This window comes from Magnolia sinica, chromosome 10 (assembly GCF_029962835.1).
Source record: "Magnolia sinica isolate HGM2019 chromosome 10, MsV1, whole genome shotgun sequence".
NCBI lineage: Eukaryota > Viridiplantae > Streptophyta > Magnoliopsida > Magnoliales > Magnoliaceae > Magnolia > Magnolia sinica.
Genome location: NC_080582.1, coordinates 75225293 through 75297381, shown reverse-complemented (window position 1 = coordinate 75297381; position 72089 = coordinate 75225293). Strand labels below are relative to the sequence as shown.

The 72089-nt window shown below is 40.4% G+C and overlaps 4 protein-coding genes and 2 long non-coding RNA genes across 6 annotated transcripts; 2 read left to right on the top strand and 4 right to left on the bottom strand.

The window, feature by feature from the left end:
* Positions 1-7256: 7256 nt before the first annotated feature.
* On the top strand, positions 7257-11845 carry LOC131217020 (phospholipase D alpha 1-like). Its single transcript, XM_058211702.1, has 2 exons — positions 7257-9090; positions 11077-11845. The coding sequence occupies exons 1-2, from the start codon at positions 7833-7835 to the stop codon at positions 11526-11528; spliced, it is 1710 nt and encodes a 569-aa protein (XP_058067685.1). The 5' UTR covers positions 7257-7832; the 3' UTR covers positions 11529-11845.
* Positions 11846-23419: 11574 nt separating this feature from the next.
* LOC131217019 (pentatricopeptide repeat-containing protein At1g80880, mitochondrial) lies at positions 23420-27569 on the top strand. Its single transcript, XM_058211701.1, has 2 exons — positions 23420-24033; positions 25795-27569. The coding sequence occupies exons 1-2, from the start codon at positions 23459-23461 to the stop codon at positions 26876-26878; spliced, it is 1659 nt and encodes a 552-aa protein (XP_058067684.1). The 5' UTR covers positions 23420-23458; the 3' UTR covers positions 26879-27569.
* Positions 27570-34483: 6914 nt separating this feature from the next.
* Positions 34484-36968, bottom strand: LOC131217018 (uncharacterized). The gene is made up of 4 exons (XR_009157157.1): positions 36712-36968; positions 35477-35593; positions 35219-35404; positions 34484-35151 (listed from the first exon to the last, which is right to left on the bottom strand). It is a non-coding gene; the product is annotated as an uncharacterized LOC131217018 (long non-coding RNA).
* Positions 36969-37196: 228 nt separating this feature from the next.
* Positions 37197-39436, bottom strand: LOC131217017 (pentatricopeptide repeat-containing protein At3g25210, mitochondrial). The gene is made up of 2 exons (XM_058211700.1): positions 38159-39436; positions 37197-38095 (listed from the first exon to the last, which is right to left on the bottom strand). Exon 1 carries the CDS (start codon positions 39419-39421, stop codon positions 38237-38239), a length of 1185 nt encoding a protein of 394 aa, XP_058067683.1. The 5' UTR covers positions 39422-39436; the 3' UTR covers positions 37197-38095; positions 38159-38236.
* Positions 39437-47752: 8316 nt separating this feature from the next.
* LOC131217016 (early nodulin-like protein 13) lies at positions 47753-49255 on the bottom strand. Its single transcript, XM_058211699.1, has 2 exons — positions 49000-49255; positions 47753-48311 (listed from the first exon to the last, which is right to left on the bottom strand). Exons 1-2 carry the CDS (start codon positions 49181-49183, stop codon positions 47950-47952), a joined length of 546 nt encoding a protein of 181 aa, XP_058067682.1. The 5' UTR covers positions 49184-49255; the 3' UTR covers positions 47753-47949.
* Positions 49256-63881: 14626 nt separating this feature from the next.
* On the bottom strand, positions 63882-64229 carry LOC131257542 (uncharacterized). The gene is made up of 2 exons (XR_009177487.1): positions 64108-64229; positions 63882-63995 (listed from the first exon to the last, which is right to left on the bottom strand). It is a non-coding gene; the product is annotated as an uncharacterized LOC131257542 (long non-coding RNA).
* Positions 64230-72089: the final 7860 nt, after the last annotated feature.

The following is a 72089-nucleotide window of genomic DNA, read 5'->3' as shown; positions in this document are numbered from 1 at the left end:
GTGATCACATGCTAGTGTCGTATGTGGTGAACCTTAACATGCAACGTTTCTATTTCTAACTTTTCACTTAATCGGAAGATCCGATCCGTTCAAATAGTGGGACATCCCATAATAAAGACCCCCAGAAAAAATTCCATACAATAGTCGGGCTACTCACGTGCATTGAGTTTGAGTTGGACCATTGCCTGTCCATTCATCTCAAACTTGTGTAAACTGCCTGATGAATGGACCATCCTGGTTTTCTCCGCAGCGGATCTTCGGTACCTGTCCCACCATTTTCACGGCTCAGCTGTTATAAACAAGCCTTGCATTCTAAATAACGATCTTGCCACTGAATTTGGTTAGACACCTACCGTGGTTAACCACTTTAAAGTTCTCTCAGCCATTGATTTCATTTACTAAGGGGGAATGATATTCCACCACCGGTTTTCATGATTTGTATGTAACATCCACTCCGTCCATCAGTTTCTATCCACAATTCTAAGTCAGTTGGATACAAAGACAGATCAAAAACTCAGGTAGGCCACAGCACAGGGAACAAATGGGGATGAGATATCCACCACAGGTTTGTTTATTAGACCACCATGGTTCTTGTCTTTCATCTACCCCGTTAATCACGTGTAACTCACCCGGATAAATGGAGACAAAAAAAATCATCCTGACCCAAAAATCAGGCGGGCCACACCGCATGATCTTAGAGATTTTAGGAACAATTCTACACTATTTACATTCGTGGCCCATAAAATTTTTTCATCAAGTTGATCTTTCTTACATATGGATCAAATAAGATATCTCACCTGATGGACAGAGTGGATCTACATACAAACACGGTGGCCCCACATGACTTGAAATGCAGTGGAATCTGAGGAAGAAATGAAAATTGATAAGATACAGCGGTTGTATGGTAAGTTATGATACAGACATATTTCTCCAGCCAACATGTCATATATGTAGATGATCACATCCGTTAAAAATGTCCGCCACCTTATGATGATGAAGATTTTGTATGAAAATCAGGCTGATTTACTCAGTCGGTGGGCCAAACCAGTTCATTAAATTATGTACATACGATTTCCATTGATATTGACACCCTGGCCCAATATATGTGTGGATAGGAGTGATTTTCATCATAGACGATGAAAACGATGTGGAAAACATATGTAACACTTTAGCAGGAAAAGATGGCCGTATCATAACTAACGATACAAACGCTGTATCTAATCATTTCTCAAAATGATATATGTATACAGAAAAACTTAAGATGCTCCAGCAGATTACCATCTATATGCTCGCACACCCAATCCAAGCCGTTAATTCAATGGACCCCACTATGTATGGTCCATAACCCAGCTCAAATTGAAGGATCGCTATCAGTTTCAAATTGGTGGACAAAAAATGGACGGCCAAGATGAAAAGTCATCTAGTAGCAAAATTTGGACAGTTTACACGTACGTCACTCAATGACTATAATAATTCAAGCTAAACTGTCCAAATGCTCATCAAATGTACATATAGGTCCTGTTCCTAACCCCAAGATCAGATCGTTGGGCGATCTTAACCGCCGATTCATGGACATTTTTTTTTATTGAATTTGGACGGTTGACTAGTTTTCATATTCGTCCAGTGACGATTACAATTGAGTATGGATTCTTTATTGTTAACCTTCTCAAGTGGGGCCCACGACTTGAACGGTTTAGTTTGAGTTATTTTTATGCTGCATGTGTAGGAACCATGAAACACTGGCAGAGTATGAAAGCATTTTTCTACCTCTATTAATACGCTACGAGGTGTGAAAATGATAGAAAGAAGGGAAGAGAAGTCAGCATAGAAAAGGCATGGGAGAAAAGGAGGCCCAGCAATTCATCCATGGCTGCCTCAATGCAACCATCTTCCAGGCAACCCATCTGCACCATTCCATCCTTGGCTGTGCTCTTCAGGTTCTCTCTCTCTCTCTCTCTCTCTCTCTCTCTCTCTCTCAAAAACCACCTTCTCCACATTCAACCTATAAAACCCAAGTCCCAAAATTAACTCTCTCTCTCTCTCTCTCTCTCTCTCTCTCTCTCAAAAACCACCTGGTCCACATTCATCCTATAAAACCCAAGTCCCAAAATGATCTCTCTCTCTCCCTTGACTTCTCCTAATCTAGTGAAAACGAGCTCTTTGGGCCCCACCATGATGTCTTCATGACATCCATTCCGATCATCATGCACGTCATCCTTCATTTTTCTATGATCCCATAAATCAGGAAAATAAATGAATCATATGGGCCATAAAAGCAAGAACAGTTGATATGGGAAGGCCGTGCCCTCTCAAGTGCTCCCTATGTTGTGACCAAACGGAGAAATGGATTTGCATGAATTTTGGAACCGTGAGCTCCAACAAAATGAGCTCCTTCTCCCCTACTTTTATTCCAAACAACCCTTAATACTAATTATTGCAGTCTACCGCATCCGTTAACGTAAACAGCGGAGAACGTATTTCAATGATTCCTGATGCCCAAACGGCGCTCGTCGGACCATGCGTAGGCATGAATTTACATAGAGGCACGTGGGGGATAACGTGCATGAGATCTACACCGTCCAGTAGGTGGCTACTTCATGTTCGCCGTTAAACCAAAAACCATGTGGGCCACACCTTAGGGACGGGTTGGGATGGGACGACCACCGTTAGTTGAGTGTGGATCCCAAAGTTGCTTATATATACCATCCAATCCGTTCATATGATGAGAATCATTGGGATGAATAGAATTTTAAAAAAAATCATGCCATTACGAAACTCAGGTGGGCCACACAACATGAATTTGGGGGTTTTAGTCATGATTTATACTATCTTGCATGGCGAGGCTCACATGAGTTTTGGATCGATGTGATGTTCGGCTTGAGGGCAAAAAATCATGTGGCACACCTGATAGACGGTTTGGATCTAATGCATATGAGATAGTTAGCCCCACGGAAACGGCAAGCATACCCTTGTATACCTGAACACGGATTGCGCCGGTAGCAACTTACTACTGGACGGGGAGTGTAGGTCCCACCATGGTGTATGTGTTTTATCCATGATGGCCATCCATTTTCAAGCTCATTTTAATGCCGAACCCAAAAATGAGGCTGATCCACACCACAGGAAACAGTGGTGATTGAACACACCGTTAAAAACTTCTTCAGGCCATAAAAGTTTTGGATCAATATTTGTTTTATCACTTCATCCGGTTCTTTGTGACCTGATCAACAGTTTAGATCGCAAATAAAAATTACAGTGGACTTTAGGAATTTTTTTAATGGTGGCATTCAATCACCACTATTCTCCAATGATGTGCTCCACTTGAGATTTGGAACTTCCTCATTTTTTGGTTCAATCCTTAAATTAATGATCCAAAATAGATGGATGGCGTAGCTAACACACTATTTTGGGGCCACGAGGCATCCACGTCCCGTACATACTCGCGTATTCCGTGCGGATTGGCTACTGACATGTTGAGTAGAGAGCCGGCTACTTGAGTGACGTCACCAAGTTATGTGGCCCCACCATGATGTATGTTTGTATCCATTTTGTCCATCCATTTGGAAAGATTATTTCAAGGTAACATCTAAAGAGTGAGTCACATCCAAAGCTCAAGTGAACGCCGCAACAAAAAATAGTGAGGAGAGTTACACCACCATTAAAAACTTCCGAAGGCCATGAAAGTTTTCGATCATGCTGGTATTTGTGTTACCCTTCTTTAATGTTTTTTTTAACTTTTGAAAACGTTAGATTTGAAAAAAAACGTCATATTAGACATTACGAAGGTTTCAACGGTAGGCATCAATCTTCCCGTTCTCTGTGATAGGTTCACCGCAGCTTTAGATCTGCCTCGTTGTCATGCGTTACAATAATATCACCAAATGAATGTACGTTATAGATACAATACTGAGGCCACGCATCTGGATGACGTTACTTTCGTAGCAAGTCAACCTGTCAGTATCGAACCTGCGTCCGCCATATTCATGGCGCTGGGAGAGAGAGAGAGAGAGAGAGATCTGCTGAGCGTCGAGTTGTAAGAACAGTTCTAAGGGGGAATGGATTGGCTACTCCCCTGACACCGGCCATTGGCCGGTGGTTGGTACTCTACGGGGTCACTATGATGTATGTGTACCATCCATGCCATCCATCTATTTTTATATATCATTTCATGATATGAAAAAAAAAAATATGAAAAAAAAAAATGAAGTATACCCTAATCTTATGGAAACCATATTGAATGAATTTTGACTATTAAAAAAGTTTTAAGGGCCATAAAAGTTTTGGAATAAGTCAGGTTTTTATGACTAAATTAACAAATTGGATGTCAAATAAACAGTACAGTAGGCCTTCGGAGGATTTTAATTGTGGATATCTATTCATTATTTTTGTCCTATGGTGTGGCCCATGTAAGATTTTTATCCTTATCATTTTTTTTATAAAGCCCTAAAATAATGTGAAAATAGATGAATGGAATAGATGAAACACGTGCATCATGGTGGGGTCCACAGAGCACCAACCACCAATGGGGCTAGTGTCAGGGGAGTAGCCAATCCATCTCTATTTGAAGGAGATCAAAGTAACATGGCCCTACAGTGATTTATTTATTATATCTATACTCTTTATATATTTTTAGATATCAATTTAGAGCATTATACAAGAAATGAATCATATCCAAGAATCATCTGGTCCACACCAAAAATTGCAGTGGAGGTAATGATTTTCACTATTAAATAATTGGTAGGGTCCACCTTAACATTTATTTTCCATCTAATTTGTTCATAAGGTCAAAAAGACTTTGATGAAGAAGAAAAACAAAAAATCATATTGATCCAAAACTTTCGTGACCCAAAAAGGATTTCAATGGTAGACATTGAATCTCCCACTGTGTTTTGCAGTGTGGTCCACTTGATAGTTATATCTGTCTTATTTTCCATCTCAAGCATTAAGATGAGCTCGCTGAATGGATGTACAGTTTAGGTATAACACATACCTCTTCATCGGAGCCACGGAACTTGCTGAGACTAATACAGCAGATATATAACTAGTGTGAGGTACACCAGCTAATCCGCTTCCTTTCCATGTGTTCTCGGGTTCCGTAGGTTCTAAACCACGTGGGATCCACCGTGATATATGTGTTTTAACCACGTGGATGACATCTTATTTTAGGCATCATCCCGTAAATAAAAAAGTATTCAAAGCTTAAGTGGACCACACCACGTGAAACAATGAAGCTCCTACGGTTGAAAACTTATTGCGGGCTCAGAAGTTTTGGGTCATTTTTATATTTTTGGTCCATTCAAGTTTATTTGACTTTATAAATAAGTTAGATGGCAAATAAACATCTTGATGGGCTATAATAAGGTCTCAACAGTGTGGTATGGTTCATTTAAGATTTGGATCTGGGTCGTTTTTGAAATCATACCCTGAAATTAGCTGGAAACATGAATGGACGGCGTGGATAAAACACATACATCATGGTCTCACAGACCTTTTGCAGTACCAACGACTAACACCAGTAACAAGCTCGGTACTGGACGGTCACTACCGAATCTGAGTACTTTTCCCGCGTGCTACTCTGCAAACTGCAACAGACGGACGGGGATTCCATGCGAAAAGCCTTTGGCAAGAAGTTCCTGCCACGGCAAGCTAGGTGGGCCCTCCGTGATTTTTATAGAAAATCCACTACGTTCATCAGTTTTGCAAGATTATTTTATGGGATGGTCCCAAAAATGATTTAAATTCAAAACTAAAGTGGGCCGTACGTTAGAAAAACGTGTGTAGGTAAATTCCTACCGTTGAAATCTCCCTAGTCCACCGTTATGTTTATATACCATCCGTACTGTTCAAAAGGCCATTCCTATTAGGATGGATTGAAAACATAAAAATTAGCCTGATTCAAAATTTCTGTGGCGCCACGCATGTTTCAACGGTTTAGACGTTACATCCAAACAGGCTGTCTTTAATTCTTTTTGCTCCTGTTGTACTTGAATCTGTTTAGAAATCCCAACTTGGACTTAATATTTACTCGGGCTTTGAGCTCTTGATGTGCTAGTTATTTTGAAATGGGCCATACGCTTTCGCCAAAACTCATTCCCTGCATATGTGGCATGTGCACGCATCAATCCGAACCATTCAAATGGGTTATCTTAGACTGGAATTTACATTGATCAGATGATCTTAACCATCTGATTTTTCTTGCCAAACTAGGACTAATTGGTGTTTTCTTTCCAGCCCTCAGTATCATCCTGTGAGTGCAAATTCCACATTGAGGCCCATGATTTGGATGGTTGAGATTGATTTTAACACAATTATACTTAATGGGTCCTAACAATCCTTTGCATATCCATATCCAATGAAATTGGCATTCAGATGACTGCCTGACCCATACTTGGAACTTCTGCCTGTGTTCAGCTAATAGAGTCTTTCTTCTTCATCCTCGTTGTAATTTATATTTCTTCACGAGTTTGTTGTGCTGGGAACCGTATAAGTATGAAAAAACAAATTAAGCAAAGTATTACCAATCACACAAAATTGCCTATTTGAACAAGCATCTAATTTACCCTACAAGCCCAAGCTATGCCCTTAAAATCTTTAAAAACAAATTAAAAAGCTTAGAACTCATCTTTTATTTTATTCCCAAATTTCTATTCCATCCAATAAAATATAATATGATATAGTATCACAATTGGAATAGAAAACAAATCCAAAACTCACATAATTCTATGTGTGCGCTCGATGCCGATGGCATCAATGATCTGTTAATATCATCAAACACCTTCGATGACATCGAATAAAATACCAAAACATTCTAGTAACAAAATATTGATTTTTCGAATTTTTCCGATGGCACGGGCATCTACTCGACATCCACTCAATGGCATCAACCGTACCTGTTCTTTAAAGATTATAGATAACAACAACATGTTGTCGTAGTTTGTTCTTTTAGAAGGCTGCATTCGAAATACAAGCCAATCGCAGTCTACATTCAACAAATTGCCATTTCCAATTAATCAAACAGAGCCGAATTCCAACTTGAATTTGGGTTTTGTCTGAAACCTGTGGAACCTCATTCTACATTGAGCAGAACGGAGAAATTCATTCAGACCAGCTCGAAAATAGCAAATGAACACAATAACCACCCCATGAGTATCAGTTTCAAACATGGCCTAATCCTCCCAACTGATTCTGATCAGGTTCTCGAGGACGTAGAGGAGGAGCTACACCTCAACATATTCCCCCACACCAAGCTCTATGCAACAATCGACATCGGAACTGCTCGAGTAGCAAGAACACGACAAATCGAATTCCATCCCAAAAACCCAATATGGAATGACAGTTTCCACATCTATTGCGCCCATACTTCATCAGAAGTCACAATCTCAATTAAAGATCAGTTCCCCGTAAGTGCTAATGTCATCGGCCGGGCCAAGATCCCAATCGCCCAAATCCTCACGGCTCACCCCATCGAAGGCTGGTTCGATCTCTTCAACAAAAAAGGGCAAAAACTCAAGAAAGCCCAAGTCCATATCCGTCTCCAATTCTTCGATGTGAGATCTGATCCATGCTGGAATTCAGGCATCAAAAGCCAGTTTTTCTCTGGAATTCCCATTTCTTACTTCCCTCAAAGAACAGGATGCAATGTCACTCTTTATCAGAACTCCCATCTATCAAATGATTTTTGCCCGAAAATCCATCTTTCAAATGATGAATTCTACCATCCTCCCAGGCTATGGGAAGATCTTTATAATGCAATCGTCGAAGCGAAGCATTTCATCTATGTGGCTGGCTGGTCTGTCAATGTAAATATCACTCTCATTCGCGATCCTGACCGTATGATCCAAGGAGCCGATAATGTAACGATTGGAGAGCTTCTGAAGAGAAAAGCAGATCAGGGTCTAACAGTTCTAGTCATGGTTTGGCAAGACCGGACTTCGATTTCTCTGCTCGGAAATGCAGGCCTGATGAAGACCCACGACGAGGAAACACGGAAATTCTTCCAGAACACAAAGGTGAAGTGCTTCGTCTGTCCTCGGAATCCCGACTCATCTCTCACCGCCGTTCAACGGATCGAGATTGGGGCAGAATTCACCCATCATCAGAAAACAATCACGCTCGATGGCCCACTTGCCGGAAACAGCTCTTCTAGCCGTCAGATCATCAGTTTCATCGGCGGGACTGATCTCACCGACGGTAGATACGATAATGAAAAACACCCAATTTTTAGAAATCTCAATACAGTCTATCTCAACGATTTTCAACAGAAAAACTTCCCACATGCCGATCTACGACATGGTGGCCCAAGAGAGCCATGGCACGATGCACATTCCAAGCTCGAAGGCTCTGCTGCTTGGGATGTCCTCTCAAATTTCGAACAGAGATGGATAAAACAAGCTCCCAAAGGATTTTCAGACCATTTATTAAAAATCCGTGAAGACCCAAAAACCTTCTCGATCCCATCAATCTCTGACTGTAAAGATTCTTGGAATGTGCAAGTTTTCCGATCGATCGACGACGCTTCGGTTGTGGGTTTTCCTTCCGACCCGTCGGAAGCAGCTAAAATGGGATTGATGAGTGGAAAAGATGTGACGATCGATCAAAGCATTCATGTGGGGTACATCGAAGCAATTCGAAGAGCGAAGAGATTCATCTACATTGAAAATCAGTACTTCTTTGGGAGCTGTCATGCATGGAGCGGAGATCAGGACTGTGGGTGTTTGAATTTAGTTCCGATCGAGATTGCAGTTAAGATCGCGAGTAAGATTAGAGAAGGAGAGAGGTTTGCTGTTTATGTTGTGACGCCGATGTGGCCGGAAGGAGAGCCGGAGGGCGACACGGTGCAGGCGATCTTGCATTGGAATCGGCGGACGATGGAGATGATGTATGGGATTATTGCAGATGCAATTCAAGATGTGGGGTTGAGAGGGAAGGTTTATCCAAGCGATTATTTGAATTTCTTCTGTCTTGGGAATCGAGAATTGGCCCGCGAAGGAGAGTATGTTGCTCCGGAGAGGCCGGAGATGGGGACGGATTATTGGAGGGCTCAGATTAACCGGCGATTTCTGATCTATGTCCATGCAAAGCTCATGATCGGTACGTAAACAAGAACTTCAGTAATTGAGATTTTTACTGCCATGTGCATCTTATTATAATGTGGACCGTTGATTTGGGTGGGCCATGTTCTGATCAGTGGCCTGGAAAGGGAAGAATAAAAGTCCAAAAATCAGCAGGGATCCATATTCAACTGGGAAACTGCTTGATTGGATTTTAAGAGTTGATCACTTGGGCCACTATCAATCACATGGTGGCCCACCTGAGCAACTGTGCTAATCACCACATGTCTGGCCAATACCTGTACGTCCATATTGCATTGATAGGATGTTAGTGGTTGCGATGGTCTTGAGGGTACATAGATCAAGCATTCAATGGTCAATCAACCATGTACAATCTGTGCAATTTAAAAATGAACGGCTCAGATTGGAGATTGAACTCATCATGGGCAACCCATGAATGACATGCTGATAAATGTACTTGATGAGGTGATGGCACACGTGCCAACAAAGTACACATGTGTAAGATCCAGGCCATTACATCGAGTGCTTGAATGGACTAGACTAAAATTCAGGGTGGCCCACTTAACATTCCGGCCATACATGTACGTTGAACGTTGATTGCTGGTGCTGGTATTTTTTGCTCTCTATTTTCTCACACAAGTGTGGCCTGCCTGATGAGTGGAGGTTTGGGCTTACTTCATGTGGGCTTGGAATGCAGGCCCATGGACTGGGTTGATATGGGCTTGAGTTGTGTAAGGCCCACATGACATATTTAGTTTTGTGGGGCTGGTCGCTAGAGCTGGGCACAAGATGACTTGACTCGGCAAACTCGACTCGTCCGGTTTATTCAGATCCGACTTGTTCAGAACCAAGTGGATGAGTCGATCCGAATTGAGTTGACTTCGTGCAATTTGAACTCAAACCGAGTTGATTTCGAGTCACCTAGTAACTTGAGTCGACTTGAACCAAAATCCAACTTGGTACTAACTCGACTTGATCTGAAACTTTGACTCGTACATATATATTAAAAAAATACTCGATCTATGTTCAGTATTTGAAATGGCATGTAGCTGATGGAGAGGCCGCAATTCTAGCGAGTGAATCTAGGCTACAATGATGATTTCAGCCCGTGAATACTTGTTGCTCCTGACTTGACTTGTGCTGACTTGACCCGTCTTGGTACTTGTGATCGGGTCGGATTCTATCTAGATTAGTTTGGGCCAAACCTAGACTTGGATTGGCCGGGCATGCTAGAGTCGGTACCAAATTGGTTCGAGTTTAGGTTAGGGTTGTTTCAAAACTGGATCGAGTCGGGTCAGCCTTAACTCAGTTTGACTTTTCCACGCCCAGATCTATTGGTTACTCTGCCCACAGCATGGATGGTGCATGGCCCAATCGCTCGTCCAGACTCTAGAGTTAATGGACCCTCAGATCCTTAATTTATAGTTGGGCCGGGCCTCAACAAGCCGTGGTAATCCTATATGCTTCCTTGTATGGGGAATGATCACATACTTTCGGATGTATACATTTGAATGTGGGACCCACAGTAATGTATGAATACCATCAGACCCGTCCATTAGATGCTCCACCCAATGTTAGGTCCAGATCCCAAAATCCAGCCTGCTCAATGACTCAAGTGGGTCACACTAAAGGAAATATGGAATGCAGGGTCAACCAAGTTGTCTATTTGTCATCCAACACAGCTATTATGTGTACCCCACTAGGATGAAGGGACACCAGAACTCCAACCACTCCATAAAGAAGTGAACATACAGATTTTCACCATGATTGTACATTGCTCCCTGTGGTGTGTCCCACCTGAATTCGAGATCAGGATAATTCTTGAGATTTACAATGAAAATGAGAGCCACACCACACAAACGATTTAGATTCCAGATGAACATAAAGGGTGGGCCCACACAGCTTGAAAATGTCATACACATGCGATAACCCCACCGAGTGTTCTATCTCAGATTATTTGAAATTCCTACCTAATTATCTTCTCTAATGGATTTTATTTCCCCAGTGGACGACGAGTACGTGATTATTGGGTCAGCGAACTTAAACCAGCGATCGCTCGATGGAGGTAGGGACACAGAGATCGCGCACGGTTCATACCAGCCCTGGCACACCAACGAAGCCGAAGGGCGGGCCCGCGGCCTTGTTTACGGCTACCGGATGTCATTGTGGTACGAGCATTTCATGAGCCACCACCCACACCTAATGCACATCTTTAGTGAGCCAGAGTCAGTCAAATGTGTGAAGATGGTGAAGAAAATTGCAGAGAGTTTGTGGGAGAAGTATGTAGCAGATGAGGTGGTAGATCTTCCTGGCCATCTTCTACCGTTCCCGGGGTGGGCGTGGGCCATGGAAGACGGTTCGCTATCGGAGCTTCCTGAAGATGGGCTTTTTCCAGACACCATGGCTAGTGTGAAAGGGAAGAGATCAGATGTCCTCCCCCCTATTCTCACTACCTAACTGTTATTTTAGTTACTTTTTCGCGGGTGAGGGTGTTCTTGTCATTATGAAATAAAAGGCAGTTATAGTTTGTTACAAGTTAGTATTGTTAGAGGAATAGTAAAAATGGTTGAGGGTATTTTGGGAATTCAAAAACTTTGTCTAGTGAACACCTCCCCACATTGGCCCCACCATCCAACCTGGCAAGTATGGGTGGGCCTGTATGCGTGGAGGACTTGGAACAAAAATAGGGATGATGAAGTCATCTGGTGGGCCAGGGGAGCTCGAGGAATGTGTGTTTAAAAAGGTTGTGAATGGTCCAACGGTCCATATTCAATGTATACATGTTGCACGTGTGATGAGTGGACCCACTTGACCTGCTGGCTGCTCGCGTGTGATGTACCATGTGTGAGACAAATTCTCTAGTTGGACTGTGTTTGTGTTGTGTGTATTGTTGGAATTGCAAACCAAAGCCCAACAATTAATTGTGACTGTTCATCTTCCAAAGCACAGCGACACTTCGCATGGAGATGCTTTTGGAAGATGAAAAGGTTGTGTAGTTTCTAAGAATATTTAACGTTGGAAGCTCCTAGTAGGGGCAGTTTTATCTTTTCACATTACATTCAAATGCCTATAAATTGGCATCTTGTGTATCCGGTTGAAGATAGCAAAGCAAACAAGTCAATAAGCTTTTAAGCAACCGTTGAGTAGAAAACTCTCTTCTCATTTTTTACTTGTCCAGTGAGTTCAAATCTAAGGCTTTGTAAAGTCAAGGAAATCTCTGGCTCATACAGCCATCAAACTAGTATCAGAACCTAGTTCATTTTCTATAAGAAGTTTTCAGTTTTTTTTAATAGCCAAGTACAGATTTCTCTAAAGAAAAATCTGTTTGAAAAAAACTCAGACTGCCAGTAGTTTTTCAGCATTAAAAAAAAAAAAAAACCCAAGTGTCCCGCAGTTTTTCAGTCAAGTACAGATTAATTTTTGGAGGAAAAAATCTGTTTAAGAAAAAAAATTGGGTTGCAGGGCCAAGTTTTTTAAGTTCCCTGGTTGAAGTTGCCAACAATTTTTTCTAGCCAAGAAAAGAAAATTTCCGTTAAAAAATTTTTTTTTAAAAAAAATCAAATTTCAGCATCTTTTTTTCAGCCAAGAAAAATCAGATTTCAAGAAAAAAACCTGTTCAAAAAAAATAAAGAAAATTCAGATTTTAGCAATTTTTCAGCAAAAATAAAAAATCAGATTTCAAAAGTTTTTTTTTCAGCTAAAAAAAAACCTGTTAAAAAAAAATCAGTTTTCAAAAGTTTTTCTAGCTAAGAAAAAATCTATTTTCTATTTCATCTCTCTCTCTCCTTCATTTTAAAAGAAAAAAAAATCAGTCATTCCTTCTTTAAAAAAAAAAAAAAAAAGATGGCCAGCTCAATCCAGCCATAGGTTTCTAAGTTGTCTAAAGACAACTATGAAAAGTGGTGCATCCAAATGAAGGCATTGTTCAGGTCGCAAGAACTATGGAAAATTGTCATCGATGAGTATGTAGAACCTACTATGGAGGAAGAAGCCGCCTTCACCAACGAAGAAAAAACCGCTTTAAAAAATCAAAGGAAGAAAGACAACAGACTTTGTTCCTCCTCTATCAAAAGTTGGATGAATCAACATTTGAAAAGATTGCCGAAGCGACATCAAGCAAGAAAGCTTGGGATACCCTTGACACCATCTTCAAGGGTGTTGATCGAGTGAAGCGGATTCGCCTTCAAACACTAAGAGCCAACTTCGAAGCAGCGCACATGAAGGAAGGTGAAAGTATCCCTGACTACTTCTCACGTCTAATTGTTATTATTAAAATTTAAAAAAAATAGTGAAAAAGTTGAAGACATACATGTTATGGAAAAGGCATTGCGATCTCTCACAACTAAATTTGAGCATGTGGTTGTGGCGATCGAAGAATAAAAGGACTTGGAAAAACTGTCCATTAAAGAACTGATGAGATCGTTGCAAGTACATGAACAACGAATGCAAAAGAATGCTGGTTCAACACTTGAACATGCCTTAGAGTCTAAGGTGACTATAAATGAACAAAAAAATGACCATACACAACGAGGGAGTCGTGGCACTAGCAATCGTGCAAGAGGCAGAGGGTGTGGATATCATCCATGCCATCAACAAAATCAACAAAATTTTACTAGTTTTCGTGGAAGAGAAAATGGTAGAGGCCGGTTCATACGTGGTTGTAGAAACATAAAGAACGTTCAATGCCACAATTGCAAGAAATTCAGCTATTATGCCTCTGAGTGTTGAAGTAAAGTGGATCAAGATGAACGATCCAACTATGCTGAAGCATCACACCATGAACAAGAAGACTCCATACTCCTCCTTGCATAAGAAAAGGCATATGAACGACCAGATGTGTGGTATCTTGACACTGGTGCAAGTAACCACATGAGTGGTAACAAAGAACTGTTCGTGGAACTCATAAAAGGAGTTCGTGGAACTCAAAGAAGGAATTCGTGGTGATGTGAGTTTTGGCGACTCATCAAAGATACTCATGATAGGTAAAGGAAAAGTTAAAATCTATTAGAAGAATGGTGAGCCAAATTACATCTCCAATGTGTATTACGTACCAAACATGAAAAATAACATCCTCAGTATCGGCCAACTCCTTGAGAAGGGGTATATCATACACATGGAGAACTATTCTCTCTCTATAAGAAATGCTCACAGAAGACTTGTGACCCAAGTCCAAATGGCGAAGAATCGCATGTTTCCGCTCCATATTAACACAAAGGTTGAGAAGTGTTTCTATGGACTTGTGAAGAATGATCCATGAAGATGTCATCTTTGCTTTGGGCATCTCCATTTTAGTGGCCTTAAACTCTTATCCTCATCAAGCATGGTGCATGACTTACCGGCTATTGAATCTCTAGAACATGTGTGTGAGGCGTGCATACTCAGCAAGCAACAAAGGAACTCCTTTCCAAGTGGAGTGTCTAGAAGAGTAAAGGAACCACTTCAGTTGGTTCACACTGATATTTGCGAATCACTTGAAACACCCTCTCTTGGAGGTAATAAATACTTTATTACCTTTATTGATGATTTCAGCAGAAGACTTTAGGTGTATTGCATTAAAGAAAAATCTTCCGCTTTCATTATCTTTAAAATTTTCAAAGCTCGTGTTGAAGTTGAAAGTGGTCACAAAATTAAAGTACTCAGATCTGACAGAGGTGGAGAGTACACCTCAAATACATTTCGAGATTTTTGCAGGGAACATGGCATTAAGCAACAACATACTGCAGCTTACACGCCACAACAGAATGGAATTGTGGAACGGAAAAACCGCACCATCCTCGACATGACGAGGACCATGCTGAAGGAGAAAGGCCTACCAAAGAGCTTCTGGGCAGAGGCAACTGCATGTACTGCCTACCTGCTCAATCGGTGTCCAACCAAGAGCGTCAGAAACATGACACCACAGGAGGCATAGAGTGGCTACAAACCGAGCGTGGCGCACCTAAGGATCTTTGGGTGTGTTACCTACGCTTAAGTTCCAGAAGCAAGAAGAAGGAAACTTGATGATCGGGGCGAAAAATGCATCTTCATCGGCTACAGTGAATGATCTAAAGCCTACAAGCTCTACAATCCACTAACCAATAAAGTAGTGGTGATAGATATATGGTCTTTAGTGAGGAAGAAGCTTGGAAATGGAACGATGAAGAATCGACCAAAGATATTCTAGTCGAAACAGAAGAACATGAAGAAAGGCATGACCGTCAAGAGCAAACGCCCGCAACACCTTCTTCGGCCGCATCATCAGTACACAGAAGTCCAGGAGTACATTCCATCACTCCTGAAAGTACTCCATCAAGTCAAAATTCGGCCAGCTCGTCCTCACCCATGGCACATATAAAAATGAAAAGCTTAAGCGACATCTATGAGCAAACTGAAGAGGTCAATCTTTTCTGCCTGTATGCAGATCATGAGCCTCTGACATTTCAGGAGGCCATAAAAGAAGAATGTTGGAGAATCGCTATGAAAGAAGAAATTCATGCCATTGAGAGAAATGACACATGGGAGCTGACTGCGCTTCCTAATGGCCAGAAAACTATTGGCGTCAAATGGGTGTACAAGATCAAGAGAAATGCTAATAGTGAGATCGATCGTTACAAGGCAAGGCTTGTAGCAAAGGGCTACAAATAGAAGTACGGGGTGGACTATGAAGAAGTCTTCGCTCCTATTGCTCGCCTTGACACTATGAGGATGATTATCTCCCTTGCAGCCCATCACAGTTGGATGATCTACCAACTGGATGTGAAATCTGCATTCCTGAATGGAATTCTGGAAGAAGAGGTCTATGTTGACCAACCTGAAGGCTTTGTTATACAAAGGGAGGAACACAAGGTGTATCAACTGAAGAAAGCCCTCTATAGGTTGAAGCAAGCTCCACGTGCTTAGAATGCATGTATTGACAACTATCTTCAAGAACGGCTTCGCCCAATGTCCATATGAGCATGCAGTTTACATCATGAAGAATGCTCATGGCGATATGCTTATAGCTTGCCTATATGTTGATGATTTGCTATTTACAGGAAACAGCTGACCAATGTTTGATGAATTCAAGAAGGCCATGTTTAAGAAGTTCGAGATGATCGACGGAGGTCCCATGTCCTTTTTTCTGGGCATTGAAGTGAAGCAACAACATGGTGATATGTATATATTTCAGAAGAAGTATACCAAAGAATTGCTTGAAAAGTTCAAGATGACCGATTATAATGCCGTAAACACGCCTGTAGCAACGAGCTTAAAATTGACAAAGGATGGAGAAGGAAGAAGCGTTGACTCGACTATGTTCAAGAGTCTAATTGAAAGCCTAAGGTACCTCACAATCACAAGGCTGGATATCATCTACAGTGTTGGGCTTCTAAGTAGGTACATGGAAGCACCAAAAGAATCACACTGGCTAGCCGCAAAAAGAATTTTGTATGGATACTTAGACAGTGATTGGGGAGATGACCAAGATGAAAGAAAGAGCACCACTGGCTATGTATTCTATCTCGGAATGACTTCTTTCACATGGAATTCAAAAAAGCAGAGTGTGGTCGCCTTGTCCACATGTGAAGCAGAGTACGTGGCAGTATCGTCCACTGTCTGTGAGAAAATTTGGTTGAGAAACCTACTAAAGGAGCTGAAGCATCTGCAGGAAGAATCCACAATCATATATGTGGATAACAAGTCGGCAATCGAGCTGGCTAAAAATTCAGTGCAGCATGGAAGAAGCAAACACATTGATACCTGATACCATTTTCTGAAAGATCATGTGAAGCAGAAAACAATGAAATTAGAGTATTGTCATACTATGGAACAGGGGCGGATATTTTCACAAAGGCATTACTGACAGATGCATTCAAACGACTAAGAATGATGCTCGGAATGAAGCCGATTTTGGTTTTAAGGGGAGTGTTGGAATTGCAAACCAAAGCCCAACAATTAACTGTGACTGTTCATCTTCCAAAGCACAATAACACTTCCCATGGATATGCTTTTGGAAGATGAAAAGTTTGTGTAATTTCTAGGAATATTTAATGTTGGAAGCTCTTAGTAGGGGCAGTTTTGTCTTTTCACATTACATTCAAATGCCTATAAATTGGCATCTTGTGTATCCGGTTGAAGATAACAAAGCAATCAAGTCAGTAAGCTTGTAAGCAACCGTTAGGTAGAAAAGTCTCTTCTCATTTTTTACGTGTCCAGTGACTTCAAATCTAAGGCTTTGTAAAGCCAAGGAAATCTCTGGCTTATACAGCCATCATGTATACCATTCAATTCATGCATCAAGTTGTCACTCTCACTGTGATGATAAGATGAAATATGTTAGAGCCATCCATGCAATAGGATAGTCCTTTGGACCACCATAACTTTAATAGGTCCCTGGATAAGAGAACCAGAAGCAAATCATTTTAAGGTATGAGTCCAATGGTCAAGTGGACCGCACCACACCATAGGAAGCAGTGGGGATAATGAAACTCACGGTTGAAATCTTCTAAGGGTCACCGTGATGTTTATTTTCCATCTAACTTGTTCCTAAGGTCATATAGACCTTGATAAAGGGAAAACATAAGTATCATATTGATTCAAAACTTATGCCGCTCACGATAAGTTTTTAATGGTGAGAGTATAATCCCCACTGTGTGGTCCACTTGAGCTTGAATTTGCCTCATTTTTGGGTTCATATTTCTAAAATGATCTAAAAAAATGGATGGACATGGAATGCGTAGATAACACAGTGGCCCCACAGAGCTCTGCTTGGACGAATTATCATCTAGGCGAGGGCCGAATGCAATACGCTTCCAGAGAATGGGAGGTTAAGCTCCTAAGAGGAGTGCATGTAATTGGATGCAAATGGGTTTACACTCTTAAGCATAATCTTGATGAATCTATGACTTAGTACATAGCCTCTCTTGTTGCAAAAGGACTTACTAAGAAGTCACATGAGTGGAATATCATGATATGTTTTCTTCTATTACTAAACTCAACTCAGTTCACGTGACCGCTTCCCTTGCTGTGCATAAATATTGGCTGCTTTATCAAGTAGACATTAAAGATGTGTTCCTTCATGATAATCTACTTGAAGAGATTGATTTACCTACTCCACCTTTCCAATTATGTTCTTTTGGATTTAAAGAAAAAATGTGTCATCTTAAGAAGGCTCTTTACAATATTAAACAAGACTCTTAAGCCTAATTTGAAAGGTTCAATTTTATTGTCCTCCAGATTGACTTTTAGAGGTACGCATTTGATTATTTCGTCTTAGTTAAGAATTAGGGTTCTAGTTGTATACGTTGATGATATTATTAGTAAGTGCGGAAGCGTGAGCCCTCAAGATCTGATAGTCTACACGATATGGAACCCTCATGAAGCCGAAAATTAACGCTTCAGATCCAGCGGCCCGCCTATTTACTACTGGAGTAGATGGGTCTATTCACCCCTCTGTTTCAACGGTATAGATGGCCCTGGATCACAATCTCTGGATTAGATCGTCCCAAGACAAGCTAAATGGACAACTTACTATGTATCACTATTCTTCTTTCTCTCTCGTTCTTATGAGAGAGCCTTATCCCTTTTATAGGAAAGGCTGGAGTTTGGATGAGACCAGATTATCCGGTCTTCTCCCCCATCCAAAATCAAATTCAATTTTAAATTTGAAAAACCAACTAACAAAAAAGAGGAGGCCGGAATAGGCCTAAATACATGGGACCCACCCACTAGTGATTGCTCACCAGCGGGCCCCACTGGCCTATGTCCAACAGATATCAGTTGTATATGTTGATGATATCGTGTTAGCAAGTAACAATACAAATGATATATTATTCATTAAAAAAATAAATTTTCTTGTTAGTTTGAGATTGAAGATTTGGGGCATTAGAGTACTTTCCAATTATGGAAATTGTTCAATTTGCCACGGACAATTTTCATCTATTAATGAAAATATGCCATTGATGTTTTGACCACTGTATGTATGTTAGGGTCTCACTTAATGGAAACACTAATCACCCAATCAAGATGCTAATTGAGGCAATTCATCGGCTGTTCATTAGATAGTCTTTTCTTCTCATTGATTTCGGGTTGTATCAATGTTTAGTGGGTAAATTCATCCATCTCTCCATCACTCAGCAAGACAATGCCTATGTTTTGAGCATTGTCAGCCAATTTATGCAGGATTCATGTTAGCATCATCTTGAAATCATTCATCACATACTTTCTTACATCAAGGTTGCCCCTGGAAAAAGACCTTCTGTATGCTAATCATAACCATCTCAACACTCAAGCATGTTATGATGTTGATTAAGCATGCTATTTTGTTGATCGTCATTCCATAACTGGATTATACATTTTTTTTGGAGGCAAGAGTAATTAATAAACAATTAGAGTAGCTTGATCTTCGAGTAGAGATGGAATATAGAGCTATAGGCAATTGTACTAGTGAAGTGACTTAGTTGTGCTCTTGTTTTGTTTATCTTTGTGTTCTTGTTACATTTGGCATACCATTCTTTTGTGACAACCAAGCTGTAATTCACACCTCTTGTAATTCGTTGTTCCACTAACACACCAAAATCATGAGGTTGATTGTCACTTTGTTTGTGAAAAGCTGGCCGCTAACGTCCTCGGTAGTCAGTACCCTTCATCTCACGTCTAAGAAGCATTTAGCTAATATCTTCATGAAGAGTGTCATATGGCCTTGTCTTTTAAATATTGTATCCAAGCTTAAAGCAGTTGACTTTCATGCTCTAACTTGAAGGAAAATATTAGAGTGATGTATCCATAAGGTAATCCACTAGACTACTATAACTATAACATATTTATAAATAAGAGAAAGCGAAGGAGAACCATAACCTTAATTTCTCAAAAAATACAAGGTAAATCAGGCCTACCAATCATCAAGTCAGTCACATTATAAAACAATAAACAATCACAAAAAGAAAAAAAAAAAACTCTGAATTCATGTGGCAACCCACTTGGTAAGTGAATCAGTGTGCTTTTTGGGTGTTCCACTTTTATGGTGGGTTGATCTCGCTAAGCAGGCAATACACACCACAATGGCCCAATGCAACAACTATAAATAACGTTGCATTCAAGTTTTGGGCTAAACCCTAGTTTGTAGCGCGGAGGATGCACTTTTACCCGACCTTATCCCCTACTTGGCAAAATGAGTACTAAAAGCCTAACTTAGATTTATTTTCATTGTGTCATCCCAAAAAGCATGCGTGACAAACTTTTTTTTTTTTAAACCCCTTTTGCAGAAGTATGCCCAAACAAATCCTAAATGAAATTGCACGATTATCCAACAGACATGCCGAAGCTTATAGAGTTTAGAATTATAGCTAAGTCCTAGGGGGAGGGGGGTGAATATGATCACTTAAAAATGTTTACTAATTAATGTAATTTAAGCCACAAGGCTAAATTGATGCAAGATCATAAACTATAAATAATATAACTAATTGAGCAAGTAGTTTATAAGGTGAGATATAAATTTCAATTGTGTGTGCATTAAATTAAGTACCTGGCATACATTCTATTTATGTGTTCATACAAATTAAACAAAACATTCATAAGCATAAATTTAATAGCATACACAAATAATCGCAAACACAATGATGTATAGTGGTTCGGCTAAATCCCTACTCCATTACTAGATGACAAACTCAAACTCAACTTTTTCGGATTTACTATCTCAGTGGTTTTTTATAGGTTCACCATTAACATTTACAATGGTTTTCTATAGTTTCACCACAAACCTTTGTGGTCTTATATAAGGACCTATTTACACTCCTGCTGAAGGTTCACACAAAGACTACATACGCTCTTACTGGAAACTCATACAGAGACTACGTACACTTCTATCGGAGGCTCACTCAGAGACTTACAAAGGATTCCTAGAGGCTAACAAATAACATTTATGTATACACTAACCGGTGGCTCATACAGAGACTACATAGGAGTTTGATCTGTATGAGCTTTAGAATGATGTCTAACAATGAACGGAGTTCCGTCTCATGACTACCATACTTTGATAGGTTCAACAATGCCTATTGGAAAGCTAGAATGAGGATATTCTTGAGATCCCTTGACCTTATGATTTGAAAAATTATAGAACAAGAATGGCATATGCTGTTGGAATAAATCCTGATAGAAAGTATTACCATCACCACTTATAAAGATAAATCTAAATAGAGTGTTGATGAAAGAGGTAGATATGACTATGATGTCAAAGCTCTCAATGCTATTTACTGTGTCATTTTCTCAGATGAATTTAAAAGAATTTGTACATATGAAACCGGGAAACAAGTGTAAGAAATTTTAGAAACTACGCATGAGGGAACAAGCACATTAAAGCGTTCAAAGCTTCATCTGTTGACCACTCAATTCAAAATATAAAAATAAAAGAGCATGAAACTTTCATTGGGTTATATTCAAAACTTAATAACATTTGTAAGTCCATGTGGGGTTTATGAGAACGAGTCCCCGAGAGCTACATTTGTAAGAAAATACTTAGGTCTCTACCGAAGAGATTCACCTCCAAAATAACTTCAATAGAAGAGTGTATGGATATTTAACATGAAAGTAAAAAAAAAAATTGTGGGTTCCCTATATACATTTGAACTACACTTTAAGACTTACTCTAAAAAGAAACACACTATCCTAAAGATTTCACATAAACATAAGAAAATTGAATCTAAAGAGAATAATGATGATGAAGATGAAGATGAATAAATGACGTAAATGACTAAAGAATTCATAAAGTTTTTCAAGAATAATAGAGGAAAAAGTTGTGACAAAAGGATAAATCAGTTGAATCCAAGTGCGTAGGTAAATCTTTCAAAAAATCGAGAGAAACCCAATATTACATGTGGGGTTTATGAGAACGAGTCCCCGGGAGCCGCATTTGTAAGAAAATACTTAGGTCTCTACGGAAGAGATTCACCTCCAAAATAACTTTCATGGAAGAGTCTATGGATATTTAACATGAAAGTAAAAAACATTGTAGGTTCCCTATGTACATTTGAACTACACTTTAAGACTTGCTCTAAAAAAGAAACACATTGTCTTAAAGATTTCACATAAACATAAGAAAATTGAATCTAAAGAGAATAATGATGATGAAGATGAATAAATAACGTAAATGACTAAAGAATTCATAAAGTTTTTCAAGAATAATTGAGGGAAAAGTTGTGACAAAATGATAAATTAGTTGAATCCAAGTGCATAGGTAAATCTTTCAAAAAATCAAGAGAAACGAGGGTTATGATCATGTTGCTTCCGAATGTACTAGCCAATCAAGATCTAAATGAAAGGCTATGGAAACAATATGGGATGATTATGAAGATTCCAAATCAGATTCTAAGGAGTCCCATGGTGATGAAGACCTAGGATCTCTTTGATTTTTTATAGCTTCCACCACTACTACTCTCCCTATGACTAGATACATGAGAGAAGAGTTTGACCATAACACCTTGAAAGAAGAAGAAGAGATATCATCCTCCTCCTCCGAAGAAGATGAATGATATCAAGTTGTACGAAGTGTATAACCTGCTTTTCATTAAAAGTTTGAAAATCATTAAAAAGTTAGGGCTAATAAAGGCCAAAAAGAATCAATTGGCTAACAAACTAGAATAAGTAAAATTTGAAAATTTCTCCCTAATGCAAGCAAATGAAAATCTTCAATTTGATCTTGATGGGAGTTTAGGGAGATATGTAGGTATTGAATTTGATGCCATCGAGCAGATGTCGATGCCATTGGCAAATGCTCGATCCCATCGAAAAATTTAAAAAAATCCATGTTAGTTATTAGAATGTTGTAGTGTTGCCACTTGATGTTATAAAAGTAAGTGCGCGTGTAAAATTACGTAAGTGCGGAATTTGTTTCCTATTCTAGTTGTGATCATGTGTGTGTCTATATATATATAAGTCGTGCGAATCCCATTCTCATTCTTATTGGGAGGCAAACCCAACTAAGCTTTGAGTCGGGCATGCATGGCCCCATCGCATGAGCTTGAGTCATTTTAGCTTTGACCAGACTCACCCGCCTACATCTGTTTAAGTCCTAAAAATATGCAATTCTAATTCTTGGTTAGTTAAGGCATGCATCTTGAAGGGCTTCAACACTCTAAAATGTCGATTTCATTTGCATCCGTGGCCTACTTGATCAACGGATGCATTATAATATTCAGTCGAAAAAGAGATTTTACATATTTAATTTTCCTCGGGCTGTGTCGCCCGGGCCGAACCATCAAGTCTTGCTTTGGCCTCATGTGCTAGGCCCATGCCCAGGCGGGCTGAGCAACAGGCCGAGCCAGATGGGCCCGACCCAAACCATGCCACAACTAGCGTTCAAAGCACCCCTCTTTCTCTCAACTTCCTACTCTATTCAAACTTCCCATTTGGATTCTGCTATGGCAGATGAATGATTGATGGCATTCATCATCAAAGTCGCTACAAGAATCAGAACAAGAGCACCCCATTTCCTCTTCCCTCTTATCCTACACCCACCTCTCCCTCCTTTCCCTACACGCCCAATCTCCTCCTCTTCCTCATCGATTCCAAAAACCCACCTCCAAAATCACCCTCTTTTCCCTCTTGAATCCTCCCCAAATGCTCTTCTCTATGAATCCAGCGACTTTGAATCCGATGGCACTGAGCCGTTAGACTCAGCGAACCCCGGTCTTGATGGGTTCCTCCAAATTCTATCCCAGACCAAGGAACTATCATCAAATGAAGATTCCATTGCCTTTCTTGAAGAGACCGGTGTCCGACCCACAAGCAGTTTGGTCTATGAGGCTATGCGGGTGGTGAGGAATGATTGGAAATTGGCATTTTTGGCTTTCAGTTGGGGTGAGAAATGTGGTTGTGGCAGTGTTGGAGCTTGGAATTTGATGATTTGGATTTTGGGTAAGCAGAGGAAGTTCCATGTTGCGTGGCAGCTGGTGCGCGACATGCACCGGTCTGCGATCACGACCCACCGGGCGTTGCTCATCTTGATAGAGAGGTGATTTTATTTATTTTTTTCTATTATTTTTATTTTTTATCATTCAGCGTCAATCTGTAAGGAGTACTATACAATGTCTGGGCTGATTTTCGGCATTTTCATTCTGGTCAGTGTTATGTAACATTTGGGTTATCCAGACTTTTTACCTTGCAGTCCTTGACATGGGCGGATGATGGACCAAAAGCCACATCTGTAGGACAATCTCAGCCATCCAATCACTTGACTTCTTCCCATTGCTTGTGGACTATTGAAGATATGTTCCTTTTACCTGCTCATTTACAGGCTGATTATCCAATGCATAGGACTGTCCAGTAGTGGAATTTGGCATGGCATCTCCAGTCCATGATGTTTCCCACCAGATGAATGGTCTGAATCTGCTAAGAGGTGGGTCCCAGATGTATGAAGTGATGTTTCCAAATGAAAATGCTGGTAATTTGGGTAGATAATTTTCATATTTCCTCTGTGCAAATTGTTCTTTTCTGAATTTCTCATGTGAGTTTGATATCCTCTTGTGCATGGTTATGGGCATTAGATGATTTCAAGTGAAAATTCAGGGTTTGGTTAGCTCCTTGGAATCTCAAGAATTTTTTTAAATGACTGTTGGAAGGGAATCAAATCCCCAGGAATTTGCTCCCCAGCTTTTTTGAAGGAATCATAAACAGCTCAAAAACATGAATGGACCCTGCAGGAATCCATTTCCAACTGTTTCGAGGACACAAATCAAACATGAGTACTTACTAATGGATTTCATTTCCATCAGGTTCCAGGACTGAAGTTGGAACGGTAGGAAGTTCATGGACTATAGTATATTCATAGTCCGCTGGCTGGGCCATATGGATTGGTGTAAAACCCACTTCAAGGGGTGGGTTCCACACCAAATAGGCTATCAATGGTCCTCTTTTTCTGTAAAAATGATCTTAACCATTTGAATAATGGACTCTTTTCTTTTCTTTTTTGTTTTACATGTGCCCTCACACCCCACACACACCCACACACTCACACCACAGTGGGATTTCACCACAATGGGTACTCAAACCCATGACCTCGTGTTGAAACTCTTGTGAGTCTACCACCTAGGCATGAGCAAGGACCCATTTGAATAATGAACTTGAATGTAGACCAATCTATGATTTTAACTGTTCATAGATCGAATAGATAGGGTTATTTGTAGCAAACATGCTTTGCTGATGGCCTATTCTTGGTGGGACCTACCTCTTGAGTGGTTCCGATCACTGGCACACATGACCCTACTGGTAAACTAGGAATTCACTTTCGCCCGTGGACTATTAGACCAGGACTTAAACTCTTTTGCTTCATTTTGCTTGGATAAGCAAGAACTCATCTGCCCATGCTTCGAGCTTCTTTTTCCATATCAACTATCAGACCGTGGATGATAAACAAGTATTCTTTTCTTGCTTCTCATAGTTACTGTCTTTAAGGAATTCCATCCATTTGTATAAAACATTGATTTTGAATTTTCTTTCCTTCATTGTTGTCTGATCCATTGCATTATTTGGTATATCTTATGTCAAAGAAAGATCCCTTTTCTCAATCATCACTGGGTAACATGAGGTTCTCTAAACTAGTTGGCATGTTCCATAACTTGTATTTTTTTTCATAATCTGCATACAAGAATCTCATAGCATTCTTAGTTTTATATTTGTAGTTTTGGATCGATGCTGGCTTACAAGAAGTCAGCATCTTACATTTGGAAATATAAATCATTTGAGTTTTTTTGTTGTTTCTTTGTGGGATTTAAAGGTACGCAGCTGCCAATGATGCAAGCAAAGCTATTAGAACATTCGAAGCCATGGATAAGTTCAGAATAATTGCAGATTCAACGGCATTCTATACCCTTCTTCGCACTTTATGCAAGCACAATAATATCGAGGAGGCTGAGGAGTTTATGTTTCTAAATAAGAAGCTTTTCCCATTGGAAACAGAAAGTTTCAACATAATCCTAAATGGGTGGTGTAACATCATTGTCGATGAGGTTGAGGCAAAGAGAGTGTGGAGAGAAATGTCGAATTGTTGCATCACTCCGGACGGTACTTCATATACCCACATGATTTGTTGTTTCTCGAAGGTTGGGAATCTCTTTGAATCATTGAGACTCTATGACGAAATGAAGAAGAGGGGTTGGGTTCCGGGCCTTGTGGTTTACAACTCGCTTATATACGTGCTAACGAAAGAAAATTGCATGAAGGAAGCACGCAATCTCCTTCATAAAATTATAGAAGTGGGTCTCAAGCCAGATGCGGACACTTTCAATTCTATCATTTATCCTCTATGTGAAGCACAAAAGCTGGAGGAAGCACGGATTGTATTGGATGAAATGGTGAAGAAGGGGCTTGATCCAACTGTCGGGACCTACCATGCGTTAGCCAATGTGGAAGATATGGATGGGACATTGAATCTTATTAACAGGATGAGGGAAGTTGGGTGTGGCCCAGATAGCTCCACTTATCTCATTGTTCTTAATAAGTTCTTCAGGTGGGGCCTACCAGAAAACATGTTAATAATTTGGACTGAAATGAGGAAGCATGATGTAGTCCCTGACTCCGAACATTACATTGTGCTGGTACAAGGACTGGCAACATGTGGATGGCTTTATAAAGCTAGGGAATTTTATGATGAAATGAAATCTAGGGGATTTCGTGATGATCCTAAGATCGAGAAGCTTTTGAAGGAGTTGGAAGCAAGAGAAAAAAATTGTAGAGAGGGGAAGGAGATAAACGATGAAGGAGACATCCATGCAGCACGTAGAAGAGGAAAGACGTTGGGGATGAAAGCATGGAAACCTATCAGGAAAGTAGAAAACATAGCAAAGCATTTGAAACAGTGAAGGAGAGGGTTGAAACAGATGGCTGCATTTGGATGCTTGATTTGAATTGGACTGCGATAAGTCTATTCAACGAAGTGGAAATGACTCACATGGGGCCAGCGGCACTCCATTTGTAATGGAGGACTAACACACCCAATTAGCAATTCAAGTTGTTTTTGGTCTAACTTGAAACACTTGAGTTGGTCATGATGCCACGGTAGTGGCTTTAAATAAGCCTGTCTCGTGTGATTGTGTTAATCAGTTGATCTGATTAGAAGGGTTTCGCACATACGCATTGTCAGCTTTCTCTGATGCAGATGAATTGACTAGCCAATCAGCTTCTATGGACATCCTCATTTCAGCCTACTTAATCGTAATTTGCCATGAAGCTCATGTCATTTGGTTTGCAAGCCAATCAGAGAGACGATATCTTGAAATGTCTTTGTATTCACCCAGGTAAAATCCTGGCCCTTCATATTTGAATTACTCTTGTATATGGTTACAGTTCCCACAATTGATTCATTTAAAGCAATAGCATTCTCTAATGAGCCATATGAATGTTGTGGCCATAGGATTTTTTTTTTTTTCCATTTGGTGTTTTATGCATATCTTATATATTCTCTAATGGGTCCATATGAATAATGTGATGCTTAGAGAGAGGGGTTTCTGCTCGGCTGTTAAATCTTTAGTAGTGCTTTTGTCTTCTTCTTCTTCTTTTTACCAATCGTTCTTTTTCTGCTCATAACTTGTTGGATTGTAATCAACTTATGTAATAGACTATTCGATGGCGCTTGATTGTAATCAACCTATGTAATAGTCTATTGCATTGTGCCTGTGGGAGTTTTGTTCTCTCATTGCCAGTCCCAAGCCCGGAGAATGGAGCGTTGGTCAGGTTGTCAGCCAGATCAAACTTATGCCATAACTTACATCATGAATCCAGACAATATGACATGACTTCAATAGAGTGGAATGGCAGAACATGATTCATCTAGCCAACCCCAACTAATTAGGATGAGGCTTAGATGATGATGATGTTCTTTTTCTGCTCATGTTTCATGCATCTCTTACATTTTTCTACTTGCTTTGAGCAGTTTCTCCTTTCAGTGGGAGTGGGACCTGATAGACCGCATATGGTTTTACAAAGGTTCTTCAGTGGCCATCGCATTCGGATTGTCCACTATTGTTCATCTGAGGAACCGAAAGATTACTGCATGTGTGCATTTCGTCCCTTCTGAATGCGTGGTCAGTGAATCAGTTATGCATTGTTACTCCATGCTCATTGTCTGGGAGATGTTCTTTGAGCTGTTTAATTGTTTTGGGTCATGCAGCCTCAACCGATCAAGGTTTTTTCTAACTTGGTAGAATCGATGTTGAGCATCTAAAATTGTATAGACTCCTTTTTTGGTGGGTTTGTGGTGAATTTGGTTTGAGCAAAATAATAAAGCCTTTCAACAATCTTGCTAGCGATACTTGGGCGAAAGTTCTTAACCTATTTTTAGTGTTTGAACGCCTGTTGGACTCTTTGTATTCTTCATTTCTTTGTGATGTTTTTGGATTGAGGGTAAATTAGGAGAATCATTTAGTTAATTGACAAAACATTTGCACGTAGGAAGCAGAGGACATTGTGCTAAACCATTTTCCTTTGCCTTTCGCACCTCAACACGGGAGTAAACCTTTTCTTTTATATATATATATATAATGGTGAGAAAAGAGTTTACCTTTTGACATTTTAAATGAGAGTAGCAGGGAAAGAGATTTTCCCTTGTGGATTGCAGCCCAAATGCTTTCAAATGCAAAGAAAAAGCATTTTTCAAGATCTTTTTTTTTTTTTTTTTTTAAAGGGCCTATTTGGATCCATGAAAAGGAAATGAAAGAAAACATTGATTTCCATGAAACTCACTCTGTTGTTTCCCAAGCCATTGTGGGGATTTGTGAGAAATACCATTTCCCTACTTTCTATCTTTATTACAAAAAAAATAAATATATTCAAAAAAGGCATTCTCTTATTGTGGAAGGAAAATGGATTTCTCAAGGGTTAAGCCTAAATAAGCCATCATCCATCTTCAATCACCTCAAATAGCCCACATGTGTCTATGTGCCAAATAAATCATTGTCTATCATCCGTTATGCCTCACACGTGTTACTATGCCACGTGCGAATGTGCCACATGTCACCATCCATCTTCTCTTGTATATGAATTGTGTAAAGCATCCCACATGTGGTAATATGCCACATGTAACACCATTCATCTTCTCTTGAACACCCCATGTGGAAAACACTTGCACTAATGTGCCACATTTGCTATCATCCTTATGAGATGTGCCAATGGTGCCAATGTGCACAAGTACTTCTATCTAGCTTCAAGTGTCATGTGTCAAATGTGCCAATGCATGTCTTCTACCACATATGCCATTATATATCTTAAAGCACCTCACATGTACCATGGCTACCACAACTCTGCTTCAAGTGTGCACATATGCTACCATCCATCTTCAAGCATTCCACATGTGCTAATCTGGCACGTGCTAATGACTACCAATAAATTTTTCGTAGGAATTTTGTTTTTTATTTTTTATTTTTCCAAACAACACATTTGAAAATAAGTCCTCATTTGTTAGAAAAACCTTGTTAAAAATAAACTAGAAAAACCTTATTTTCTTTCTCATAATTTCCTAGAAATAAGGTTTTCCTGGAACCATAATTTCCTTTCCCATGCTTTCCATGAATCCAATAAAGCCTTAACAAAACAAATGAGTATACAGATTTTCCTTCCTCTAATGCTTATGTTTATTTGACATTTTGCATGTCATTTCACCATCCACTTATGTCACAATTTTGCTTTCCATTGCCTTCTTCTAGTTTATAGCCAATCTAAACATGCCCCCTGTAGATTTGAGAGTTCCACTTGCTTTCCATATAGGAACTCTCTAAAATTGAAATTCAATTTTCAGTAGCACTCATGTAAATAATGATTGGCTAATTATCCGAACACGACACAAGATAAGAGTCACCTAGTTTCTTGTGCAAAGGATCCTAATTATGGAAAGTCTAATAATTGCTTTATAGAATCCAACCTTTTTTTTCCTTATTATTCAAACATCTCAAACTGTCACATTAAAGGAAATCTTTTCCTTTTCCATTGATTTCCATGGAATGCCTGATATTGAGCCCTGTGGAGATTGTTGGAAAAAGAAAAAGAAGAAACTGAAACTGTAATGAAACTCAAGATTTGCATGAGACATGGATTCCCATAAATTTCATTCTGTGGTTTTGTTTGGATGGAAACCAACTAATGATCTCACATTGGTTGCCTTATATCTTGTGCATGTGAATTTTTAACTGTAATGATTGTGTAATGATTGCTTTTTGAAATACAATATTTCTTTACTATCCAAACACTAAAACATTCTATCATGAGAAAAAGTCATCAATTTTCGCTTCTTTTTTTTTAATTTTTACCATCCATCTTTGTTTCTGGACCATTTGACAGGGCCCAAACCTTATTAACAAGACCATTGATCTTCAGAGCAATGCCATGGATTGACCATGAACCACAAATGGCCCAGATCAAATTATCCGATACTGCAGTCCCGTGTGTTTTTTTTTTTTTGGACAGCTTGTGGGCGATTGCCGGTAAAAATAATTCCAAACTAGAAATTCCTGATCTGTCTATTGAAAAAGGGGGGAAAATAAAATGATTGGCTAATGTTTTGGTCGTCCAAAAAATGTACAAGTGGGCCAATGCAATGCTTCTACAAATTTTGGCCGTCAAACGGCTGGTCCTCACTGTTATGTAAATCGGGCACAAGATCAATACACGGGCGCCATATCTGCATACACATGTCGTTGACCTGTTTAACGTACAGACTGATGTTCGAACTATTGCACATTCATGTTGGGCCCACCACCTGATGAGCAAGCTGGATCTTGCATAAGGTCCACACTAGCATGTTTGCAGGGCTCAATGACCTTCAGCTCCATAACTCAGGCCTTTCCTTCTTTTCAAAATTTGTCCAGTGGGTGATGGAATGGACGGCAGAACTTGGACTATTATGCAGAGAGCAGATCTCACTCCTTCAGTCACACAGCTGGTGAGGAATGTTGAGCCTTCCTTTGGCCGAAGTCAGGGTGCGTGTTGCACAAGTCATTCTGGAGAGATACTGGATGCATGATTTTTTAAAATCCCTTTTACCACATGAATCAAGGAAAATAAGTACATCATGCATTTAAAATTTCTCTGTTAGCCCGAAGAAAGCTTATCTTTAGTACAGTGCATGTAAAAACATAATGTTGTATGTAAACATGCATCACATGTGTAATGCTCCGCATGTACCACTATTCATGTTCACCAACCTGCATGTACTGCTGTGCCATTGTCAATCTTCAAGCGCCTCATGTACCACTATTCATGTTCACCAACCTGCATGTACTGCTGTGCCATTGTCAATCTTCAAGCGCCTCACATATGCCATGCGTCGGTGTATATATGCACTATAAATGCTACATGTGTCACCATCCATCTTTAACACTTCACGTGTTATTCTATTTCCTGTTCTTAAGTGCTTGACAAATGAGTAATTGAACAGCTAGCCCAAGATGACATGACCTGCACAGCTTATTCCAAACAACAAGTGCTTGACAAATGAGTAATTGAACAGCTAGCCCAAGACGACGTGACCTGCATAGCTTATTCCAAACAACAAGTGCGGACTTGACAAACAGCTCCTTGATATAATGAACACCCTTGATATCTTACACATGGGGTGCTTTGTGCTTGGTGCATGTAGAACGACACCTCTCCGGAGAGAAGCATAACAAAGGCAAAGGGGCCAGCAATTGATCAACCATACACAGTCCAGTCCTGCTGTCAATACATCTCTAGTCTTGCTAGGGAAAATTGTAAGATGGGGAAAAGAAGACAATACTTCATTTTTTTTTCTTCTCATTATGGGCCCTGATACCAATATTCATATAGAAGTAGAAAGACAACACTGATGAGAAGAACAATTACACATTCATTAAGGACAGAAAAAAGTTCATAATGAAACCCATGCTGGAGGAGATCAGGAAAGCCTTCAGAAAATGGACTTCAAGAACCAATGAACGCACAGGATTTGCTAATAGATCAAAAGGAGGAACATACCAGTGAATTGGATGATGATGTGGGTGGCCAATTAATGGGTTGATCGATGGCAGGAATTAAATATTCTGAAGAACAGAAGCCACTAGAGCTTGAGCCCTCCTCTCTTGATCTCTCAACTTGCACCGCATTGATGGAATTGAAAAGTATTTTAAATATTTGTAAGAATGGTCAATCTTATTTTAGAGGTTTCTTTTTTCTTTTTCTTTTTTTCTTTTTTAAGAAAAAAACATGAACTTGTGAAGACTCTTCTATGAATAGTTGAATAGCGATACTTGGGCGAAAGTTCTTAACCTATTGTTAGTGTTTGAACGCCTGTTGGACTCTTTGTATTCTTCATTTCTTTGTGATGTTTTTGGATTGAGGGTAAATTAGGAGAATCATTTAGTTAATTGACAAAACATTTGCACGTAGGAAGCAGAGGACATTGTGCTAAACCATTTTCCTTTGCCTTTCGCACCTCAACACGGGAGTAAACCTTTTCTTTTATATATATATATATAATGGTGAGAAAAGAGTTTACCTTTTGACATTTTAAATGAGAGTAGCAGGGAAAGAGATTTTCCCTTGTGGATTGCAGCCCAAATACTTTCAAATGCAAAGAAAAAGCATTTTTCAAGATCTTTTTTTTTTTTTTTTTTTTTTTCAACGGCCTATTTGGATCCATGAAAAGGAAATGAAAGAAAACATTGATTTCCATGAAACTCACTTTCCATTGTTTCCCAAGCCATTGTGGGGATTTGTGAGAAATACCATTTCCCCACTTTCTATCCTTATTACAAAAAAAATAAATAAATTCAAAAAAGGCATTCTCTTATTGTGGAAGGAAAATGGATTTCTCAAGGGTTAAGCCTAAATAAGCCATCATCCATCTTCAATCACCTCAAATGGCCCACATGTGTCTATGTGCCAAATAAATCATTGTCTATCATCCATTATGCCTCACACGTGTTACTATGCCACGTGTGAATGTGCCACATGTCACCATCCATCTTCTCTTGCATATGAAATGTGTAAAGCATCCCACATGTGGTAATATGCCACATGTAACGCCATTCATCTTCTCTTGAACCCCATGTGGAAAACACTTGCACTAATGTGCCACATTTGCTATCATCCTTGTGAGATGTGCCAATGGTGCCAATGTGCACAAGTACTTCTATCTAGCTTCAAGTGTCACGTGTCAAATATGCCAATGCATATCTTCTACCACATATGCCATTATATATCTTAAAGCACCTCACATGTACCATAGCTACCACAACTCTGCTTCAAGCGTCCACATATGCTACCATCCATCTTCAAGCATTCCACGTGCTAATCTGGCATGTGCTAATGACTACCAATAAATTTTTCGTAGGAATTTTATTTTTTATTTTTCCAAACAACACATTTGAAAATAAGTCATTTTTTAAGAAAAACCTTGTTAAAAATAAACTAGAAAAACCTTATTTTCTTTCTCATAATTTCCTAGAAATAAGGTTTTCCTGGAACCATAATTTACTTTCCCATGCTTTCCATGAATCCAATAAAGCCTTAACAAAACAAATGAGTATACAGATTTTCCTTCCTCTAATGCTTATGCTTATTCGACAATTTGCATGTCATTTCACCATCCACTTATGTCACAATTTTGCTTTCCATTGCCTTCTTCTAGTTTATAGCCAATCTAAACATGCCCCCCTGTAGATTTGAGAGTTCCACTTGCTTTCCATATAGGAACTCTCTAAAATTGAAATTCAATTTTCAGTCGCACTCATGTAAATAATGATTGGCTAATTATCCGAACACAACACAAGATAAGAGTCACCTAGTTTCTTGTGCAAAGGATCCTAATTATGGAAAGTCTAATAATTGCTTTATAGAATCCAACCTTTTTTTCCTTATTATTCAAACATCCCAAACTGTCACATTAAAGGAAATCTTTTCCTTTTCCATTGATTTCCATGGAATGCCTGATATTGAGCCCTGTCGAGATAGTTGGAAAAAGAAAAAGAAGAAACTCAAACTGTAATGAAACTCAAGATTTGCATGAGACATGGATTCCCATAAATTTCATTCTGTGGTTTTGTTTGGATGGAAATCAACTAATGATCTCACATTGGTTGCCTTATATCTTGTGCATGTGAATTTTTAACTGTAATGATTGTGCAATGATTGCTTTTTGAAATACAATATTTCTTTACCATCCAAACACTAAAACATTCTATCATGAGAAAAAGTCCTCAATTTTCGCTTCTTCTCTTTTTTTTTACTATCCATCTTTGTTTCTGGACCATTTGACAGGGCCCAAACCTTATTAACAAGACCATTGATCTTTAGAGCAATGCCATGGATTGACCATGACCCACAAATGGCCCAGATCAAATTATCCGATACTGCAGTCCCGTGTTTTTTTTTTTTTTTTGGGTGGACAGCTTGTGGGTGATTGCCAGTAAAAATATTTCCAAACTAGAAATTCCTGATCTGTCTATTGAAAAAGGGGGGAAAATAAAATGGTTGGCTAATGTTTTGGTCGTCCAAAAAATGTACAAGTGGGCCAATGCAATGATTCTACAAATTTTGGCCGTCAAACGGCTGGTCCTCACTGTTATGTAAATCGGGCACAAGATCAATACATGGGTAACGTATCTGCATACACATGTCGTTGACCTGTTTAACGTACAGACTGATGTTCGAACTATGGCACATTCATGTTGGGCCCACCACCTGATGAGCAAGCGGGATCTTGCATAAGGTCCACACTAGCATGTTTGCAGGGCTCAATGACCTTCAGCTCCATAATTCAGGCCTTTCCTTCTTTTCAAAATTTGTCCAGTGGGTGATGGAATGGACGGCAGAACTTGGACTATTATGCAGAGAGCAGATCTCACTCCTTCAGTCACACAGCTGGTGAGGAATGTTGAGCCTTCCTTCGGCCGGAGTCAGGGTGCGTGTTGCACTAGTCATTCTGGAGAGATACTGTATGCATGATTTTTTAAAATCCCTTTTACCACATGAATCAAGGAAAATAAGTACACCATGCATTTAAAATTTCTCTGTTAGCCCGAAGAAAGCTTATCTTTAGTACAGTGCATGTAAAAACATAATTTTGTACGTAAACATGCATCACATGTGTAATGATCCGCATGTACCACTATTCATGTTCACAAACCTGCATGTACTACTGTGCCACTGTCAATCTTCAAGCGCCTCATGTACCACTATTCATGTTCACGAACCTGCATGTACTACTGTGCCATTGTCAATCTTCAAGCGCCTCACATATGCCATGTGTCGGTGTATATATGCACTATAAATGCTATATGTGTCACCATCCATCTTTAGCTCTTCACGTGTTATTCTATTTCCTGTTCTTAAATGCTTGACAAATGAGTAATTGAACAGCTAGCCCAAGACGACATGACCTGCATAGCTTATTCCAAACAACAAGTGCTTGACAAATGAGTAATTGAACAGCTAGCCCAAGACGACGTGACCTGCACAGCTTATTCCAAACAACAAGTGCAGACTTGACAAACAGCTTCTTGATATAATGAACACCCTTGATATCTTACACATGGGGTGCTTTGTGCTTGGCACATGTAGATGCATGGCTGCAATGCAAACGACACCTCTCTGGAGAGAAGCATAACAAAGGCAAAGGGGCCAGCAATTGATCAACCATACACAGTCCAGTCCTGCTGTCAATACATCTCTAGTCTTGTTAGGGAAAATTGTAAGATGGGGAAAAGAAGACAATACTTCATTTTTTTTTCTTCTCATTATGGGCCCTGATACCAATATTCATATAGAAGTAGAAAGACAACACTCATGAGGAGAACAATTACACATTCATTAAGGACAGAAAAAAGTTCATAATGAAACCCATGCTGGAGGAGATCAGGAAAGCCTTCAGAAAATGAACTTCAAGAACCAATGAACGCACAGGATTTGCTAATAGATCAAAAGGAGGAACATACCAGTGAATTGGATGATGATGTGGGTGGCCAATTAATGGGTTGATCGATGGCAGGAATTAAATATTCTGAAGAACAGAAGCCACTAGAGCTTGAGCCCTCCTCTCTTGATCTCTCAACTCGCACCGCATTGATGGAATTGAAAAGTATTTTAAATATTTGTAAGAATGGTCAATCTTATTTTAGGGTTTCTTTCTTTTTCTTTTTCTTTTTTTCTTTTTTAAGAAAAAAACATGAACTTGTGAAGACTCTTCTATGAATAGTTGAATGGAAGAAGAAGAAAAAGAAGTAAATTGAAGTTTTTATGCATCGAGAGACCTTTTTCTGGAATGGCATGCATAAAAAGATTTTCTTACTTTATTCCTCAAAACCAATTGGGTTAGGGTGTGATTCTCAATATAAGCACAGTGTGATGTTGTGGACATACATGGTGTCTCACTTCCCGTATCATTATTGGATGTTATGATGCTATCCACGTTGAATGAGGAGAGATAAATGTTCAAATCTAGTCATTTATTTTTAAATTTATTGCCCTTACATATTCTTGAAGAATTACAGTTTGAAAAAAATATTTATATTCTTGAAGAATTGATATTGAGATTGCAGGCTAATCATGACTATCCAAGGGTCCTGTCCTGCATCAATAATGTGGGCATACTATTGTTTCAGAATTCTTGATAAAATACATTTCATATTTAGTTTTAATTGTATGCAAACACCAATACGGGCATATTTTCCAATCAATTACACATTACCTTGAATAAACACAACAAAGCAAAGCAAGATTCGCCTGAGGCTTATGGTTCTTCCTCCATAGAGCTACTGAAATGGCCATTGCACAATACCTTCCATTTCCATGCTTCTTGATAAAATAAATGGAAATTAGGGATTGTACTTGCTATGTGGGATATAGGGATGATTTGGTAATTCATGCTTTCCATTGAAATGTTATTCTTGTTGCAGGATGGAATTCGGGATGAATTGATTATTCATGCTTTCCATTGAAATGTTATTCTTGTTGCAGCAACAAGAATAACATTTCAATGGAAAGCATGAATAATCAATTCAATTCATCCATAATCTCCCACATAGCAAGTACAATCCGCCTGACACAATTGTGTAAATGTTCTCCTTCATCCAGTCCCACAATTCTTCAAGCATAACAAACTCATTTTCTGTTTCTCCCTATCCCCTTCAAAGTTCCAACAGCATCACAATCCCACAAAGAAATCAAAGCAGGAGAACATAACCCGAGTAAGCATCTTCCATGACTAAACAAATCGCACTCCATCCACCACAGTCATGCATGTCTTTTACCCCTCAAAAAACTCCTTCCTCAACTCCCCAAGCACTCCAAAAATATAATTTTCCTTCCTTTTCCCGAGACAACCGCAAAGGGAATAAAGTTTGAATTTAAATATAAAAATACAACCCACTTAGTTTTGCCTACCCCCAACTAAGCAATCCATCCAACAAACTAGTAGACTCTTTTCCCCATTGAACCTTCATCAATTCTTTGAGCAGCAAAAAATGCATCATTTTCCCTCCCTTCCCCAAGACAACTGCAACAAGAGTTGAATTCCTGCGAAGGGGATAACATTTAAATTTAAGCACAAAAATGCAAGCCAATTCAGCATGTCTACCATTGACCAAGCAAATGCACTCCATCCAACAAACTAGTGCAAGTCTTTTTCCCCATTGAACCTTCCTTCTTCCTCAATTCCTCGAGGAGAACAAATGCCCCATTTTCCCTCCCTTACCTGAGACAACAACTGCAAAAAGCATCAGATTCCTATGAAGGAAATGGATCTATAGGATAACCTCCATCTTGATAGTTATTTGGGATTTTCATACAATAACCACAATCCCTCTCAATTTGTAATTCAATACACAAATCAATTGGTCCTGTCGGGCTAGCTATATGCTGTGGAGTATCAACCATCTCCACAAAAGGTGGTGGGATGATATCAAGAGCAGTTGCGTATCTAGGACCCCTGACGCAAGTGAATGCGTCACAAGTTCCATACAAATGACTAAATACAATTTCTTTCAAATTCATTAAAATTTCTGGGATCGACTACCTGGAAACATTTGCTCTGGTAGCCAAGTTCAACTCAATGAGAGTGATTCTTTCAGTGCCTGCAAAGACGAGTGCTCTCTGTAATGGAGAACTTCAGGAAGAAGTATAAATGACTGTACCACCTGCTTTCCCCGCTGAAGGTACAGAAAAGGGCTTGGAATTTAAGCATGACATTGCAACCCAATTCAGCGTGTCTATCCTCATCGAAGCAAATGCAATCCATCCAACAAACTACTGTAAACCCTTTCCCCCATTGAACCTTCTTTCTTCCTCAATTCTTCGAGAAGCCCGAATGCATCATTTTCCCTCCCTTCTCTACACAACCCTTCCAACAGTGTCCGATACGTCAAAACATCTGGAACCATCGAATTATCCAACATATCAAACAGAACATCAATCCCATCTTCAAATCTCCGCTCCATCGAAAGGCTACATATCAAAATCATGTAAGTACTACTGGTTGGCACAAAACCCTTCCCTCTCATCTCTTGGTAGAACCCAAAACCATGAGCAACCCGCTCCTTCTCGCACAATCCTTTCGTTAAGTAACTGTACGTATACCCATCCGGCGTGCATCCATAAAGACCCATCTCGCGGAAAACCCGAATCGCCTCGTCCATTTCCAAACACTTAGAGTAAGCTTTCACAATCAGATTCAAAGTGAAAGTGTCAGGAATCACACCCGACGCTTTCATCTGTTTGAGCAGGGATCGAACAGCATGCAAATAGACATAAGAGACATTCAACCGATTAAACCTGCGGAGGAGCGAATTCAAGAGCATTGAATACGTTTCGAGTGAGGGCTTACATCCATCAGATCGCTGCATCTTCTTGAACACATCAAAGGACCGGTTGAAGAGGTGGCGGTGGCGGCAGCAGAAGCGGATCATAGAATTGTAGAGATCGGGGTCCGGCGAGCATGCGCCGGCTAGGACCTCGTCAATGAGGGCTTCAGCGTGGGACGATCGGCGGGCCGAGGCAGTGATGTCGAAGATGGTGTGGTACACGGCGGGGCTGTGGCGGTAGCCGCGCTGGAGGGCGGTCCATCGGAAGATATCGACGGCCAGATCGGGGTCGGTCTGGGAACGGAGGGCGGAGATTACGTCGGATGGGGTGAAGCCGGGCCTGAGGCGGGCGGTCCAAGAGTCGAATTGCTTCTCGAGAGGGGTTCGGGTGCGAGGGTTAGGGTTAGGGTTTTGGGAGGTGAAGAGACGGGCGGGAGAAGAGAATAAGGAGAGAGGAGAGAGGGTTTTGGAGCGAAGAAAGGAGGAGAAGGCGATTGATCTCATTTTCTTTGTTATGGGTTTTGAAGGCAGCTCGGACAAGGGATTATATGAAGGATGGCAATAGGCCGGGCTGTGGGCCGGTCCGGGCCGAGCATGCATGGTCCTTCAATTTTGAGCCGGGCTTGTGCTCAAGTCATTTTATCCTGACTCGTACTAACCCAGCCCGGCTAGACCCAACTTTATATGTAAATCCATTACATCTTATTAAGTATTTAGCAAATCGCTTAGAGCATGAGGTTGAATATAGGGATGTTTAGTGTAGCAGCAATGTTGTTTTTACTGTATAAAGTCGAAAGAAATTTGAGTGATCAAATAAAAGATTTAGGAAATTAGGTAGACAATATGCTCCAACTAGCCAATTCAATCCATTTTATTGTCCACCCATTTTTCTTCGTTTTCCTCCAATCTCAACTCATTGTCAAAATGACCTTGACCTTAGTCATACCCACCTCAAAATCAACCATATCCACCTAGGCCACAAGAGAGAGAGCCAAGGAATAAGGTGATGGCTCATGTTTCGTATGCAAAAAGCAAGGGCATTGGGTTATTATGACTTTCCCTGGCCGAAAAATAGTAATATTCCTTCCATTCATTGGTTGTGTTTGTACACAAGTATTGATAGCTGATTTAAATGTTAATAAATGGACCGTGGATTCAAAGGCAACTAGGCATATAACAAAATAGAGAGATGACTTTGTAGACTTTTAGACTATCCTACTCAGAACTCACAAGTTATACATGAAAAATAATGCATCAAAGAATGTCGTCAGTGTTGGTACATACCGCCTTGAGTTAAAGATGTGATAGTCTGTTCTATTCAAAAACACTGTTTTTGTTCCTGGAATGAGAAGAAATTTAGTGTCTATTATTAGTTTAGTGCAAGAAAATTTTGAGCAGGATTTTCTAAAGAGAATCCCATGGAGAAAGAATAATGTAATACTTACCTGGAGAGAATTATGAGGAGATCTTTTCAAATTAGATGTTGTAAATACATTTTCATCAATGCCAAGTAGTTCTTCATCTTTTATTAGTTTAACCAATACTAATATTGTATCTGAATCTATTAAGTGGCATAACATACTAGGACACATAGGAAATAATTGTATGATTAATTAAGATGAGACGGATTATTAGGAAAACTGATAAAGATATATTTATCATTTTGTGAGTATTGTGCGTCAAGGAAGGCAACTAGAAAATATGTTTCTAAAGTAGATAGATGTAAACAATTTTTTTTTTTTTAATCATTTGCAAATCATACATGGTGATATATGGTCCTTTGAACTTTCGAACTCGAAATAGGTGTCAATATTTTATAACTTTCATTGATGACAACTCCCGATCCAGAATGACGTATTTGATCTCTCAAAAATCAGAAGCACTTGATTGCTTTTAAAAATACAGATTGGACCTATTAATTTTTTGGGAGATACATCGCTTACAACCACCTATACATTAAATTTAGTTCATTCGAAATCAATTCTCAAGACACCTTTTGATTTATGGATTGGTAAGAAACTATCATTAGATTATTTACATCCATGGGGTTCATTAGGTCATGTTTTACTTCCCACTCCAAATAGAAGTAATTTAGACAGAAGAAGAATAGAGTGCACATTTATCCGATGTCCTATCCACTTGGAAGGGTATATGATGGTATATGAAAATCAAGGTAGATGGATTGAAGTCGAGTCCCAAGATGTAACATTTGTAGAAGATAGGTATCCTATTAGAAATCATAATACAAATAGAACTTTATGAGACATTAGATACAATTCAAGAAAGTGTGAACGGTAATCTAAACAATGACAATCAAGGCTTTTTTACGATTCATGAAGTCAATGGGAGCACATCGGCTAGTGTTCTGGAGTTACGACGCAGTTTGCAAGGAAGAATTCCTAAAAGATATTTTGACATAAAAGGAGAATTGTACTCTTGCATCGCAGCAGATGAAGATAGGCATGATTCATATCAAGCTACACTAGCATCCCTAGATTTCAAAAATTGGATTCATGCAATGGATAAGGAAATTGATTCAATGTTGAAAATGTATGTTTCGAAGCTAGTTGATCTTTTAGCAGGTCATACAACAATTGTAAATAAGCGAGTATTCAAAATCAAAAGAAAAGCAAATGGTTAGATTGACAAATACAAAGCTTGTCTGATAGCAAAAGACTTCACACAAGTAAAAGGTAGCAATTATGAAGAAACTTTCTCCCCAGTAGCTAGGTGTACATCAATTCACATAATTTTGACTATGGTGGCGTACATATATTTAAAATTATACCAAATGAATGTGAAGATGGCATTTTTGAATGGGGACTTACAAGAAGATATTTATATGCAACAACCTGCAGGATATGTCGAAAAAGGTCATGCAAACAAGCTCTGTAAACTTTTAAAATCTATCTATGGGCTAAAGCAATCATCTAGGCAATGGTATATAAAATTCCATGAAGTCATTACTTCTTTTGTATTCTTTATGTGTGAAGAAGATCACTATGTATACATAAAGCGATCTGGAAAACATTTACTAATATTATCTTTATATGTTGATAATATTTTACTAGCTAGCAATAATATATAAATGCTTCTCTCGACCAAGGAACGACTATCTTCAAATTTTGAAATAAAAGACCTTGGCAAAGCAAACTTTATATTAGGCGTGAAAATCATAAAAGATCGTTTGAAGAAATTTTTAGGCTTATCACAAGCATCTTAGATCGAGAAGATCTTAAAACGATTCAAGATGCATAAATCAAGGCCAGTTGAAACTCCAATGGATAAATATTCTAAATTAAGTAGAAGCACGTGTCCTCAATCTGATTTTTTTTTTTTTAAAGCAGACTGTCATTTGTACCGTATGTTAGTACCACAAGTAGTCTTATGTATACCATGCTTTGTACTAGGCCAGACGTTTGTTACATTGTAAGTCTTATGAGTAGATATTAAAGTAATCCGGGATAAGCACATTGGCAAGCAATCAAGAAGATTTTTCATTATCTTCGAGGAACAAAGGATTATATGTTATGTTACCAAGGCACTAAGCTAAAAGTGCAAGCCTATTTTGATGCATCTTGGGGAGATGATCAAGATAAAAGCAAGTCTCTTCTGAATATGTATTATACTGAATGGAGGAGTTCTTGCATGGAGCAGTAAGAAATAATTTTTGACCTCACTTTTAACTATGGAAGCCGAATATATATTGCACGTTGCACAACAATCCAAGAAGGCATGTAGATTATGAAAATTTTGAGAACCTTAGGTGTTCCTATTGCTAAAAGCCCTCTCTTAGTAAAGATGGATAATACATCAACCATTGACCTTGTAAAATATCCGAAGCACCATGAGAAATCCAAGCACATTGATATGAAGTATTACTACGTTAGAGATTCGGTAAGAGATGGGCAAATTATACTTGAGTATATTCCCACTAGAGAAATGTTAGTTGATCCCATGATAAAACCAATTGCTAGAGATATATGTTTTAAATACATGTAAGGTAGATGAGACTGATGAGAGTTTGATGTATTTTATGAGAGTGAGACTGTTGTAATTTTATGTAAATTTTTTAAATTGCATTCCCCACTAGTTGTAATGGTATAAATTCCATTATATAGTATTTAAGACTTGCACTTAAGTGTTGGAATAGAGTCTCATGTACTCTCGAGCTGGGTGATGTAAGTTATTAATGTCATATATTTTGAATGCACCTTTTATATTCCTCACATCAATTAAATATTTATGTGCAATCAATTCTTTTAGGCTTTGAGATCATTAATAGCGGACCATATGTTTTCATTTATTTATTTTTTTGTCGACAGGCTAGTCTTCCCTACTCTCATGGGAATTGACCCCCCGACATGCGCTTAGGAGGCATGTTCAGGATGAGCAAGCATGTTGAGGTGCAACTACCTTCTATGGCAATATAAAAGATGAGGAAGCGTGAGTTAAGGCGTGATCGCCTCCAGTCACAATTATATATACACAATTTGGATTCTTAATATGTAGGACATGTTCAAATATATTTTCGTGCGTGTTCGTGCTTATTAGCTTGTGCCACCACACAGTGGATGGCTTTGAGTGACTGGATATGAGACTTTGGGAGTCAAATTTGCTCTGTCGGAAAACCACAACTTTCATGGGCCGATTCTCCAGTGACATTCATAGTGGCAGCAAGGTTAAGAGTTGCTAAGTCAGTACTCACGCGCTTTAGTCAAGACATTTGTTTCATGATGATGTCATGTCATGTATGGAACCGGGTTAGGAGTTAACAAGCCATCACTCACGCGCTTTAAGCGGGATATCTACTTGAGGTTAGAAGTTGCTCAACGTGAACTCACACACTTTAGGCATGACCTACGCATTATAGACCCAACATATGCCTAGTAATGTCTACTTTGCGGTGTGAATGAGTTAGCACATGCTTGGATCATTGAGTCAGACTCTACTTCAGGATCGATTTACCTACTGGTGGTTGATCCAATCTAGTCAGTGCATTGTGCAAGCAAGCTAGTCTTGTAAGTGACCATTATGCCATCAGCTACCCACCTTTGCATATAGGATGATGAGATTGAATGTCGCTACTTTAGACGATGGTCGTGATTGATTCGACCTGAGATGTATTGGTAGGAAAGCGGCTTGGTTGATTCTGAATCACATAATTGCCTAAGAAAAACACCTTGGCAGCGACACCAGATTCCTAAGACCATGATTACGCACTTTGAGACTTATTTGTTGTGGCATTATCGAGTTTGTGGGATGATGATTTGTAAACTATTTTTATAAAATTATATGTATGTAAATAACTTATTTTGAAAAAACTTTGAGGAATGTTTGCAAAAGGATTTGTGATTCAAACTCGATGAGAGGATAAGTGCGTTTGGTGGCAGAGTGATCCTAGATCAAGGATTGTCTCCATCCAGTGTGGTCATGCAAGTCTAGGGCAAGCCTTAGAGAGCTCGAGAGGCTATGCACTAGTGTGGTGGTCACTTAGTGTATAGTCACTTGTATGTAGAGACACTAGAATCTTAGCTGGTCCCACTTAATTCTTACTTCTTGCACATGATCATGATCAATCTTATCGGAAGAGACCCTATAAGGTTAGTGTTCCCCACTATGGAGTTGAGTGGGAGAATGTTGGATGCATGCTAGCCACCTGCCAGACAAGTGTTAGCATGTGGCGCTGGATGCATGCATACCAGCCACCTGCATGACAGGTGTCAACATGTGACATTGGATGCATGCATGTCAGTCACCTAACTGACATGTGTCAGCCTGTGGCAACCCCTAATGGGGCCCACCTTACATGTGGTAGCGATGGAGCATTTCTCTCTCAACCGACTTAGCTCAACCACCCTCCCTTCCCTATTGAAAGGAGTGAGCGGTGCCATACACATACATTAGCTGAGATAAAGAGAGAGAAAGGTGGTCACTTAGTGTATAGTTACCAAGTATAAAGACACTAGAATCTCGGCTGGTCCCACTTACTTGATTCTTACTCCTTGTATGTGATCTTGATCAATCTTATCGGAACATACCCTATGAAGTTAGTGTTCTCCACTATGGGGTTGAGTGGGAGAATGTTGGATGCATACCAACCACCTACCTTATGAGTGTCAGCATGTGGTGCTGGATGATACGTGGTGCACCGGTTCTGATATAGAGAAGGGTCTACTCCTGTGATTGTTCGAGGTCGAGTGCATCAGTATACCAACGTCGTTGTTTTAAAGGAGTGGGAGGTGTCGTACATGTATATTAGATGAGACAGAAAGAGGAGATATATATATATATATATATATATATATATATATATATATATATATATATATATATATATATATATATATATATATATATATATATATATATAGAGAGAGAGAGAGAGAGAGAGTTTTACATGTGGCACGTATAATACGTGGTGCATGGGTTCTGATATAGAGAAGGGTCTACTCCTATGATTGTTCGAGGTTGAGTGTGTCGGTATACCAACGTCGTCTTTGGATCAGGTAAGTGAATTGGCTTGTCTTCTCTTTGTGTAGTTGATTTGAGTGGGTTGTTAGTTTTCATGTTTCGGCTCCTTAATTTTGGTCACGTAATCGGATCGTTTGATCCACAATTATATTAATGGACCTAAATTGTCACGTTGTTCATTTGTGCCCAACAAATTGCACAATTTGTAGTATCTATCAAGTAATGATCATGGATTACCCTGACATACTCATTTAAACCCTAGATCTTGAGTAAGGTTTGAAAGGAAGAAAAGTGCTTGGCCCAGTGATATGTTTTTGTTATTCAAACCATGCAATAGGTGAGCCTCTCGGCATGATTATTGGATGCCCAAAAATTAGGCCAAACTCAAGTGGACCACACCAAAGAAATGTGCCATTACAGGAAACAAGTTACAGGTAGAGGTGTACACGAGTCGATCCGAGCCGATCTTTGCCTAGCTCGGCTCAACTCGGCCGGCAAGAGTCCTCAGCTCGAACTCGGCTCGGCTCGGTCATCGAGACTGGATTGGTAGCTTGGCTGGCTCAGTCAGCAACTTGGACCAGTTCGAGCTGAGTTCGAGCCGAGTTTGAGTTCGAGTTTTCGAGTCGAGTTCGACCAGTGGTAGGGTCACGGGTGGCGTCCGATCGTCCGAGTGGACCAGAGCCACATGGCCAGTGCTCAGGTGGGGTCTTACTGTCTGATTGGGCCATAGCCACCAGGCCAATGGTCAGGTGGGGTCCGCTAATCGAACAGACACTGCTCGCAGCTCGCCGCTCGCCACACCCCAGCCGGAGGCAGTGTGATGAGATGAGGAGAGGAGTAGAGGAGAGTACCTTTCAGTTGCTGATCGTCTGAACAGACGCTGGAGAATGGAGAGAGATGAGAGGGAGAGTAGTCATCGGTCGGGTGCTGGAGAACGGCAAGAAAGAGAGGAGAGGAGAGTGGTCGTCGGTCGCCATTCGAGCGTTGAAGAACGGCAAGAGAGAGATGAGTGGGGTTAGAGTTTTTAGTGTTGGGCGAACGGCCGACAGTGGGCGCTGGGGTTAGGTTTTTTTTAAAAAAAAAAACCATGTTTTGGGCGACTGGGTCAAAAAATCAATTCGAGCTGATCCGAGCCAAACCGAGTCGGGTTTGACCTCAAGATCGAGTCGAGCTCGGTCCAGCTCGGACTCGATTCGAAATGTTTTGAGCTCAATAAAACTGGCTTGACTCGGCTCGAACACAGTTTCGATCAGAATCGAGTCGAGCTTTTCCCGGTCGATTCAAGCGAGCTAATGAGCTAACTCGACTCATGTACACCTCTAGTTACATGCCTCACTTAATGGCTATATTTGCCTAGGATTTAGGGTGTCTCATTTGTATGTTGTGACACCGGAAAACCATGAAAGACAGCACTGCCACAAGAAATGTCTCTAAGGTTCTCAAGTAGCATTGTGCATGATACTACTAGTATTGATTGATACCAATGGGGACACACATATATTAGATCATAATAATTTTATTACTTTCAAAGGCATATTTTAACAATGTTTATTGCCATGTTTTGTGAGGGTTTCTGTGGTACTTGGAATATTTATTTAGGACTGGATGATGTGATGCCCTAACATGCTGATTTTTTACACTGGGTCTTCCGCCAGGTTCGAAAGGAATAAAAAAGCTTGGGCCCAAGAGTGTTTTTGCCATGCATTAATCAAATGCCCCTACATGGTTTTTTATTGGACGCCTCAATTTCTTTTTCTTTCTATTAATCTTTTTTTTTTTCCTGTCAAGTGTTGATATCCTGACATGCCGATTTTCAACCCTTGAGAGGTTTGAAGGGAAGAAAAGACCTAGGTGCCGCCGTGATGTGTCATGTTATTGAACGTCCAATAGAAATGCAGTATTGTCTTGTATTGGTCTAATTAGGGCGTCTCATTTTTTATGCTTTGCACCATTTGAACGGATTAGATTCCATGAAAACATTACAATAGGCCAACATAAAATTTGGAGCTTCTTATGGCCGTCCCCATCTACCCTGAGGAAACACAACAACCTGGATCAGCCCCGCAAACATTTTAGAGCTTCCGTGTGGCTCTGATTTGAGGAAATCGATTGGCTCATCTAACGTGTGGCTGTGATGGCCCAAACATGTTTTTCACTTGAGCATGTTAGATATCCGAACCGTGCATTGGGTGGGGTATGTTCTATTGGATGAACCAAAATCCATGCCAACCCAGAATGGGCCACTCCATGTGATGATGGAGTCGATACAATGGACATCCCTCCTTAGGAGCTTTCGTGTGGCCCATGTGATGATTGATTGGTCTGACATTCCAACTTGATTATTGGATCCCTTCAGTGGAAAAAGCCTAGCCATCCAAATAATGGGTCGTTGATCCAAAACAATTGATTATTTATCCAAAAAAAAAAAAAAAAAGAGAGAAAAGAAGAAGCTGTGAGTAGGAAACAAGTATCATTTGTCTGAAAAATAAATAATAAATGGTATTAAAAATCTTTAGAACTTTCAACTTGAAAAAATATTACTGCTGATAGAAAAGAATAGTACTAATCAATGTAGAATCCCACAAATTCCTTCTCTGTATCCCTCACAAACCATCCCCCACCATGAAAACCAAAAATTTCCATCTCTACATCCCTCACAAAACCATCCCCACCAAGAAAACAATCAGAGCACCCGAGAACCCACTCCTCAAAACCACCAAACCAGAAGCGCCACTTGTCGGAGCGATTGCTGGACCCTCGAATTCCATCGGAGAAGGTGCTGGAGAAATCCCATAGAAATGCCTCCTCCCTTTCGATAACACGACGACAATCAGCTTCTGCCCATTCCCGCAATGACCTTTCGCTCCACTGATGAAATAAAATGGACCTGACTCTTCGAGCTTCACCGTGACGTCCCCACCCTTGTGGGCAGCAATCGGATTGGATGTGTTGCAGCTCAGGTAATCATCTCTGCTCACTTGCAGGACTGAATCTTTTGCACCATCGAATTTCCAAACTGAAACAGAATACACAAACATGCTATGTCAGAAGAAGAAAAGAAGAACAAGAAGAAGAAGTCGAAAATGGAAAAGGACTTGGAAAAATGGAATTAAGAAGAAGAAACTTTTGGAATTTCCAATCTGCAATTGAAACTAAATGTAAGAAAGACTGCATAAAATGATGTTTGATGAAGATAGAGATGGAGAAAAAGGACTGGAAATGGAGTTGAGGAAAAGGACTAAAAATAGAATTTGGAAGAAGACCCAGATGTGAAAAAGGCTACACCCAGATCCATAGCTCAAGTGGTGGACTGAGTGAAAGATACCTCGTTTCTACACCGAGGTCTTGGCATCGATTCCCTAGTGGGGGTGGCTAACAGTGAAGTGTGATCTGACAGTCGGTGTACTAACAAGCTAACAAAAAATAAAAATAAAAAGATGTGAAAAAGGCTGAAATGTAAGTTCGGAACAAGTTGGATATCGAAAAATGACTAAAAATGATGTTTGGAAGAACACCCAGATGGGAAAAAGGCATTATAATTAAGTTTGGAAGAAAACCCAGATGGGAAAATGCTGAAATTTCTGTTTGGAAGAAGACTCAGATGGAAAAAAGACTGAAATTGATGTTTGAAAGGAGAGTCAGATGGGGGAAATGGCTGAAATTGAAGTATGGATTTTGGAACAATCCCAGATGTCGAAATTTACCAAGTGAATCGCCGATTTGGAAGCGATTCTCTTCAGCCCATCCATTCAGAGAGTCTGAAGGAGAGGATGGGATTTCCCATGCATTGATCTTTCCTCCAACTAAGAAATCTGTAGCTTCCGAAAGGGTGAAAAGAACAGAAATGATGATGAGAGAATAACAATATAGAGTTCTCGAAGAAGCCATTGATGGATGGGATTCCAAGAGCTTGAAATGAAATTTCCTCTCTTTTCTTCTATGAGAGAGAGAGAGAGAGAGAGAGAGAGAGAATCTGAAGTGGTGAGCCTTCAGGGGTTTCTCTGTTGTTTTTAAATCCGTAGAAAGCTGAAAGTAGCCGTTGCAGGGGAGGTTCGGATGTCAGGTTCGGGTATTGCTTCGGATTGCCGAAGCTAGTGATTGGCAAACATGGCAGGGGCTTTTTTCCTTTCTTGTCTTCTCCGGTTTTTTCAGAATAGATTTTTTACTCTGTGGGACTATTATCATCCATACTCACGCACGCAGAAATTGTACCGCATTTTACTCAAACTAAACCGTCCTAATCTTGGGAATCACCACAAATCGATTCCAATGTTCTATATTTAACGTATAAAATAAACGGTCTATATTTATGGACACCTAATGGATGTAAAACTGGTAAGTAATCAATGGTCTATATTTAACTGAAAAATAAATATCCATCAATCAGAGGTCAGCATCGTCTAATCGATTTGATTTTGGACAGATCATCAATCTATAATGATTAACGTTATTTGAACCGTTTCAAGTCTATCTTTTTGTGTGCATGCGTATGGCATCGAACACCTCCGGATTATCAAATAACCATTTAACTTTATTTTCTTTTTTCGAGGGAAAGTAACGGTCGGAAACAGAACGTAATTGGAATGGCCCGTTTATTGGTGGGGGCAGGAATCTCTATGCATGGATGGAATGGGGCCCACTTTGAATGTGCATGGAGAGTGGACGCGGTTTGGCTGGTGAGCAACACCAGCCAGATCGTTTGTGCCAATGCTACGTGGGCCCACCATGATGTATGTGTTTTATCCAGGCCGTTCATCCATTTTGCCCCCTCATTTCAGGCATGAGCCAAGGATAAGCAGATCCAGGGCTAAAGTGAACCACACCACATAAAATAGTGAGGATTGACCCTGCCATTGAAAAAGTAAAGCAACGATTCAAAATAAAAGATTAATATTTGATTGGTAGGATCTTCGGCTCGGGACATTTTTGGTCATCCCCAAGTTCACTTTGCCTGGATCAATTGTACGGATTGGTTTTTAAGACTGGACTCCTGGGAAATTGAACACATTGATTTATATTTAACTGTACACTTTGTTGAATTGGTCCACCATACATACATAAGCATTTCTTTGTTGAATTCCAACACTTTATGTTCCTTGTTATGGGAAAGATGGACTGACCGTACTCAGGGTCAGCTCGGGCCGACCAGCGTGCACCCCCGTGCCCTCTCACCCAAAAATACTAGAGCTCACTTCCCAAAGGACAGGCCGAGGAGGTGAAGTTGAGGAAGAGCTCGTTGATGGCAGATATGACCGACGAGAAGATAAGTCCAATCTTCAGCTCGGCTTGACCAATGCAGAACTCCCAAGCTCCTTAGTACAATCTCTGGCTGACTAACTGTTGAGTTCATCTCGACTCAGTGCGGCACTTGGCCTAATCCCAGTTGATCAACAAGTTCGGCTCAACTCAATTCAGATTGGCCTTATCCAGGCTGCCAGGGCTCCATAGTAACCGTTGATGCCCATTACTTGCATAACCGTCCACTGCATAATTCCAGGGTAATTGCCCACATTTACTACTCACACACATCTCGCCCAACGGCTAAGATCATGCCTAAAATTGTAGACCACCTCATCCTACAAACACTATAAATAAGAGGACCATCTATATGAAAAGGTACGCAGAATCTCTCTCCCTAAACCCTTCTATACTACCAGACACAGATTCCTAGCCTGACTTTGGTATCGGAGGGTCCCCTGCTCTAGTTAGGGTCTCCTTTGTTCTTCTCTTGTGCAGGTGCTCAGAGGTTTGTAGAGGGTGGTCCAGATTCTTGCATCAACAGTAACATTAAGGGCAAAAGAGTTAAATGATCAACGTGTTGAAATAAACTAAATTTTGAGCTTTGATATATTGTTTTGCAACGCCCCAGGTTTTTGTAACTCGAGTATATGACTCGATTTCTAAAAACCCAAGTGTTAACCTTTAAATATAACCAAATTCCACGTATATATTTTTTTCTTATTTTCTTTTTCAAAGCGAGCATTTAGGAGGAATATGAACAAATTAAATATAAATGAAATTGCATATACATTCAAATTATCCGAGCAGCCACCCAAATGACTTATACAAACTAATGTCTCTGTGCTAACAAATACGAAAATTACACAATTTAACATTGAGAAATAGTAAAATGCATATAAACTTGAGCCTCAAGATCGCGCAGCTTCTCTTAGTAGATACAGCCATGCATCCTTGGTAATTGTATCCCACTCCTCACAATCTGAACATGCATATCAGTTAAGTCACCTGTACGGTTATATATTCGATGAATATCCCACTTGGAGACACATCACCATAAACTTTCGTCTTTTACATCCGAAGTGCACCACTCCCCCGTTTTCAAGCCTGAAGACCAATCAAAGCTGAACAAAGATTCAGCTTCTCCCGTATGACCGCCTTGGTCAGCATATCCACAGGATTCTCACTTGTATGAATCTTCTCCAGAGTAATTGATCCATCTTACAGTAACGAACGTATGAAGTGATATCTGATGGCAATATGCTTGGTCCTTGAATGAAAGACTGAATTCTTAGCCATGTGTATTGTACTTTGACTGTCACTGTACAACTTGCAATTTGCTTACTTCTTACCCAACTCTTATGAAATCTTGCATCCACACCATCTCCTTGTACGCTTCTGTATCTCTGCTTCCATCGTATTGATAAATACTATCTTTTGTAATCGAGAGACCTAGCGACCGCAGACTACCCGGAGTAAAGACATGACTGCGGTGCTTCTTCTTATCGATATCTCTTGCTAAATCTAAATCTACGTAGCCTTGTAGCTTAATTTCCGATCCAATTCATAACACAACCCTACATCCACAGTACTACCAGGTATCAAAGGATCCACTTCACAACTTCCCAATGTTCCTTCTCGGGGTTGTTCATGAAACTCTGCTAACAACTCCCACCGCTTGAGCAATGTCTGGCCCTCATGCTCATCATAGCATACATGAGACTCCCAATAGGAGATGTGTATGGGACTTTAGCCATGTAGTCTCGTTCCTCTTACGTCTTTGCACCTTGCTCCTTATAAAGCTTGAAGTGGTTGGCTAATGGAGTGCTAACTGACTTAGCACCTCCCATATTAAATCGATCAAGTATCTTGGCTATGTACTCGCTTATGACAAAACTAGTTTCTTATTTTTCCTATTATGCTTTATTCTTATGCCTAGGATTTATTTTGTAACTCTTAAATCCTTCATGACAAATTCTCTGACAGTTGTCTTTTGAGATCCGAGATGTCCTTCATGATTGAACCGACCACAAGCATCTCATCAACGTACGAAGAAGGATGATGTACGACGTATCAAACTTCTTTAAATAGCAATAGTGGTTTACATGACATCTCCTAAAACCCGTTTCTCAATATGAAACTGTCGAACTTCACCACTGTCTCTGGGCCTGCTTCAGGTCATATAGACTCTTCTTCAATATACATACCTTGTTCTCCTTTCCTGGTGCCATGTATCCTGTCGGCTGATGCATATATATCTCTTCTTCAAGGTCCCCATGAAGAAAGGCTGTCTCACATCTAGCTGCTCTAAATGTAAGTCCTCTGTAGCTACTATACTCACGAATCGTAGACATTTTCACCACTGGTGAAAATATTTCGATGAAGTCAATACCTGCCTTTTGTTGGAACCATTTCATAACTAATCTAGCTTTGTACCGTTTCGAACTATCGTGCTCCTCTTTCAGTCTGTAAACCCACTTGTTATGAAGAGCTTTCTTACCCTTAAGTAGAGTGACTAATTCCCACATACGATTGGACTCAAGAGAATCCATCTCATCATCCATGGCCTGCTCCCACTTAACCCGTGTATCTAACTGTAATGCCTCTTTAAAACACTCTGGTTCACCATTATCTATCAGCAGTAGATAATATAAGGAGGGTAAGTATTGGACCTTGGGTCTCATCTCCCGAGTAGACCTTCTCACAACCGATGTCTGCGGCTTTGCCTCATTATGCTCCTGTGCTTGCTCATCCTGTGGCGCTGTAACACCTGTGCCCGGTAACTCTTCCAACTCTACGAATTCTTTCTCATCGGCCTTATTTTGCTGCACACTGTCCTTATACATCACTTTTTCATTAAATACTACGTCTTTACTTCTGATGATTTTTTTGTTCTCTGAATCCTAAAACCGGTAGCCAAAATCATGCTGCCTGTAGCCTATAAATGTGTACTTCTTAGACTTCGCATCCTTCTTGTTTCTGTGCTCTGCATGAATGTGAATATATAAAGTGCAACCGAACACTTTGAGATGTGCAAGGTTCACTTTTTTCCCAGTCCACGTTTCTTCTAATAGTCTACCATTCAATGATGCCGAGGGACTTTTATTGATGAGATATACGACAGTATTCATAGCATCTGCCCAAAATATCTTGGGCAACCCTGCATGTAACATCATGCTCCTGACGCGCTTAAGGATAGTCCTGTTAATGCGCTCATCTACACGATTTTGCTGCAGTGTCCCTGAAATCATTTTCTAATGTTTGATTCCATTTGCTGCACAATACTCTTCAAACATTTTATCACAGTACTTTCCCCCATTATTTGATCTGAGACATTTTACTGTTTTACCTGTCTCGTTTTCTACCGTTACTTTTCACTTTTTAAATACATCAAATACATCAGATTTACGCTTTAAGAAATAGACCCACATTTTTCTGCTAGCATCATCAATAAAAGAAACAAAATAACGTGAGCCATCAAGAGATGATACTTGTGCCGGTCCCCACACATTAGTGTATACAAGCTCCAACAGATGCGTCTTTGGAGCGCGTCTTTTTTTTTGAAACTTACCCTCTTTTGCTTGTCATACATGCAGTCCTCGCAGAATTTCAAGTTAATAGAGTTTAGCCTTGGTAGCTTCCCTTCTGATAATAACACTTTCATCCATTTCTCACTCATATGTCCCAACCTCTGATGCCATAATTGTCCATTCACTCCAGTTGATGCGACTCCGAGTAAACTATATGATCTTAAAATCACGTACAAAATACCTTCCTTCTTGCCTCGAGATATCACCAAGGCACCTTTTGTGATCTTCCAGGAATCACTAGTGAAGGTCGTCACATATCCGATATCGGCCAATTGTCCCACTAAAATCAAGTTTCATTTCAAACTCGGTACATGTCTGACATCCCTCAATTTCAAAACCGTTCTATCTTTTTAATTTATATGAACGTCTCCCTTTTCAACAATACTACATGGCTCATCATCACCCAAGCAGACTCTCCCGAAGTTACCTGGCACATAATCCATAAACTTCTACGGTTCCCTCTAGTCGAGTTGCGACCCGGGACGAGTAGATAGCATTGGCGCATGCTCTTGAGTCACATCCTGTAAACCCGAGCCGACTCAAAATGAGACCTATGTCATTTTGACCGTGCCGTCGCCGCGGTTCCGACGATGCGTCTTGTGCGTCAATACGATGCTCAGATTATAAGATCCGGCCCGTGCATTATCTAGGCCGTTGATCGCTTGATTGTGGGACCCACCTATCCCTATTGTTGTACTTCCCTAAAAACATTAATTACTATGATGTCACCCTAGGGGTGACATCACCCTACCATACCACCTTACCTTCCCTTTTCCCCATAAGTCAACTCATTAATTCCCATTACCTCACCATCCCTCTTCTCCCATCACTCCCTTACATCATTTCTCTCTTTCACTTCTCTCCATTCCAAGCAATCCCTCCATGGAGCAACCCACGTCCATGGCTCCCATGAGAGAGCTAGTGTGGCCCACCTCCCTATCTCCCATCTCCACCATCCAATGATCATCTCCACCATTGAAATTGTTTCTTTGGGGCTCTATCATGCATTGGCGGAAGAAGGAAGAAGAGATTTCGAGGTGGGGGCTCCTTTCTTTTCCTCTCATTATTTTGTGATGTGTGGCCCACTTGGATGAATCCCATCTTGAGGTATGTTTTATCCCAACCGTACAAGTCATGTGGACCCTACTTTATAGTGATGGAAACACACAAATATCAAGTTGATTTAAATATGGTGGGCCACGTTCATGTGGGACCCACCTTGGTGACACGTGGACCACCTACACGTAGGACCCACTATGATGATTGTGTTATACCTATGCTGTCCAACGTCCAAGGGACGCTGGACAGAGAGTGGCTAAAGTGGTGTGCGTGCACTGAAATGGTGGTGTACTAATAAGCAAAGGAGAGGAAGAAGAATAGTATTTGGAGGTGGGCTGCTCATGCAGGCCCCACCTTGATGTATGTATAAAATCCACGCCGCCCATTTCACTTCTCATCTCATTTTAGGCGTTGAGCCAAAAGATGAGGCTAATCTGACAATCAAGCGGGCCATACTGTAGGAAATGGAAATTTTTACCGTTGAAAACTCACCCAACGATTCTACATGTTGAAAAATACTCAATATTGGTCTTGTTTGGTCAATATTGAGCCGTGAGATGCAATGGTCAGGATAGATTTTCCTGATGAGGGCCCCACCTAAGAAATTCCCTAGAAAAATTGGATTTAGAAAAAAAAAAAAACACAGAATCATAAGGCAGCAATGCTGCTGCTGTCAGAAGATTGATGGGCGGGCGGACGGCTTGGCTGGACCTCACGGCTCCAGCCGTGGGCCCCACGTGATGCATTTTGAACATCGAAACCGTGCATTTGATGGGTCCCCATGGACCACCCGTCCATCCTAAAAATCAGCCGTATACAGAACTCAGGTGGGCCACACCATCTAAAATTGTGTGATAACATGCCTAAAAATATAAAATCATCTGGTGGGGCCTCCTTGAGTTTTGGATGTGATTGAAACTTGGTTTGGACCCCTAACTTTATGGGACAGATATAATGGACGGAGTAGATCTGGTTAATGTGGGTCCCACCTAGGATTAAAAAAAAATATAAATATATATGCATGCATGTACATTGACGTCCAGACTCTCTGGACGTCCAACGTTAAGTAGGGAGGATCCCATTGGCCCCAATGGTGGACCCTACCATGATGTATGTTCTACATCCACGCCATTCATTTGATAGGTCCCTTTATTTGATACGTTGGTTCTAAAAATCAGTTATAAAACGTTCTCGTATGGCCCACACCATCATCTTTCATGCGGTGGTATGTCAAGCCACATGGAATCAACTGTTGGGGTCCACATGCAGCTTGGATCCACCTGAAACTCTGTTTGGACCCTTAAATTGGTGGGACACACACAATGAATGGGTTGGATTTGTGAACTACATCATGGTGGACCCCAAGATCACATAATCGTACCAAAAGTTTGGTGGACAAATAAATATTACAGTGGCTTAGTCCACGTGACTTTATAAAGAGGTTGTATGGCAAGTAAACATTGCGGTGGGCCCTTGGCCCATGTGACTTTATCAACAGATTGGATGCAAGTAAATGTTGTAGTGGGTCCAATGTCGTGTGACCCTATCAACAGGTTAAAATAATAATAATAATAATAATAATAAATAAATAAATAAATAAATATTGTAGTGGGCCCCAGGTCTATATGACCTTATTAACAGGTTGGATGCAAATAAATATTACAGTGGCCTAGGTTGGATGCAAATAAATATTACAGTGGCCTAGGTTGGATGCAAATAAATATTATAGCGGGCCCTAGGCCCATGTGACCCTATCACCAGATTAGTTTGGATGGAAAATAAACATCATGTTGGCCCCAGTTTGGATGGACAGTATGTTGGGCCCTAGGATGGGTGGAAAATAAACATTTTGGTGGGTCTTACTTAAGACCCATTTATGCATGTGTTGTGTCCACAATTGTGGACCTCCATAGCGGGATATGTGACTTATCTATGCCTTCCATCCCAATGGGACGCACCACGATGCATGTGTTTCATCCAACCGTCCAACCATTTTTGGAAAAATGATTTTAAGGTTTAGGATGAAAATAATACAGATTTATTTATCAAGTGGACCATAGTGCACGGTGAGGATTGAACGGCTATCTTTGAAATCTTGAGACCTTATGATTAGATTAGATGGGAAATAAATGTTATGGCGGGCCTTGAAAATTTTAGTAGTGAAAATCATTATCACCACTTATATTTGAGTGTGGCCCATTTGATATATATGGGGCCCATTGGTGTGGCCCATTTGATGTATGTATGACGATGTTATGAGGCCTACTTTGATGTATGTTGTGACCCATTTGTCAGTGCCCACTTTGATGTATTTTTATCCACGCCATCCAGGGTAGGCACCCCATTATGATATATATCAGGGCTCAAGGGTCGAGGCCCATTAGTGCTGCCTATTTGATACAACCCACTTGATGTGTACGAGGCCCATTAGTGCGGCCCATTGATGCAAGGCCTATTGTGACATGTATTGGGCCCATGACGCGTGACCCATTTGAAGCGTATAAGACCCATGGGTAGGGCCCACATATTATGTCGTTGCCGCCCATGCGCAGGGCCCACCCGAGGTTGATATATGGGCCCCATTAGGTGGCCCACTTGTATGTGCGGCCCACGGGTTGCGGCCATGGGTCGTGGCCCATTGTGATATATACTCGGCCCATACGTCGTGGCCCATTGAGATGTGTTTCCGACCCATTTAGTGAGGCCATTGTGAAATATTCTTACTCTTGTGATGAGGCCCATTGAGATGTATTTCGGCTCATTGATGCGGCCCACTTGTTGAATTGAGGCCCATTGGTGTGGCGTGCGGCCCAATGTATCGACCCACCGTGATGTGTAGGTCCACGTGTTGTATGTGTAAGGCCCACTGTGATGACTATTTGAGGCCCACTTGTTGGATATTTGGGCCCATCTTATGTTTGACTCTATGTGGACCACTCCTTGGGAGCAATGTTGGTTAAATGTCCACATTGCTAGGCAGTGATGGTTGGATGTCCACATTGTGACCCTTCTTTAGGCCTTATCGGGCCCATTCTCATCATTCTCTTAGTGGGTTAACCCAAATAAGTGGGCCCCATTTACCATGGACGGATGGCTCCATGCTACCAGATTTGATAAAACCATGGTCGAGGGTGATCTTTATATTATGATTGATCAGATGTTCATCTATGGACCCAGTCTTGTCTATGTGACCGGTCGTCGGTGTTGATTATCGAAGCTGATTGTTGGTGCTAATTATCGATGTAGATTATCGGTGTTGATTTGTCGAGGTCGATTGTATTGGCCGGTTCCGATTGTCGAGGCCGATTCTGAGTATCGAATTCGATTGCCATGGCCGATTGTCGAGACCTGCATGATGTATATGTGACCCGTAGTTGAGGGCCATTGTGATATGTATTAAGCCTATGATGCATGGTCCATTTAATGAATTCAAGACCCATGTGTAGGGCCCACATGTCTGTATTTGAGGCACATGGGCAAGGCCCATTGTGATGTATTCATGGCCCATGGGCAAGGCCCATTGTGATATGTATTAGACCCATGAGCAGGGTCCACCTGTTGTGTATATGTGGCCTTTGAGTAAGACTCATTGTGTTGTATATTAGGCCCTTGTGTGAGGCCGTGGGCCCATTATATGTTTGACTCTATGTAGGCCATTCCTTGGGGGCAATGTTGGTTAAGTGTCCACATGGTCGAGGTCGATTATCGATGCTGGTTGTGGATACCAATTATGAGTATGTGACAGCAGATAACATCATGATACATGCCCATATGCATCATCTGCATGTTTGTTATGAGAGGTGGTTGATCATTGCATATGTCATTGAGCATGTTGTTATGAGACTCCCTGGTAGGTGGAGGTTATCTCACATGAGCACACGGTATGTGCAGGACTGATGCATGACTGGATTGTATGACTCATGCATCTCGCATTATGATTACTATACGCCCTAGCGACATCAGGGTCGTAGCCTCCACAGGCATATCGTGGATGGCCAAATAGGACACCGGAAATGTTTGGTTCTAGCATACGGGCGCCATAGATGTCCCCGGGTGAAAATCCCTAAACCTCCGTGGCCGGAGACGCCCAACGTCGAGACCGAGTGGATACATGAGCGCCCGAGTGCCAAATACCGGAGGCCGCGTCTCCCACCGTGTCGTGGTCGGTTGGGAGGGTGTGGCCTTACTCGCCCGAGGGTAGGGGGCAATACTAGGCCGAGTTTGACCAGCTCGTGAATGGGTCCGCTATCGACGTGCTCGGATAGGTATTGGCGACTATTGGCAAGGCGGATAGTGAGGTTTCTTATGCTCACTTGGGTTGCGGGTGGGAGAGCGGCGGTGCCATTTGGAGTGTACTAAACCCGGTGATGATCCCAGAGATGAACCGTCTTGATATGTGGATTTAGTGAGCGGGAGTTGCATACTCATTCATGCATTCATTCATTCACTATCTACTCGGGTTGGTGGTATGCAACTAGTTGTTACGTGTGCCTTCGCAATGGCCAGGATTTCGGTTGGGGCGCGCGACTAACCTGAGATCGGGAGTTTACCACATTGAATCGACTATCCAAATTTAGGTATGGGACCTGGTTTGGATAGAAGTCCTTGTGATAGACCCCATAGCCGTGATACTACGCACTACCATCCCGACTTCACACTCCAGATGGTCATTCCATTCGCACCGCATATTGCATTACATCCGCGACATACGACATCTTGGGTTCCTGTGCTTCTGCATTTATATGGTCTAGATATGGATGACGTATTTGTGAACAAATAAGGAATTATATACCCCATTGCATTCTCGGCATTTGATATTTGGCTCTTTATGACTCCTCGTTTGCAGAGCTGTTCTATATTGCGTATTCCGATATTGATTGGCTCATGGACTTGCTCGTATTTCCGCTTACTGTTATCGTATGATCTATGATCTTGTGAGTATTTCTTTACTCGATAATTCTGCTCTTGTCGGTATTTCGCTTACTCGGATAATTCATGATCTTATATAGTATCTTTGCTTATTCCGATATTATGCGATTTATGGATTACCAGTATTCCAGTTTTTATGATAATGACATTGTATTGAATACTTGGCACTTACCTTGTGCACACACTTACACCACCTCCTAAGCTTTCTATAAGCTTATGCACGATAGATGCGTGCAGGTGTTATTAGGTTGCAGCGGCGTTGAGCTTGGAGCGTGCAGTTGTATTCTGGAGCTTTGATTTCGATATATGTATTTTCCTTTCAAGATTGTACTCAAATGATTATATTAGTGGATATGTGATGATGATGTTGCCTTTGTCAATTGGGTAATCTTGTGGTTATGCTTATTACGAGTTAAATGTATATACAAAAAAATCCTCCTTGTAGGATCCCAGGATCTAATTCTCTGAGCCAGGACTCGAGAATGGGGTACTACGGAGGCGTCCAACAATACTGCATGACTTAACATCACCAAAGTATACTCTCCCAAAGTCACCTGACACATAATCACGCAGAACTTCCTTACACGAAGTGGCATGAAACGAAGCACCTGAATCTATGACCCAAGACTCATTCCTCGTATCAAGAGATAAGATCAATGCCTCTGTATCACTCCCCTTAGATAGATTTACTGAATCCTTCCCGCCTTGAGAGCTTCTTTCTTGTTTCTTAAGTGCCTTGCAATCACATTTCATGTGCCTCTTCTTGTCGCAGTGCCAACACCCGTCTTTATCTTTCGGTCCCTTAGACTTCTTCCTCGACTTAGAACGTCCATATTTATTACCTCCTTTGTTCAGCGATCTTTCTCTTCCTTCAACGTTTAGAGCATTCCCTGAATCCCCTAAAACTCCTGATGCCTTTCTTCTAGATTCTTTGCTAAGAATTAGATTGGCCACATCATCAAATTTCAGCTTTGTCGACCCTGAAGAATTGTTCACAACAATCACCAAACCATCCCAACTGTCTGGCAAACTGGGCAAGATCAATAACGCCCTGACCTCGTCCTCAAAAACAATGCCAACGGATTCCAACTGGCTCATGACTGTATTGAACTCGTTTAGATGTTTAGCCATGCTCCCACCATCTGATATCTTCAAGTTGAATAGCTGTTTCATAAGATAAACCTTGTTGGATGTTGAGGGTTTTTCATACATCGTAGCTAGGGCATCCATTAATTCTTTTGTGGTCTTACCTTGGATATATTGAAGGCGATACTCTTAGACAAAGAGAGTCGGATCATTCCTAAAGCCTTCCGATCCAATAAAAACCATTCATCATCTATCATCTTGTCTGGTTTCTTCTCTTTTCCTCCTAGAGGAATATATAGGTCCTTCTGATATAGATAATCCTCCACCTGCATCTTCCAGAAGGTAAAGTTTGAACCATCAAACTTCTCAATTCTAGTCTTCCCTTCTTCCGTCATCGCTCCCATTTGAACTAAACCAATAGCTCTGATATCAGTTGTTGTGTAGCATGTCAACAACGCTAGTGAACCGAGATCCAATCTCTGGTCTCACCCACAAATGATAAACAAGAAGAAATATAATCTAGAAGTAGAATCAAAGCATACCAAACAAACCACAAGATAGAGTATACGTGGAAAAACTCCAAACAAGGGTAAAAAACTACGGGTGCAAACTTCCACTATGAAGAAAACGAGATTACAAGTAATATACTAACCTTTTCCCCTTGGATGTATAGAAAAAACCATTTTCATACACCTTAGAATAATTCTCATAACCCTAGAAAAGCCCTAGGGACCCCTATTTATAGTTTATGCAACTTTCCTTTCGCACCTCTGCGAAAACCGCCTCAAAATTACACAGTCCGTGCAAAATCCAGAAACGAACCTGCATAACCTCGATCGTCGAGCACGAGCCTCGGCCGAGCACCTCGCACTCCAAAAAATTACCGCCGCTAAACTTTGAGTCAAGGCAGCCCTCGGGTCGAGTGGGCCACTCGCGGCCAAGTAGCCCGTCCAGGATGTGGCTCCACATCTCAACAGTTGGAACATTATCGATTCTTGCATCAACATTCCTCATACAGGAACATTTAGGAAATCAAATAATTTATGAGCCATCTAATTGGGGACCCAAGATTTGGATGGTTCAATTTAAATTAAGGCCCTTTGGATGGGAGTAAACGGGGAATTGGGTGTAAATTGAGGTAAATGGCATTTGGTAAACGAGGTGAAATGACTTTTTAAACTCCCTTGAAAAGTCAAATAAGTAAACAAAGGTGCAGCAATATAAATATCGATCATACACATGAAACATACTAATGATACTTCAAAACAATTCAATTATCAACTACATTACTAAAATCACACCAGTAGAATGTTCAAACCGTGCAAAAGTTGATCATCTAAAAGGATGGTTAAAAATAATTGGCAAGTTACTTAGCTGTAATCTTTATGCTTGTGGCCCACATGAGGCTTAAAATTTCCTAAATTTTGGTTGAAGTATATATTTTAACATGCTTCTTACAATTAATTTGTTAAATGTCACACATTTACGTTAATTTGTGATATTAAAGTTGATTTGAGATATCATATATGTTGTTCTGAATATATTGAATAATTTTAATGCATTCCAATTCCTCCGGTTACTCCCTTCTCAACGAGTAAGCCATTTACTTCCAATTTATGTACCTTTAATTCAACTTTTCATTTATCTCCATTTACAAGCTCCTAGTTAGAGAAATACACCGGTGCTCTTGGGGCACCAGAAAATTATAAGGCTCCTAATTGTATGGAAACACATACACATTCCATCCCATTGATTTAGACCACTCATTATATCCAAGGAACAATTCATAGGCTATCATGCAAAAATCAAGTCAAGATTAAAAATTATTAACCATTTAATCGATGACCTTTAATTTGGATGGTCAAGATTATTTATCATCCAATCAACAATTCAATCCATCAATTTTTCAGGTCCATTATGGATTGATTAGGATTACAAAGAATCATTCTTGTTAGGTAATCATAACAATTCCATCTATTGCTTAAAAAACATACTCCATGGTAGGCCCTACATATGGTGTTCAAAGCCCCACAACCCTTAACACATGACAACCTCGACCCTTAACACATGACAACTGCGACCTTGACAACCTAAACCCTTAATACATGATAACCTTGACCCTGGTAACCTAGACCCTTAACACATGACGACCACGACCCAGACCATGAACACGTGACAACCTCGATCCTTAACACATGAACACATGATGACAACCTCGATCCTTAACACTAGAGCTAGGCATCGGACTGAGTCGGATCGGATTGGGTCCAACTTGACTTGGTCCGAGTTCTACATGGCCTGACCCGAACTCGGTCTGTTCCAGGACTGAGTCCGAGTCATCTGACTCGAGCCGATCCTAACCCATGCTGGCCTAAATCGATCCGAGTCCGACTCGGTCAGGAAAACCGAGTCGAATCGGATTGGGCTAGGTTCGAATTGGAGAGGGATGTCCACCCTTGATTTTTGTTGGGGTGAGGGGAACCATCGTGTTGAGTATAGGCAATCCAGGCCACATAGACCCTTCGAATATTTTCAATGGATGGTCAGGAAAAAAATCAGGTTGTTTTTCGACTCATCTTCTTTTTCTTTTTCTTCTTTTTGTTTTTTTTTAAATTTTTTTAATTAAATAATCCTTAATTTGCTTCAATGCAAGCATTATTCATGGTGTAAATATCAATGTCAAAAATCTGATTGCTTTTATAGGCATACCGATCTCCAACTAGCCGTCTTTTGATTCTTCTTTAAAATCATACGATTGAAATTCAAGCGACTCCAGCAGTTACTTCCTCCTTTAGCTTCTACAATGATCATAGTGGAAATACAAAAAGAACAAAGAATTTATGACATCAATGGGGCTTCAATGCGATTTGAAAATCGAAAAGATTTTATCCAATGAACGGTTTCACTTACGTTGGAGAGATGTACCCACGAATCAAGCATCTTAAGAGCTTTCCCTGATTGATGTGTTTCACGAACAAGGGCGACCCCGTCCGCGAGGTTGCTTGCGCACCAGCTAACTAAGAGGGAATCTGATTATTCAAGCAAGAGGACTGTTCAGATGTTTGGATTAGATACAGAAATTGATTTTTTTCAAAGAAAAGAAAAGAAAAAAGAATGGAGGGAAAACTAAGATTTAGACCCTTCGAATATTTTAAAAGGAGGGTCCGATGCCCAGCTCTAATTATATATATAGGTAATACATCTGGTCTGGTCCGAATTAGATCGGATCAGATTTTTGATCGGTGCAGTTCGAATTAACATTGACCCGAACCTGACAGAACTAACGGTCAGATCTGCTTGATCTTGCTCGAACCTAACCAATCTAGGCCATCGGTTCGGCTCAAATCAGGTCGGATCTGGTCAGATCCACCGGATCGAATTAGACATGCTCAACTCTACTTAGCACATAATAACCTAGACCCTTAACATATGACAACCTCTCATGGTTCTCATGTGTTAAGGGTCTAGGTTGTCGTGTGTCAACCTCGACCCTTAACATATCATAACCATGACTTAGACCCTTAACACATGACAACCATGACCCAAACCCTTAACACATAACAATTTAGACCATTAACGCATGACAATCATAACCCAAACTCTTAACACATGTACATGATTACCTAGACCCTTAACACATGGAAACCTTGACTCTAGTTGACATGTGTTAAGGTTGAGGTTGACATAACTATTTAATTAAGGTAAGACATTACAAAATTTAGATTCTATCTTCGTCATTGTCTTCCACATGACAACCACAAATATCCCTCTCCACCACAAATCCCTTTTGACAATCACTTCTCTTCACAAAAATAACCACGCTCATCCCTCTCTATCCATAACTAAAAGTGGATTCCGTCTCTAAGTAAATGATATTCTACAAAAAATAAAATGAAAAATTCATTCAAAATATCTTCCATGTATTAGTGGCTTCCATATATAAGAAATGTGATCGTTGGAACAAAAACAACACTTGTTTGTAAAAGTTATTAATAGTGCCCATACACTAAAGAAATAAACAGCAGTGACCGTACATCGAAAAATGTAATCGAAATAGGTGGTGGTGCGTCCTTAAAAGAAATGTTCGAAAAGGAAGAAAAACAATCCTAGAAAAACAACAATGGATCCTCAAATGGCCTCCAACCCTACCTAAAGGTTCTTTAGACTACGTCTTTGGGGCCCACCGTGGAGTATGTCTCAAATCCATTCTGCCTATTGAAGTCAGAATTTGACGAAAGGCCATGCTCCAAAGACAAACCCATATTCACTGATTATATGGACCACATCACATGAAAATGGTTAGTAATGAACAACCATTATTCTCATATCTCAGGTTTTGTGGGCCACAGAGAACTCATATCAGCATAAGGTTATCGTCTTCCGAAAGGATGAACGGATTAGATCTACTTTCCAGTAGATCCAATGACAAATCCCATCCACATCACTCTCTCCAAATGAATACGACGTAGCTTCTCTCCAACATAAAAGGTAGCTTCTCTCCGGCATAAAAGGTCATACCAATGCTGATGGATCCAAAGCAAGGGCATTTTTATCTTTTTTTCTTGCAACTTCTCATTTAGAGGGTTATAGAAAAAATATTTTTGGTATGAGTCTGGATAGTGTTTGCGATCATCCGTGAGCCCAGTCGTGAAGACCTGACTCGGATCAAGTTGAGACCTATGCCATTGTGACCGCATCGTCACCGCGGTTCCAACGACGCGTCTTGTGTGTCCATCCGATGTGTGGATCATAAGTTGTGTGCATCTCATTTGTAGCCTTTGAGCATGATAATGTGGCTCACCTAGTGTAGAGGGCACATTTTTCAAGGTGGCCACCCTCCTTTGTGCAAATTTCAACACACACTACTCATACACTACCTAAACCCCCCATATCCTACACCGCCCACCACCCACACACTACCCATCCCTACTCTAGCCTAGTAATATAGTTTATATCACCAAAGGCTATGATGATTTTTCTCTTATGTAGGAGAGAGATTAATGATTACTTTCCCTCTCTCTCTTTTCTAGCAAATTTCTATACTCTCCCTCTCATTTCTCTCTACTCTCTTCTCTCTTTCTTTCTCTTTTACAAAAAAATTCAGCCCCAGTTTCCTTATTCTCCAGCCCCTTCTCCCTCAAATTCCCTCCCATCTAACCTTCAACAATCCATCTCACCCATTGAAACATGTCCCTTGGAGCATGAAGAGAAGATTGATGTAACTTTGGAGTGGGATCCATTAAGGTGGGTGATTAAAATTTCTGATCTTATTTTCTACCCTTTGATCTTATTTTTCTTCCTAGATGGATCATGTGGGACCCACCAATCCATGGTGGGGATCCCATTTGATCCCATGGATGTGGCCCTTTGGCCCATCCTACATGCATGTCATGATCCATGATGGGGCCATTCTCCATGGACCCCATCATGATGTATTTAATGATCCACTCCATCTTAAGGTCATCTAGACCCTAAGGATCATGTTGGGATGGCATCCCAACCATCCATAGCAATTATAGATCATGCATGTAGTGATTTTATGTTGCATGTACAATCAATGTAGTTGTATGGGTATGATTCATTCTTGGGAGGGCCCATTAGTGGCGGGGCCCTACCCCATGGCCGGATTGTGTTTCTTCTCCATCTTTTCTTTCCTGTCTTTATAGTAAATCTGATGTATATGTAGCCCACTTGATGTGTCATGCAACTAGGCTTAAGTGATTAGACGTCCAGGCCCACCTTATTGCCCCATATTTTTGGCATGTTTTGGGCAGCCTTTGGGCTTGATTTTATGGATGATCTTGAAAGGGGCCTGGGTCTAAGAGTTGTGTGACCCATCTAGGTGGACCCCACCCTAAGGAAATGGTGATTTATCTCCCTTTTAATTATCTTTTGGAGTGGTTTGGACAGCAACATGTTGCTGTCCAAATCTGTCTGGACAGATTTTTGGGTCATCTTGAGGCCAGATTTTTGGGCATTTAGAGGGGTGTTTGGTCCCATGTAATATATGTTTCTTAAAGGTGTGGACCCTACCTACAATTATGCTAAATTTCAGCCCCAAACGACTCCATTTGGTTATCTAAAAGGGTGGGCCAAGAGGGGTGGTCAGCCTGATTTTGTGCTATACAGTCTAGCAATGTAGACTGTTGTAAACTGAAATTCATAAATTATTTTGATGATGGTGGGCTACATTTTTGGATTCCCTCTTATTCACACACTTACACCACCCTCTAAGCTTCTATAAGCTTATGCACGATTGATGCGTGTAGGAGACTCTAGGTAGGCGCCGTAGTAGCAGAGCGTGGAGTAGGGTTGAGCAGTGAGGATTCCAGTGTTGCTGATTTCTCTCTTTTCCTTTTATTCTCATGTATGTCCTTTTGGACCTTATGGATGATGTAAAAGTTCAAATTTTTAGTGGATTTTGTGATGTGTGCCTTTGTTATTCTCAGATGTACTTGCTGTGGTCTTGGGTATGCTCGTTTTGGAAATGATTATACTATTATGAAAATCCTCCTTGTAGGATCCCAGGATCGGAACCTACCTCAGGAGCCGAGAATAGGGTACTACGGAGGTTGTTATGCCCGAACCGGCCATCGGGTTCCTTATGAGTCCTATAGTCATCGAGTCCGGGGCGTGAGACTTGGTTCGATTTCTACAAGTCTATAATGGTGGAAGTGTTCTAATGGAGAATGACGCAGCATGCAAGGCTATCGAAATATGGACCATCAAAGTAATGATGTTTGTGTGGACACCCCAGCTTAGGTTGATAAACTTATTGTAACACTCCGGGTTTTTAGGGGCCGTGTAGGAACTCGGCTCTCGAATTCCCAAGTGTCACAGGTGCTCTAATGGGCTTCAGATTTTAATTATATTTGGATGATCTCATAAACAATGAAGAGTTTAGCAAGGCATGAAACATAAGTAAGTCATAAAGCAGTATCAAGTGCCACTAAATATAAAAATATCCAAACCACAAATCCAAAATCATCTGAATAGGGAACTAGTCACACCCATACATGACCCAAAGTGACTAGAGCCCTGACCCATACCCCGCGGTAGCCCGAACTCAGACTAGAAGGATCTGCCGAAAGTGTGGAAGCAGGGAAGCTCCTCTTCCTCATCCATACTCATCCCGCTTAGCACGTCAAGCTCCTCCTCACTTGTATCTAATGACGTGTCTGATTGGTGTTTTAAAACACCATCCTAGAGTGGGAGTGAGTAGCTAACTCAGTGGGTGTCATTAGCCATAAGTTACATCAAATAACAATTCCATGATGAATTTAATGAAAAGTATAAATTCATAAATCACTAACTAGTCTTTGTTAATACGTATGCATGAGTTATGTATGATGCATGACCTTACCCACAACACTCCCACGAGCGACTTCGTCTCACGGTCGTGCATGACCAACACTCCCTCATTGCGACCTCAACTGTTGAGTCGCCAAATCTAGCTAATGAGATTCATGAATAATGTTAGCCGAGTATTTAGTTAATTCCGTTCATCCAACAGGTTGGAGAAACTGGTACATCCTGACGATATCAATGCCCTCATCCATTTATGAGGCCAAGACCCCTCAACGTACGAGGCTAAAACCCCGCGATCCTTGATCCTATTGGAATCCCCATCCCCGATTGCAAGCACGTGGGGAGTACTGGGAAGCGGGATCGCTCGCGGTCACTACGGGGAGGCTCGTCACCCTAGCGTAGGCCGACAGCTCGGACATAGTGTCCCATTCCACCATACCCAGCTCAGGAGGCTGTGGATCAGTTTTTAGTTGTTGTCATTGACGTCAGTGGGTGGGGGGTGTTCCAGGTTCCAGATAGGCGTGAGCAAACATGGTTAACAAGCATGGTTGGTCAGTCAGTGGACTAGACCGCCCAAATTCAGGCGAACACGTAACGCACGACATTGGGTGCAAGCAACCCATGTAGTCCTACCACTGTCGCCCATTCGCGTCCGCCCGCACCAGTCAGTCTAGTCACAGGGCGGCCCAACTAACGGGACTACCCTTACAAATCTCAGATTCCTGACCAACCTAGAGGGTGGGCTATATTTAATAATATTCTAAGCAGTCAAGAGTTTATCTTCAAGTGCAGAAGGAATAAAACGTACAACACATCTAAGCATAAGATTTTAGGATATTAACATGCATGTGACTACTCTTAATAGCATAAATTAGATATGTGTGCGGGTGGTGTTGAACTACCTAAGAAGCAAAGATCACACATTATCCATAGTACGGGAAATTACAATCAAACATATAACATGGAAGAATGTACAAAGATGTTATATGTAAAAATGTATACACAACACGAATCTCATGCCCAAATAATTTGAGAATAACGATCAAACAATCCATTTATCATTTCATGCATGTTGGGTGTACTCATCATATGGATTCCTAATTTAGGGTTTTTCCTTAGAATTCGTATGTTCATCAATCTAGCATCTAAAATCATTAAATTTAGCCTAAAATTGGTACTTGGCCACCTAAGGATAATGGTCCGCACCTATAGATCGTTGAGAGCTAGAGGAATCGACCTAGGGTTACCGAACTCTCGTTGAAATGCCTAAATAAGCATACAAGCTTGTAAGAATTAGAAGGAATTAAACACAAGACCTAAACCTACAAATATAACTCAATACCTACCTTCAATCGTCGCCGAATTGACACCAATGAAGGACAATGTTGTTATAGAGGAGATGAGAGGGTGAAGGTGCACAGACCCTCATGCTTCTAAGCTCTTCCTCTCTCTTTCTCCTCTTTTCTCCTCTTTCTCTTCTCCCTTTTTTCCTTTCTTCCTTCTAGGGTAAATTCGTATGAGGAGAGGGGTGCCCAAATGAAACTCTTATGTAGTGCCAGATTTGGTGTAAATGGCCCCAAGGGCTAGGTTTTTACTATACTAGCCCTATGGGAGGGTCTTTCTAACCTCTAGGGCCCACTATGGGGCGTACATATTGATATACACCATAGGATAGTTAGCCCTAATGATGATCTACGTATGGATATGATCGGCCTGTTCAACGATCACCGATGGTCGATCGGGACTACGACTATACAGATATTAGCTGAAAAATATCCATACTCCACGTGTGAAGTTTGGTTGTAAACCGACGGTCCGAAATTTTTAACTTTGCGTAAGAGTGGACGACCCAATTCACTTAAGTTTCAGCTTATTCCTTCAGGATAATTGCACTTCTCATGCACTCGTCCCTTGGCTCAAGTTGAGCGGTTCTGGACACTATCCAGGTCCAACTCCCACCGTGGACGTCGAGCCCAGTAAGACGGACATTATTTTATAGTTTTGGAACTAATGGCCCACTAATGAGTGGCCTAGAGCTTGTTTGGAAAATCGGGGCATTTCTGGAATGAATTAGGTATTGAAATTTCTTGTGGGCAATGATTAGGGTTTGGATTAACCATGTTCATAGTGTGGCCTATTTATAACTAGTGAAAGTGGAGATTTTGTCATAATTACTCTAAATCATCGGTTTTAGGCTAAAAGAGTGACGAGGTTGATTTGGTCCATTAGTCAAGATTCGTGCCTTATTTAACTTGGCTTCAGTAGATCTTTTAATTTAGTTACGATTGTCTTAATTAATCAGTGGTAGGTCGGTTAAATTTAGGCTCTGTGTGAGTAACTCATGTGGCTAAATTCGGTGTTTAAGTGATCGGGCGGATTTGTTAGCTTCCTACGGTTGATTAATCGACTTGTACAATTCTTTACTGGTACCACCCATGTATAAACTAACACTGAGTGCTAATGGTCAGTAAATGATAATATAAGTTAATTACATTAAAAAATTCAAGGATTTTTGGAAATCCAACCTCATTGGCCCACTTGTACAGACTGCCATGTAGGTAGTTTTTATTTTAAAAAATAAATAAAATTTCCGTCTGAGCTTTCTAACGGTGCTTTCCATTTTCATTCTCCAGAGATTTTTACAAGAGATTTCTTCTCCTGTCTGTGGATTCTAATTTCAAATTCCTTATGGATTTGATCAAAGTTGTTGCTGGAAGAAAAAACCCTTTTTTTCTTTTGACGATTACATTGGTGGCCCTCCTTCCTCAATCTCTCTCAATCTCTCTCACCCATTTTTCTTCATTCGATTTACGACAGGCTGTCTGCCGATAGCCGATTTTGTCCTATTGAAATCTATTTCATCCATTTGTCCATTGAAGATTCACCCCATTTCACAAATATTTATTTATTTTATATTTATGATATTATGCTTTTGAAGTTTGAGTTTGGAGAGGATTATAGATTACTATTGCTCATGACCATTATCAACAAAGCGAGCAACTATAGTAGCAGCTCTCGGAAAAACATGAGTTGAATTCATTTTTCTAGCACCAAATAGGTTCTCATTTTGAATGCGTTTTAGTGATTTACAAATGGTACATTTTTTACTTCAAGGATGCTACATTCCATCTTTTACATCTCCACCAATGTTATTTTTACATATTATTTGGCCATTATAAAGTAATTAGCAGTTGGAATTAAAAATTAATAACCTCAAATTTGGCCTTAACTTTAGCTACAAAATAGTAACATTTCCACCACTGTCAGTAACCTATAATCCTCCCCGAACTCAAACCTCAAAAGCATATCATAACTATAAAATAAATAAATACCTGTGAAATGGGGTGAATCTTCGATGGATGAATGGATGAAATAGACTTCAATGGGCTGAAATCGACTATCGGCAGGCAGCCTGTCGTGAATTGAATGAATAAAAATGGGCAAGAGAGATTGAGGAAGGAGGGGCCTCCAATAGTCAAAAGAAAAAAGAGGTTTTTTCTTCCAGCGGTAGCTTTGATCGAATCCATCTATAAAATAGGATGGAATTTCAAATTAGATTCCAAAGATTTTAACAGGAGAAGAAA

Excerpts from the sequence above, each read along its gene's own strand:
- LOC131217016 (XM_058211699.1), bottom strand. The coding sequence starts at position 49,183 with ATGGCTTCTTCGAGAACTCTATATTGTTATTCTCTCATCATCATTTCT. Across the intron at positions 48,312-48,999 it reads CCAAATCGGCGATTCACTTG|TTTGGAAATTCGATGGTGCA; the intron begins GTAAATTTCGAC and ends ATTCTGTTTCAG.
- LOC131217020 (XM_058211702.1), top strand. The coding sequence starts at position 7,833 with ATGATCCAAGGAGCCGATAATGTAACGATTGGAGAGCTTCTGAAGAGA. Across the intron at positions 9,091-11,076 it reads CCATGCAAAGCTCATGATCG|TGGACGACGAGTACGTGATT; the intron begins GTACGTAAACAA and ends TTATTTCCCCAG.
- LOC131217017 (XM_058211700.1), bottom strand. The coding sequence starts at position 39,421 with ATGCATGCTCGGCCCGGACCGGCCCACAGCCCGGCCTATTGCCATCCT.
- LOC131217019 (XM_058211701.1), top strand. The coding sequence starts at position 23,459 with ATGGCATTCATCATCAAAGTCGCTACAAGAATCAGAACAAGAGCACCC. Across the intron at positions 24,034-25,794 it reads TTGCTCATCTTGATAGAGAG|GTACGCAGCTGCCAATGATG; the intron begins GTGATTTTATTT and ends TGGGATTTAAAG.